Source organism: Erythrolamprus reginae, chromosome 3, assembly GCF_031021105.1.
Source record: "Erythrolamprus reginae isolate rEryReg1 chromosome 3, rEryReg1.hap1, whole genome shotgun sequence".
Taxonomy (NCBI): Eukaryota; Metazoa; Chordata; class Lepidosauria; order Squamata; family Dipsadidae; genus Erythrolamprus; species Erythrolamprus reginae.
The window spans coordinates 163,198,203-163,270,291 of NC_091952.1; the positions used below are offsets into that span (position 1 = coordinate 163,198,203).

Sequence of the window (72,089 nt, forward strand, 5' to 3'; positions counted from 1 at the left end):
CTCTTTCCAAATTAAGTCACTCCTCATTCTCTGTCAAAGAGGAGTAATGTGAAGGATAATCATCATTCCCTCATAGCCTGTTTGTTCTAGAACATCAGGAAAATTGAGGCCCATGTGTAGAAGCAGAGTTGCTAAATTGTTGAATTTTAAACAAATATCCTCTTCAGATGTATATAACATGGCAAATACTATAGAACACAAATGGTGGAGGAAGTGCGGGCTACTGCTCTGCTGTATGCTCTTATTAGAAGCATATTAAGAAAGGCATTAAGATTGAAGCTATGAGTTTAAATCTCCATCCCTTTCTTGGACCATATCACATCTATTTTAAGGGGAAAATGGGAAGATGCAAAAGAAGGAGGCTTTAATGTAGCAAGATATAGAGATCTTGAGATCTTCTTTTAAGAGAGTGCGTAAGGCAGGGGATCTGTGCTCTCTTGCCACATAAAATCACTGCAATATAAAGTTCCATATTTGATTTCAGGATTAGAACCTCAACTGCAATTTCAAATCTGTTGGAGACTTTTTGAAATGCTATTACGGTTTGATTTTTGAAAGTACTGATTTTGTTTCTGTTCCAGTTCCTATGGGCAAACCCATCAGCAATCCATCAAATATACTTTTCTGTATACAAATTGTGGGGAAAGCTTCCTCTGACCAGATTATAGAAATAAAGAAATAGCAAATTGCATATTTCTGCATCTTATTACATGGCTATAATATACATTTTAAAATATTTTATGCACTATGAAGATTTAGAAGATAAAAACCTAACAATCATTTGTCTAAAGATGAATTTTAAAAAGAAGCAATACTGAGATGGGAATATATAAGCACCTTAATGGGCCTGTTTTTCTTTTCCAATGCAGGCTAAAATACTTAAATTTCAAGTTAACTCTTGACACTACAGCCTATGAGAAATTGAATATTTAGTGAGACTGTGGAAATTAAGTTGCATATACCAACGTCTATAGTTTAGTTTTTCTCAACAATTTTATAGGATAAAAAGGCCTTCCTAGGTTCTTAGATAAATTCAATGTTTTACTTTTCACTGAGAACAAATTTATGAATTTTTCTCTAAATTGTACTTTTGTCAGGTACAATTGACAAACACCAGAATATTCCATGATGAACATTAATAAACAAGTGAAATGATTTTTTTTAAAAAAGTTGCATTGTGTCTTTGTGAAATGAAAGAATTCAGTTTGAGCCTGTAAAATGAAACGGGAAGTCAAGCATAGATTTAATAATGAATCTATGTCTATCACATATGTCACATAAAATGAATTTGTATTATTAGCATTGTTATGGGAATGTATAAAAGAAAAATTCTATATGATGATAATTGTTTGCAATGCTCTAATGCAGGGGACACATCAGGGTTGTGTTTGACCTTGGGGGCCAGGGTGAGTTGGGTCAGTTTAACATAATTCATGTTGGGGGAGCCTATCATGGCCTGAGCACTCAACCAGTAAAAACATGCTCCAAAGCTCCCTTTGCAGCTGCAATGGATTCCTGTAATCCTGTACCAGCAAAGGGTTGTGATTGGTGAATATTTGCTTAGCAAAAGGTTTATTTGCTTAGCAAAAGGTTTATTTGCTTAGCAAAAGGTTTATTTGCTTAGCAAAAGGCTTCTTTGCTTCAAATAAACAACAAAGTATAATTCCTGGATAAGTATGACAAAAAGAATGGATAAAAGGCACAATTAATTTGATTGACTATCATAAAGATTCAAAAAGTCAGCGAAGGTTATTAGAACAATTTAAAAATTCTGAATGTGTGACAGACCATCATTTGGTAATATCAAGACTTGATCTTAGAAAAAAATGGAACAGAAGAAAAGGTAAAGGTGATAGAAACTTGAATAAAAGAAGAATGACTGTAGTATGACAACATATGATTAAAAGACAGATGGCTGTATATGATAAATGGAAAATAGAAGCACTATGGAAATTGCTTGAAAATGAATAAAAATAATTAAGTTACAAAGCACCTTTTTGGAAGAAGCAGAATTCTGACTAAAAGTAATCAAGCTAGGAGAATGAAAAAAATTTGGGAAGAGTGTGGTTTTATTATGCTCAGTCTAGGAAAATATTTTATAGCAAGAAAATAAGAATGGTTGTGAAAGCGTTTATTTCCTCAGATGAAAACTAAGTATCTTCAGAGAGTAGGAATCTAGTCTGAGAAAGAAATGGTGAAGTAGGTCTTTGTAACTTTAGCAAAGGTTTACTTACAGGAAATATAGGAAAGGCAAAGTCTTACTCCTAGTAGTTACTTCCCTGTCTGGCAGAGGAGCAGAAAAGAAGGGATCCTAGTCAATATTGGGAATATGGGGGCAGGAAAGAATCACATCAAATTCTCACATTATTACAGGTAAACTGTAAGATGAAAAACCATTCAACACATTTGTGAATAGATGGCTAGAGCTAGAGACAGATTAGGGGCTAGGGGCTAGAAGCTAGGGGCTAGGGAAGATTCAGAAGTGAAAGCAGAAGCAGAAGCAAGCAAAATGCTTGTGTGATGCTAAAGATTTACTGGTTGAGGATGTTTGTATGTAGGTAATTCCAATTGCCTTGGTTTTGTCTAAGAATTGAAATTAACCTATCAAAAACTACTATAAATATACAGTATTTAGAATGCTGATTATCTCCTACAAAGCAACATATGGGTTATCCCAGGCACCATTTTGCCCTAATGCTTGTCTGGTGAGAACGTTTTTGAAAGCTTGATAAAAATTCTCATTCTATTTGAAATTAAAGGGAAGGCATTGCTACATTTATTACCACTGGTATCTTCTGGTCCTTTTCTGATATCTGGTTGATTGACCAGTACTTACCGCTCTGTCAAGATCTAAAACTCCCACAGTATCTTAATCCTGTTATTCTCCATGATCTTCTGTTGGAATCTCAAATCTGGATATGGGAAAGTCTAGCCCTTAAAATTGCTGATGTTTCCGTACACATTTCCAGCTACTTTGCTGTGTCACTCAGTGTATGCTAATCCTGCTGTATTTATTTAATCACTCTATGTTGGACTGTCTCTGAGACCTTTTTTTCTGAGACCATGCTTTTATGAATCCAGTGCTTAGTTCTTGGATTGTTATGATCAATGATTAATGCCTCACTACTGTCTTTTAGTCCAGCAGTTTCCATTCACCGGTAGGATTTTCCAATCTCCATATCTTTTTATATCGTGGCAACCAAAATTGGATTCAGTATTACATGTGTGGCCTCACCAAGGCATTATAAAGTAGTATTAACACTTCATGTGATCTTGATTCTATCCCTCTGTTACTTCAGCCTAGAACTGTGTTGGCTTTTTGACAACTGCTATACATTACTGGCTCATATTTAAATTATTGTCCACTAGTACTCCAAGATCTCTCTCACAGTTATTACTATTGAGCAATATTAATATACTGTATCACAGACATATGTGAATGAAAATTCTCATAAATATGTTGGTGGATATGTTTGCATTTGATCAGATTTAAACCCTATGCAAATGTTACACAAGATACTGAACTCATCACCAAAGTCTCTCCCCTCCGTAATACCTTTAAACATATAGCAATGCCATTTGAAGTGAGCTCATATTTTAAAGTTATTTCCTACCATTCAGAAAAAGGAGGTATATGGTAGCAGAAGCTTCCATTACCTATAGCTGATTTCATCAGATGCACACAACAGATTTAAACTTAATATTAACCGCTCCAAACTTGACTGTAAAAAATATGACTTCAGTAACCGAGTTGTTGAAGTGTGGAACTCATTACCGGACTCTATAGTGTCATCCCCAAACCCCCAACACTTTACCCTTAGATTATCTACGGTTGACCTATCCAGATTCCTAAGAGGTCAGTAAGGGGTGAGTACAAGTGCACTAGAGTGCCTTTCGTCCCCTGTCCTATTGCTCTCCTATATCTCCTATTCCTTTCTTCTATTCCTATATCTCTTCTTCTATTCTTTCATTGATATGTTCTATTACTATATCTTCTTTTCTATTCTTTCATAGATATATTTTATTATGAGTATCTCCTCTATAACCTTCATCATGTATTTTACTATGTGTATATATATATGGCCCTGGGTTGGGCAGAGAGGCAAATAAGGAGCTGTGATGTTCCTTCAATACAGCAGGGTGATTCGACACAAAATATGTAACCCTTCCCTGGTGCAGAGCTGAAGGGATTGGGTACTGTAGCCTAGAGGATAATTCTGTGCCTTACAAGGCAAAGGTTACAGGTTCAAGTCCCAGTGGGTATGTCTAGATGATGAGGCCAAAATAAGGCCAAAATAGATCTATCCTAGTCTCCCTTAATTTTCAAATTCAGCAAAAAAAAAAAAGTGACATATACATATATACCCACTAAAACTCTCATTGTGTATTGGACTAAATAAATAAATAAATAAATAAATAAATAAATAAATAAATAAATAAATAAATAAATAAATAGTGTGATTAGATTGATTTAGTATTCAAATTGGTCTGAGATGGGGGTACCAAATGGGACAGAAAAAGTGTTGGGAAAAGGGAGAAGAAGATAAATTGGTTATGAAGATGCAGTTCATTGGAAAAATGCTTTTTAATAACATTTGTTAGTCAGAAAAGGTACTATAATATTTTTTGCTACCGCAGCTGGGTTGGATTCATCTTGGTTTGGACTGGTTTGGGTGAACCGGTAGCAATCCACTGGTGATTTCATGATAACATCACCAACCCAGTTCGGTTGGTGCCAGTCCATGGGCACCACCATTTCTTTTTAATTTTTTTTAAAAAGTAATATATTTTCTTCTTCTGAGTATGTGCAGAACGTGAGTTTCCAGCACTATACATGTGGTCGCCAACTTATTTTTGACTTTCATTTTTTATTTTTTATTTTGGGGGTGGGGATTTTTTGCCACTGCATATGCACATGCATGTGCACCCACATGGTGCACCCACACAGCGTAGAAGGAAGTGAACAGGCATCTACAATGTTCACAATTCAAACAGTGAGTTTCTTCTTCTTTCTCCTCCTCCCCTTCCTCCTGGCACCATAGTTCCCTCTAAGCTGAGCAGTGAGCAATCGCTCACTTAAAAATCATCATCAACTCAGAGTTTTCCAAACCTGCCCAGAAGCCGAGAGGGAAAGAGTGAGAGGGAAGGAGAGAGAGAGGAAGAGAGGAAGAGAGAGAAACAGATAGAAAAAAGAGAGGAAGGAAAAGAGAAAGAAAAAGAATGGGAGTAAGGAAGAGAGAAAGAAAAACATAATCTAGTTTGAAACTAGCTCAACTATTTAAGTGGCATTTTGATATTGATAGAGTTGCCCTATTATGAGCTCACTGTTATAGACACACAGTACAGTATTTTATTTTGAAATTCTCTGAGGCAAAACAGGGTGGGTTTTTTATTTATTTATTTGTTTGTTTGTCTGTCTGTCTGTCTGTCTGTCTATCTATCTATCTATCTATCTATCTATCTATCTATCTATCTATCTATCTATCTATTTATTTGATATTTCTGTGCTGCCCAGTCCCGAAGGGATTGCCGCTCAGACACTATACTTTTCTGCCCATCCCCAAAAAAAATTAGAGGGAACACTGCCTGGCACCATGGAAAACATATAAAGGTAATGTTCCAAAACCAAATGTAAGAGGCTACTATGTTTTTCATATACAAAGCTACCTGCAGATAATTTGAATATTGTGCTTTGAGCAATCTCTATAACATCCAAGTAAGAGTAAGTTTCTTTGGCACTTTGGAACTTTAAGGACAGTTTCAAACTATCCTTCTCGTTAACAAGAGGCAATTTGGGCTATTGCCTTTGCAAATTGACAAAAATTGGACAAGCCTGCAGCAAAATTCATACTGGAGAAACTTTAAATTTTTAATAAACTGTGAGTTGAATCATAGGAGAAAAACTACATAATCATTTTACTTTTCCAGGAAAATGAACAATTCACCATGTCTAGTCCTGTATTTGCATGTATATTATACATTTCCAACTTGTATTACAAATTATACCTTATCAATGTGTTTGTGTTCCTGTAAGGTAATCATGAACATTATTACAGGTAACATTGTCAGCAAATTTCTATCTAGATTATACTTCAAGACAATGTCTAGCCATCTTCTCAGGAAAAGTATCTGAGCACTACTGAAAGAAACTAATATGCTCTTCACTAAAGCTGGAAACAGGCATCCTCCTGGCAACTTTAAGTTAGTGGTATTAATATTTCTTCTCAGCAGGAATTGTCTTGTGCTTGACAGTTGTAGTACAAACTGACAGAGAGTATTTCTAAGTGTGTAGTGATATGTGTCTCTCGGTAGGAAGTGCTAAATTCACTGTTGCAAATCCAAATCCTGCCTGTAAAGCATGAAGTTCAATTATTCCCCATTACACAGATGATTGAAGGATTTGATCTTTCTGAGCAAGTATCAAATGAGCTGACCCACAGCTGCTGAACCGATATGAACATCAAAATTAAGACGTCTACCAAATTATCTATTTAATGTTCGGATTTTGTTTCCAGGCCTTTAAACGCGATAAAATATGCAATAATTGTGTAAAGAATTATTTTCATCAATTTGAAATGCTTTAAGGGGCTTTTGAAAGCAAGCATTGGTTTTAAAAGAAAAGTAACTATAGGTAAAAAAAAATTAGGGCAATGCAATTCCACTGAGATTTCAATGGAAGTAAAATGGTATGCTTCGTAATGTCAACTGCAGTGAACACAATGTGCTGGTATTATATTATTTTTGCTAAAAATGGTGCACAAAAATAGCATCAATTGAGGAAGTATTTAATTGCCTGTACTGTGCTGATGACAACACCTTGATAGCTGAAAATGCAAAGGATCTGCAAGGCCTAATACAGCAAGTGAAAGAGTATAGTAAAAAAATACAAGACCAAAATTAAATTAAAGAAGACCAAATTTTATGGTCTTAATGACAACAAGTAGAACAAATAGCCTTAAAGTAGGCAATAAAGATATCTAACTGTTGGATAGCTTTTGCCTTTTAGGATCAACTATAAAGGGACAAGCAATCAAGAAGTACAGCACATCACAGATTAACATTCAGTAGAGCAGCTGTAAAGGCCTTGGGGGAAAAAAAATATTCAAATGACAATTCTTTACCTACAAAGATAAAATCATGAAAGCCATGATATTCCACATGGCACTCTTAGGAAATGAAAGAAGCAAATAATTTGTGTCAATTTAACTGAGCACAAAAATTAGAGTGTTATTTTAAAAAGTGTATCAACAGGAGCTGTCCTTCTAGGAAGAGATTGGATAGGACAATGAAGATTCGGAAATCTGATACAATGTCCATGCAATTCAGCTAATTTAAAAGTGTGGCAGAAGAATTCTCTTTTGCATATTCAGGATATGATTAGTGTTGGTGAACCCAATAAAGTTCGGGTTCAACGAACTCATCTGAACTTTGCCGTGAAGTTTGGGTGAGTTCGCCAAACACGAACCCGAACCCGAACTTTTGCTTGCAGCACCGCTGTGGCATCCTTTTCTGTAAAAATAAACAAGGAGGTGGGGAATTCCCCACCTCCTTTTGCTTCCTTTTATTTTTCCAGAAAAGGATGCCGCAGCGGTGCTGCAAGCAAAAGGAGATGGGAAATCCCATGAAGGGATTCCGGGGGTGGGGCTTTGATGTCACGGAGACTCCTTCCTCTCCATTTCAGCCAGCCAGGAAGTAGTCTCCGTGATGTCAAAGCCCCGCCCCTGGAATCCCTTTGTACAAATCCAATAAATACAAAATACAAATACAAGTAGGAAATCCCACGATGGGATTCCTCACTCTCCTCCTAGGGTATGGCATTTCACGGTGTTCGGCCAAACCTGAACCTGAACTTTACCCGAACTTTTTAAAAAGTTCTGGTTCAGATTCGGCATGCCGAACAGTGCAAAATTTGGCACGAGCCCGAACTTTGCAAGTTCGGTTCGCCCAACACTAGATATGATAATTGCAATCTGTTTTATTGGTTTCCTTATTCTGGGCCATTAAAAAACATCTATAATAAATAATATCTAGTTTGGTTTCCAATGTTCCCCAAGTATATAAGCCTTGTGTATATATCTATTTGTAATCTATATGCAGTGGGTAAAATGATTCTTCTAAGATGGGTAAAATGAGGACCCAAATTGTTGAGGGCAATATGCTGATTTTGTAAACCACTTAGAGACGTCTGTAAAGCAGTATAAAAATGTAAGTGCTAGTGCAAGTACTATCTAGTTTTCAACACACACACACCCCATTGTTTTTATTCAATTCTCTTCATGTCCTTTTTAAAATATAAATGGTCAAAGTGCACTTTTTTTTCCTAACTACATTTTTTTAATGTAAGTATTTATTTTGTATATAATTTCCATAAAGGTTAATTCCATTTGGTAGATCCATGAGAGATGCTTTCCTCTGCAAGATTTTGATAATGTGTAGTGAATCTTGATTAAAAGAAGGGCTTTCTACTTCATGTTGGTTACTGAGGAGCAGAGTTGATCACACAAAAAGATTTATGAGAAGTGCAGGCCAATTTGCCACTACATTTGCCAAACATATTATTTAATCCCTTTAAAGCAGCATTCAAGCTGCTTCAGAATAAAGAACTTAAGAGCTGTCAAGTTTAATAGAACAAGAGACTTTAGGGGCTAATAAAAAATATAAATCTTTGGTTCTTCATTTTGGGTTATTTTGCTTGTCTCCTGAGGATCATGTATTTTCCTGTTATGTATTTATAACTGAAAGTATGGTTTTTGTATAATAGTTATTTCTTCATGAGACTTGTATACTAATAACCTTTATTGATAATGTTATCAAAAGAGTTTTTCCGTATATAGTATGTTTAGAAAGTATTCTCTCATTAATTTACATTTAGTTTGTCATAATGGCAAAGTGAAAGCAGAATTGTAGGTCAATTTCAAGGATAACAAATTATTTATAAAGTTTGATACTATTCAATCATAAGATAATGGCACCAAAATAAAATATGCTTCCATCACAAAATAAATCCATAATCTCAGATTTAAAATCTGTACTACAAAGGAAAATGCAACACAAATAAGAAGGTCGAATTCAACCCCTTTGAAGTGACAGGATGCAGTAACAAATGGATAAAGTTTAATTAGAAAAGCTGATCCTGAATGTAGCAGAAGCAAGTTATGTTAAGGGTATCTTCTTAAGAATTTGCACTAATTTGACTATAATTTCATTTTTTTTGGGTTCCCCCAATTTTCCTCTTTGTGTCCAAAGATAATGAAATTCTCAGATGTATTTTCAACTAATTTAAGGCAGTGTTTCCCAACCGGTGTGCCGCGGCACACTAGTGTGCCGCGAGACACCGTCAGGTGTGCCGCGGCGCCCCTAGGAAGCTCCAGCTGGGCGGGGCGCTGCTGGTGCCGGACCACCATATCCGGCGTTCTCATGCTGGGCCCCAAAGAAGGAAGGCAGGAAAAAGGAGGCAGGGGCAGGGAGGTGCGGCAGTAGGAGTAAAGGGAGCCGCGGCTGCCCCTGCCTCCCCACGGTGCCTCCGGCCAAATGCGCCCCTGGCTTCTCTGCCCTGCCCCATTGCCCGCCCAATCCGCCCCCTCTCCTCCTCCACCGCCGCCGCCTCAAGCCTTGGGGCGTGATCTGCCCCCTCTCCTCCTCCTCCGCCTCCTGCCTTGGGGCGAGCAATCCAGGAGTCCGGGACTGTGTGGCTTTGCGACATGAAGAGAAAACGGCTGACTTTTCCCTGCTGCCATTTTCTCTTCATGGTGCAAAGCCACACAGTCCCGGACTCCCGGATCGCTCGCTTCTCCGGTCAGCAAAGCCATCTGCCCAGGAAAGCGCCGCGCTGGCCGGAAAAGCGAGCGATCCGGGAGTCCGGGACTGTGTGGCTTTGCGCCATGAAGAGAAAACGGCAGCAGGGAAAAGTCGGCCGGGCTAACGGGAGGCGGCGCGAGGCCGGGCGCTGGGGACGTCTGGGAGGGCGAGGAGGCTGATGGCTGCTGCGCACTCCACTCTCTCTCTGGCTCTCTCTGGCTCTTTCTTTTTCTCTCTGTTGCTGGCGTGGTGAACGAGAGAGAAAGAGAGAGAGAGAAAAAGGAGGGGAGAGAGAATGAGAGAGAAAGAAAGCAAGAGAAAGACAGGGAAAGAAAGCAAGAGAGAGAAAGAAAGGGGGGAAGGAGGGAGAGGGAAAGACATAGAGGGAGGGAAGGAGGGAGAGAGAAAGAGAGCAAAAGAGAGAGGCAGAAAGGGATGGAGAGAAAGAAGGGAAGGAAGGAAGAGGGAGGGAGAAATAGAGTGAAATGGAGGAAGAGATGGTTTTTTTGTCCAAACTTTTCTTTAGCCCCCCCCCTCCCCTGTTCAGTGTTCCCCAGAATTTTGAAAACATGAATAATGTGCCGCGGCTCAAAAAAGGTTGGGAAACACTGATTTAAGGAAATATCTGAGTAGCATCAAAATTACATCATTTCTGGTATTGATGTGCTGAATTGATATTGATGTGCTGAAAGAACTCAATTACTAGCAATATGTGGCAGGGGGATTTGGGATAATCCATATTTTCTATGGAAGATGGTATAGGCAGGAAATATCACTGAAATGTCTCTTTTTCAGTTCTCGTAATAGTGGTGAATGCATCGCGTGTAAATGCAGTCTTCTTTTTTTAAAGTTATTTCTTCATTTTTATAACTTGATTGGAAAATTTACCCATTTAGGGTATTTTCCCCCCAGAGATATGTCACCTTTTAGAGAGAGATAGATTGTCTCTAATATTTATTTCTTGCTCCTTGTATAGAATTATTTGCCCATGATACTAATAAATAACTAATTTCTCTAGTTTTGAGAAATAATATTTTCTGCTGTGCAATTCTGGTTTAGATATTACCCTTCTCACAAACAATGGGGGGGAAAGCTACATGAAACTATTTTTTATTTGTTTTTAATCTCAACGGAACTTTGATTCTTTACCCTTTATGAAACATCAATGTGTAGACCATTTATCTCATTCCAAATAATCTAAGCTGTGTATTGTTTCCAGCACAGACTGCCAAATATTTCTCAAGAAAGAGTGAATCAGAAGTTTTAATGCTATAGACTTTAGCTCAATATACTTCCAAATCAATTTCACCTGAAATACTTAGTATTGGTCAGTATTAGTGTGGTCAGTATTAGCTTTGGAGCTTGGTGTGGCTTTGAAGAAAACGTTGGCTGCAGCGGCAGTGACAGCTGTGGTTTCTCCTCCTCTTCCTCCTCCGGGCTCCGAAGTGGCACAAAGCTCTCCCTGCTTCCTCTGCAGACGGGAGGATCCTTGGGGAAGGTGGCCGCAGGAGGAGGAAGAGGAGGATAAGCTGCAGCAGCCTCCGCCGCTGCAGCCCCCCTTTTCTTCAGAGCCGCCTGGGCTTTGAAGCAGCGCAAAGGTATCCTTGCCTCCACTGTGGATGGGAGGCTTCTTGGGGAAAGTGGCCACAGGAGGTGGAGGAGGAAGAGGAGGAGAAGCCGTAGCTGTCACTGCCGTTGCAGCCAACGTTTTCTTCAAAGCCACACCAGGCTCCAAAGCGGCACAAAGCTCTCCCTGCCTGCTCTGCGGTCGGGAGGCTCCTTGGGGAAGGTGGCCGCAGAGGAGGCAGGGAGAACTTTGTGCCACTTTGGAGCCCAGCGCTTCGTCGGGAAAACCTTCAAGGAGATAGTGGCAGCAGGAAATAAACGGGCTCCGAAGCGGCGCAAAGTTATCCTGCCTCTCCACCTCCTCCTCCTGCGGCTGCCTTCCCAAAGGAGCCTTCTGGATGCACAGGGGGCGGGGTTAGCTTTGTGCCGGCCTCCGAAGGAAAATGTGGCCACAGCGGTGGCTGTGGTTTCTCCTCCTCTTCCTCCTCTGGGCTCCGAAGTGGCACAAAGTTCTCCCTGCCTCCTCTGCGGCCACCTTCCCCAAGGAGCCTCCCGACTGCAGAGCAGGCAGGGAGAGCTTTGCGCCGCTTTGGAGCCTGGTGTGGCTTTGAAGAAAACATTGGCTGAAGCGGCAGTGACAGCTGCGGCTTCTCCTCCTCTTCCTCCTCCGGGCTCTGAAGTGGCACAAAGCTCTCCCTGCTTCCTCTGCAGATGGGAGGATCCTTGGGGAAGGCGGCCGCAGGAGGAGGAAGAGGAGGATAAGCTACAGCAGCCCCCGCTGCTGCAGCCCCCTTTTCTTCGGAGCCGCCTGGGCTTTGAAGCAGCGCAAAGGTATCCTTGCCTCCTCTGTGGACGGGAGGCTTCTTGGGGAAAGTGGCCACAGGAGGTGGAGGAGGAAGATGAGGAGAAGCCACAGCTGTCACTGCCTCTGCAGCCAACGTGGCCAGCAGAAGAGGGGTGGGGAGCCAGGCAAGAGTGATCTTCTGCTGGCCATGGGCGAAGGGCGGGGAAGCCTCTTGCACCGGCTGCTACAGCCCCCAGCTTCCCCGCCCTTCGCCCATGGCCGGCAGAAGATCGCTCCGCTCGGTCGGCGGCTCCGGAGAGGCAGAAGCCGAGCGCTGGCCTGCCTTTTGTCCCCCGCCGCCACCGCCCGCTGGCTGCGAGCGCTCTGCCAGGCGGCCAGGAGGCATTCAGGGCGAAGTGCATGGAGGAATTGGAAGCTGAAGCCACCGGCGTTTGAGCTTCCCATTCCTCCACGCCCTGAATGCCTCCTGGCTCAAGCGGGCGGCAGCAGACCGCCTTTGTGTTTTTGGCTCGGGGAGGAGGGAGTTAGGAAGGTCCTCCTGCTCCCCTCGAGCCGAAAACCCAAAGGCGGAAGCCTCCCGGTTGTTGTGACAGCCGGGATGCAGGGCTTCCCAGCAGCCTCCCGAACCCCGAAATTTTGCCAAACTTCCTGGTTCGGGAGGCTGCTGGGAAGCGCCCCCCCCGCTGTTTTAAAAGGTGACAGCCGGGCGACAGCATTTTTTTGCGGGTTTTTTTTTTCTTGTTGCACGGATTAATTGACTTTACATTGTTTCCTATGGGAAACAATGTTTCGTCTTATGAACCTTTCGTCTTACGAACCTCCCCCTGGAACCAATTAGGTTTGTATCTTGAGGTACCACTCTACTTGATATTTTTTCTAAAATGGAAAAGAAAACCAATACTTTAGAATTCAAACAATTAAGATATTCAAATCATCATTATCATCATCATGATGATCAACATCGTCATCATCATCTTGTTAAAAATTATTTCTAGATTGAGTTTTCAAGAATAGAGAAACAAAAACGAAACAAAAGAGTTAATGAACAACCACTTGTTCGGTGACTGCTCAAACTTACAATAGCAGTAGCATTTAGACTTACAAACTGCTTCACAGTGCTTTATAAACCTCTATAAGCAGTTTACAGAGCCAGTATATTGTTGGATCAGAAAATCTTACCAAGCAGAGTACTCAGTTCACTAGAACTGAAGTAAGGCTTTCCGGAGGTAGATGGATATTAAAGCACAAGCATACATATTAAAATGAACCAAAACTTTTATTATAAAAAGTAGAAAAAATAAGTTTAGCCTGGAGAGGCTGAAAATACGTCTACATCTCTAAAAGACAAAGACCAGAAGATATGGCATCTTCGTTTCTTCCTGCTAGGAGGAGGAAGTGAGCAAAAGCACTGTTACATCATAGAGAGGGAGGAGCTACATTAATAAACAGAGTTAACTATCTAACTACTGGATGTTTCTTAATGTCTTTGGAGGCTGTCAATCCTCAGCATGACATATATTGCCCCCAACAATCTGGGTCCTCATTTTACCAACCTCAGAAGGATGGAAGGTTGAGTCAACCTTGAACCTGGTGAGATTGGAACAGCCAAATTGCAGTCATCTGACAGTCAGCAGAAGTAGCCTGCAGTACTGCATTCTAACCACTGTGCCACCACGGCTCATTGGAACTCAGAGGTATTTCAATTCTAATTGCCATAACTAACTGAGAATTACTTATAGCAAAATGGAAACTAAAAAAAAAAATTAAGCATACAACTAAACATTTGAACTGAATAAGAGAAGGAGGGTGATAATGAATAAGGAGAACTAAGATGTATTCATTTATTTTGTTTCTTGGCTGCCTTATTTCAAAGGATCATGTAACTTAACAATTAGAAAAATTATTAAAGCAACTTAAAAACCTGATAGTGTAACCAGAGGAAATAGCAGTCAAATTTTATCCCTCACCAGCACACATAACACACACACACCTCCCTCCCTCTCCCTCCCCCCCTCTCTTTATTCTTCAGAGGGAGGGAGGGAGAGGGGGGATTTGTATGTTTGTGTAATTTACTCACCATATAGATAATGTAGACTTAAAAATAACTTTTCAACTGATCTCTCTGGAATTCCAGGTCATCCAAAGTGATTCAAGGTTTCATCCAAAGGTTCAAGCCAATACGAAAAGAACAAGTACTTATCTTCCAAGAAATAATTCAGGGAATTTATTTGTTACAGACTGTGATGATGGCTTTAATTTTATTGATTTTAGAAATGCATTAAATATTTTTTTGAATGCTAGCAGTCAGACTGGTCACACAAAAGCTATACAACAAAATCACAGTTGTTGGGGGGAAATAAAGAGATAATTTTGTTTTCAAAACTTTTTTGTATTCTTCTGTAGCACACTACTTTGGCCTATTTAGGCACACATTTTTAATATATGTAGACTTTCACACTGATCCACCACAATACACAAACTTTGAGCAATTAACTTATCAGTATAGAAGTACTAATATATTATAATATGGTTATTCAATTCTGAGTTCCAAGTTGAATTTTTCATGGTCAGACATCTTAAATATCAAAAGTGCACTTAAATTGTTTTTGCCAGGAATGGAGTGGAAACAATCCTTAATGCAGTTTCAGAAATAGTTGGCAACCAGGTCAATATGTCTCATGAGAATGAGTGAAATACTTGTTTTATGTGCTATTTCCATAAGTTTCAATTATATTTATAAGCAGCTCCTACAAGAAGTGGCACCTTATGTACTGTATTATGAGACTGAGGAAATTGGAATCTCAAATTATATGTGGTTGTAATGACTGCCAATTCACAAACTGTTTTGACCTACTATAATGTTCTGATTTTTTAAAATAATCACATTGCAAAATGCATTACGGAAGGAAACTGTGTTTATATCATATATTAAAACTAAACATAATGGATAAAATATGTCTATGACTATTTTGTTGATTAGTTTATCTTTGAGATCCATACATATGAATTGTTCATAATCTAGAAAGAGAAATAAACGGGGAAAAATAAAACATGTTAAAGAAGCAACCAGAAATTAAAGAATGTCGCTAAGGTTTTTTGTCTACATCTATTCCAGTGATCCCCACTCAAATGGAGCTTGCTCTTCTAAATGCTCACTTTTTCCTGGATCAAATGAGCACGAAAAGCTCTTCCCACTTCTCCTCTACCTCTATACTTTTACTGAGTCTGCACCCCCTAAATACCAACAAGACACCACTACCCAAGGCCACCCTACTGTGGGAGTCAGGGGGGCGCGGCAGGCCTGGCTGACTGGTTGGACACAGCTGATGCCACTGTTGCAATGTTACGCTGCCCAGGATCTACCCAGATAGCAGCCGGATCGATCCAGGTAGAGCTGGTAACAGCATGCAGATAGAGAAGTGGGAAACAAAGGAAAGAGAGCGCACTCAAAAGAGTTTGGATGGCAGGTTCTGCTTTGGTGGGCAATCACTGTTGGGGCACATAGTTCAAAGGCCACACTTGAAATACTACATTAAGTTTTGGTTGCCACAATGCAAAAAAGAGACTCTAGAAAGAGTGGAGAGAAGAACAACAAATATGATTAGGGGACTGGAGGATAAAACATATGAACAATGTTTGCAGGAACTGGGTATGTCTGGTTTAATGTAAAGAAGGACAAAGTTAGATATGACAGCAGTGTCCCAATATCCCAGGGGCTGCCACAAAGAAGAGGGAGTCAAACTATTCTCCAAACTACCCCCTGAGGGTAGAAAAAGAAGCAATGGGTGTAAACTAATCAAGGAGAGAAACAATTTAGAACTAAGGAGAAGTTTCCTAACAGTTAGAACAATTAATCAGTGGGACAGCTTGCATCCAGAAGTCGTGAATGCTACAACAGTGGAAGTTTTTAAGAAGATGTTGGATAACCATTTGTGTGAAGTGATGTAGGGTTTCCTGCCTAAGCAGGGAGTTGGACTAGAGGACCTCCAAGGTCCATTCCATCTCTGTTATTTTATTCTATTTTAGTGGTCTACTATTGAAGTTAATGACCAATATTGATTTGTCCTAGAAAGTCTAAGATTTTCTGATTACTGTGACTAACATCATATCAAAACTTCCTTGATCTCAGCATATTGAAATGATTACCGTAATTATATAAACCACTTCCTTCTCTTGAATCTTGAAGCAATTTCTAACTATAAACAATGATTTAAAAATGTGTATACAATTGCAGTAAAATTTTCCTGCTAGAGACTTAATCAGAGATGCAAGGGCTGTCCTTGCTTGAATTACAGAAATCTGTGTGTATGCTAAAAAGGATAGGTCCTGCTTAGAAATGTTCCTGTTTGGGTTTTATATAACTAGAGTCCACTGGATTGAGATTGGTGGCTATATAAACTGAATAAATAAAAATAAATATATAATACATATGGCACTAGGATTTGGGCATCAATGAAGACATTCTTATACAAGAAGCTCTGATGGCTTCCAGGGAGTTGTGATTGCCTCAATTAGGGGGGGGGGGTCATTTCAAAAATCGTGGGCAACAGTAATGTGAGGAAAGTCTTGTGTGGCCACTATGATGATTATTTTAGGCATGTTTCAGATAATATTGCTCAGATTCACTTAGAGTTGAATTTTAGTCCCATGGAGGTGACTGAGGCATAGACTTTTATGAGTTTTGAGACTCCATAGATCCAAATATAAGACAAAGACTTTCCATCCTTATTTCTGAATGGGACTTCACATCCCCAATGTCAATACAGATTCTGTGGCTCCTTCTGGTATCATGGCTTCCGCTTGAAAAGTAGGAGACAACCTTAGCTAGAAAGATATTTGTAGATCATCATCAGCTATACTCCTTACTGCCTGGCATCCCTATTCACAGCTGGAAGGTTTCCATTACACACTCTGCATGGAAAAATACAAATTATCTAAGATTCAGCACATAAGCAGTTTTGGGAATTCCATGCTACATTCCTATATCACCTCTGCTTCATAAGTTGCATTGACTTTCTGGAGGATTTCACATGCAATTCAAGGTGTTGGTTGCCATCTATTCAGCCCTAAAATGCACAGGAACAAGTTATTTATGGGACTACTTATCCCCTCAGAACTAAGAGTTGGCATAAATCCCTTCTTTTGTGAAATACTATTTTGTGGGGCCTAGAAATCATGTCTTCTCTGTTTCAGTGCCCACCCTATGCAATAGCATCTCCCGAGAAAACTGTTACAAACATGGATGTTTTCTTAGGCATTTGGGTCAAGAAATTAAGCTAGTTGGTTTGGACTGGACATAAAATGACTTTTAGCCCTGACTATGCATTTTAGATGAATATTTGTACTTGGTATTGATTTGTAAGTTTTGTCACTGGGTTTTGGTTTGGTTGTGGTTTTAATCCACTTGTGCCACCTAGAACTATTCAGTACGATGGGTAGCTATATAACCCATTTAAATAAATAAATGTTAAAATTTCAATGATCTTAATTGGATTAAAGAATTTGGAATGGGAGGTGAGAAATCACCATATCTGCTTGAAAATTTATGAATTAATTGCAATTTCCAGATCAAGTGCAGTATATTTTCAGAGTCGGTGCTTTACATTATCCTAAATGTAAGATTACTTTTAAATTTCAGATGTGGATAACATTGGGTATACTATTCTTGTTGAAGGGGAAAAAAGTAGCTGAGAATCTGACTAAAGTTGGTTAGACAGTGGTCTTACTATGATAGCAGTACAAGTTTAATATTGGGTGTTCAAATGTTAGTTTTTATTTCTGATGATATCTCCTGGCAGGTCCTAGATCTTTTTTTGGTTCACATGCCAAAAGGGGGTGTGAAGGGAGTCACACACATGCTTCCTATACCCATAATTCCATGAGCCCCTGTACATTTATGTGTGACACATATCCCACTCACAGCATGCATGGCACACCCATTTTTCACTCTCCCCAGGCTTCAGAGCCTTTTTAGGAACCTGGGGAAGGTGAAAAGGGCCTTCTCCACCCTACTCCAGATGTCCTCTGGAGGCCAGAAATGGGTCATTATAAGTTGGGAGATAGGACATTTCTGGCCTCTGGAGGACCTCCAGGGAGATGGGGAAGGTCATTTCACCCTCCCCAGGTTCCTAGAAAGGCTCTGGAGCTTAGGAAGAGCAAAAAACAGGCTTTCCCCACCCCCTGTAGAGGCTGGAAGCATCCTGTTTCCTGATTCTCTAGTGGGCCAAGAAGACCAAAAATCAGCTGACCAGCACATACATGCATACCGGACCTGAGCTTGTGTGCCCACAAATATAGAATAGATTTTTTTTTATTGGCCAAGTGTGATTGGACACACAAGGAATTTGTCTTGGTGCATATGCTCTCAGCATACATAAAAGAAAAAGATACATTTGTCAAGAATCATGAGGTACAACACTTAATGATTGTCCTAGCAGTCAAATAAGCAATGAAGAAGCAATCAATATTAATAAAAATCTTAGGATACAAGCAAAAAGTTACAGTCATAAAGTCCTAAGTGGGAGGAAAAGGATGATAGGAATGATGAGAAAAATACTAATAGAAATAGAAGTGCAGATTTAGTAAAAAGTCTGACAGTGTTGAGGGGATTATTTGTTTAGTAGAGTGATGGCGTTTGGGAAAAAACTGTTCTTGTGTCTAGTTGTCTTGGTGTACAGTGCTCTGAAGCGACATTTTAAGGGTAGGAGTTGAAACAGTTTGTGTCCAGGATTCGAGGGGTTAGTAAATATTTTCACTGCCCTCTTTTTGACTCGTGCAGTATACAGGTCCTCAATGGAAGGCAGGTTGACAGTAATTGTTTTTTCTGCAGTTCTGATTATCCTCTGAAGTCTGTGTCAGTTTTGTTGCAGAACGAAACCAGACAGTTATAAAATTGCAGATGACAGACTCAATGATTCCTCTGTAGAACTGTATCAGCAGCTCCTTGGGCAGTTTGAGCTTCCTGAGTTGGCACAGAAAGAACATTCTTTGTTGTGCTTTTTTGATGATGTTTTTGATGTTAGGTGACCATTTTAGATCTTGAGATATGATAGAACCTAGAAATTTGAAGGTCTCTACTGTTGATACTGTGTTGTCTAATATTATGAGGGGTGGAAGGATGGAAGGGTTTCTCCTAAAGTCTACCACCATTTCTATGGTTTTGAGTGTGTTCAGTTCTAGGTTGTTCCGGCCACACCACAAGGATAGTTGTTCAACCATTGTGCCACAGGTTTGCCATCACAGTCCTAGACCATTCTTTGATATAGACCTGTGATGAAAGCAACAACACAAACAGATTTCCAAAATGCTAGTGGAAAAAAATTGTAATAAATTTAATTTAGCATTAAGAAAAGTGACTGGTCCCATTTTGAGATCATCACTTATTCACCAAAATATGAATCCATCAGATTAAGCCAGATCAATATTATGCTTCACTTCACCATTGGTAAGAGGGTATTTTTTTAAAGGATTTCTGCTAAATTTTACCTCTGTTTTTTATGCTTGTTGTTCTGCCGGCTTCTAGTACAAGCCTCCATTGAAAAGGAAATTGGCTCAAAACAGACACACAAATGCAGTAGAAGTCCAGTAAATGTTTTTTATCGCAACAAAAGAGAAGCAAAACTCCCTTTTAGAATTCAAAGGGATTTCTTGTATAAACAAGGCAGTAATGGATTACAGTCCGATAACAAGGCAAGCAATAAATCAGCAAGAAACCAGTACTGTGAAGTTCAGCACAAATACTGTTTGTTCCAGACGTGGCAAAAACTTACAAGGATTTATTTTCTCAAACTCCGTGACTCCCAACAACTACGATCAGATAATCTCCATGCTGCTCAACCCGCGCACTGCCAATTTAACAGCTGCTATAATTATGTGAGCCCCACCCAACCACAGGTGGATTCTCTATCGCCTGTAATATTTCTTCAATTGTTCTATTCATAACTCTACGCATGCATGGGTCCAAAAATTCCTCATCCGAATCTACCGAAGATAATGGAGATTGACTTCCTGGTCTGTCTGCCAAGCCCCCCTCTTCCAAGTCACTCCAACCTTCTTCTTCTTCCGAGGAAACTTCACTACCTGACTCTGTCGGCAATAAAACAGGCCTATGACATGTTGATGTTTATTATTTATTTATTTATTATTTAGATTTGTATGCCGCCCCTCTCCGCAGACTCGGGGCGGCTCACAACAAAGTGAAACAATTTACAACAAATCTAAATTACAGTTTAAAAATATTTTTAAAAACCCATTTTCTAAACAAACATACATACAGACATACCATTCATAAATTGTATTTGCCCCAGGGAGATGTCTCAGTTCCCCCATGCCTGACGACAAAGGTGGGTCTTAAGGAGCTTACGAAAGGCAAGGAGAGTAGGGGCAGTTCTAATCTCCGGGGGGAGTTGGTTCCAGAGGGTCGGGGCCGCCACAGAGAAGGCTCTTCCCCTGGGGCCCGCCAACCGACATTGTTTAGTTGACGGGACCCAGAGAAGGCCCACTCTGTGGGACCTAATCGGTCGCTGGGATTCATGCGGCAGCAGACGGTCTCGGAGATATTCTGGTCCAGTGCCATGAAGGGCTTTAAAGGTCATAACAAACACTTTGAATTGTGACCGGAAATTGATCGGCAACCAATGCAGACTGCGGAGTGTTGGTGAAACATGGGCATACCTAGGTAAGCCCATGACTGCTCTCGCAGCTGCATTCTGCACGATCTGGAGTTTCCAAACACTTTTCAAAGGTAGCCCCATGTAGAGAGCATTACAGTAGTCGAACCTCGAGGTGATGAGGGCCTTTCCCTTTCATCCACCTCCACATTCCTTGGGGCAGGAGCTGGGCCAGAGCCAACCACAACACTTGTATATCTCTATCAGAACAAAATAATACTTTTGTACGTCACTGATCGAGAACTAAATGCATTACTGTGGTGAAACCAGTTATTCAAGTCATTTGTCCATTCTTTCTCTCTGTTTCTGGGTGGAGTGAAATCTTTTTTAAAAAAATTGAACAGTAGAAAACAGTAAAAAATAGAGATCTGAATCATCCGATCTGTCCCACCTCCAACTTTGCCTTTTATAATGTACAAAATGTTTCTGAACCCATTTGAATGGTTTGAGAATTCACATTGCTGATTGGTAGGTGGTTTAGATAGGTGTGTTATTTCTATAAATTGATGCTTTATGTGAAGGTTGCATCTGCCATTGTTGAAGTCTTTGAAATTTCAAGGCTCGGGAAATTCACAGACAATGCATGCTCCTGCTGAGATGTAGACTAATGCCAATGTCTAAGTGCATCTATGGGGATCTTTCCCCTCACCTTAGGGCTTTCATGTGTTCCCGACAGATTATATTTGGCAAAGTCAGGGGAGTGTTGCTGATGAGAGTGGTTGAGGCTTTTGAACTTGGAAAAAAAATAGGGCAATTGAAAGAAAAAATATCAGCAAGAAAAAAAAGTCAAAGCAAAAAACTCTACAGTATCAGATGATGTGATTTAACTTAGAGAATGTTTGAACAGTAATATTTTCCACTTTTGTATGATGATGAAGAAAAGGAGGAGGGTGTGTGTGGGAGGAGGGGGGAGAAAAAAGAGGAGGACCAGAATTAAACAACTGTATTTTCAAAGATATTCTTATTACATAATTTCTTCATACCATTCACAAAAAAAAAATGTTTAGAATTGCCATTATAACCAGGTGCAATTTGAATCAATTTAATCAATCTCTCGTGATAACAATTTAACTTGAAATGTAAGTTTCATCTGCTGAGGTCATTAATGAGGTGAGCCTCATCACTGCTCATTAGAATACCGTTGTGTGTGTGTCCCCCACCCCAATTTGGAAATAACCTTTTAACATGAAATGGACTGTTAGACTTCAGTGGAAGATATTATCCAATGAAGAGTGATTATGATTCATTTCTCTTACCAACTCATCATTATGCCTTCTGTCCACTAATACTAGAGAGGTTTCTTTTCTGATTACTTTCTTTTCTGTTGTAAAGGGGCCACAGAATATTAAGGGCATAAGCAGTTGTTAAGAGCAATGAAAAGATAATGGGTGGCCTTTCCCTATTATCTTAGGTAGAGAGCAATTGCCCATCTATTGCAAGCCTAACCAGACATTGGATATTAATGAAGAGGCTTATCAGTCCATCATGCACATGTGGGTCTGTGGAAAAGGCAGGCTGAGACTTTTCTTCTTTCCTCACAGCTGTTTCTTCTGATGATACAGCTTCCTAAAGGTCTGGTGTCAATCCAACAACAAGGCCCTGAGGGAATAAGATAATGATTCAGATTCATGATTACCTCCACCGCTATGAGTCACATGAAAGAGGGGGAAATGCTACCCTCAAATTTTAAATAATCTTTTTCAATTCTGCTGATTGGGCCTCTGACAAATAAGAATCACTTTCAGCAGCCACTTCCTCTTTGCCCTGCTACTAGCAAATAGTAGCAAGCAACAACAATATTGTGTCTTGGAGGCAGAGGTGGGATTCTACCGGCTGAATAGAACTGGTTAACTTTCATCTATCTATCTATCTATCTATCTATCTATCTATCTATCTATCTATCTATCTATCTATCTATCTATCTATCTATCTATCTATCTATCTATCTATCTATCTATCTATCTATCTATCTTACAATCTGTCTGTCTGTCTGTCTGTCTGTCTGTCTGTCTATCTGTCTATCTATCTATCTATCTATCTATCTTACAATCTGTCTGTCTGTCTGTCTATCTATCTATCATCGATCTATCTATCTATCTTACAATCTGTCTGTCTGTCTGTCTGTCTATCTATCTATCTATCTATCTATCTATCTATCTATCATCTATCTATCTATCCATCTTACAATCTGTCTGTCTGTCTGTCTGTCTGTCTGTCTGTCTGTCTGTCTGTCTATCTATCTATCTATCTATCTATCTATCTATCTATCTATCTATCTATCATCTATCTATCTATCTTACAATCTGTCTGTCTGTCTGTCTGTCTGTCTGTCTGTCTGTCTGTCTGTCTGTCTGTCTGTCTGTCTATCTATCTATCTATCTATCTATCTATCTATCTATCTATCTATCTATCTATTATTTTGATTTCTAGTCGCTCTTCCCCAGGGGACATAGGGTGACTTACAGCATAAAAAGAATACAAAAATGATTATAAAAGCTATACAGTGGTCCCCCAATTATCGTGAGGGTTCCATTCCAGGACCCCTCGCGATGATCGGTTTTTCGCGAAGTAGCGGTGCGGAAGTAAAAACACCATCTGCGCATGCGCAGATGGTGTTTTGACTTCTGCCGCAGCAGTGAGGAGCCGAAGATTGCGGTTTCCCCGCCGCCCACGCAAACTCCTCGCTGCTGCCACGCCCGCCGCCTGCCTGCCCACGCACCTGCCCTTCGCCTGCCCACGCCGTTCGCTCGCGCTGCTTCCCAGCTGAGTCCTGAAGCGAACTTCCGCGTTTGGCTTCAGGACTCAGCTGGGAAGTGGCGCTGGGGTTTCCCCACCGCCCACGCAAACTCCTCGCTGCTGCCGCGCCTGCCGCTTGTCCGCCCGCCGCTTGTCCGCCGCCTGCCTGCCCGCGCGCCCGCCCTTCGCCCGCCCACGCCGTTCGCTCGCGCCGCTTCCCAGCTGAGTCCTGAAGCGAACTTCTGTGTTTGGCTTCAGGACTCAGCTGGGAAGCGGCGCTGGGGTTTCCCCGCCGCCCACACAAACTCCTCGCTGATGCCCGCCGCTCGCCCTCCCACCAGCAAGAGGGGGAAGACCCAGGGAAGCCGCCCAGCAGCTGATCTGCCCGGCGCCATCTACGCATGCGTGGCCATAGAAAAAAGGGCGTGCATGAGCAGATGGTGTTTTTACTTCCGGGTTGAAAAATCGCGATATAGCGTTTCGCAATGTTCGGGATCGCGAAACTCGGGGGACCACTGTATTTGAAAACCCAAACATTTAAAGCCCAATAATTAAAAAGTCCCAAAATGTTAAAATCCATTCAATCAACTTCATTCCATTACATTCATACTATACTGCTGAAGCAGAGTGTCAGTGCTAAATGCACCCATACCTGCCAGCAAATGTACGTTTTTTAGACCTTTTGAATGTCCGAGAGTATGGGGGCAGTGCTCTGGGGGGAGCTGGTTCCAAAGGACCACAGCTGCCACAGAGAAGGCTTTTCCCCTAGGCCCCACCAGGTGACATTGCTTGGCTGATGGGACCTGGAGAAGGCCAACTCTGTGGAATCTAACTGGCCATTGAGATACATGAGGCAGAGACAGTCCCTTAAGTTGTTGTATTTTTTTTAACATTTTAAAGTTTTTACGTTATTTTACGTTTTGCACCCTATCTTGTCACCATAGTGAAGAGAAGAACCACAGTTGTGAAGTAAGTGACACGGTTGTTAACAATGCTGCAACAGGCATAAATGTGAGGATGGTTATAAGTGCAAGGACCAATCATAATTCACTTTTTTTCAGCCCTCTGAGTAATTCCTATGCACTTAGCCATGCCCATCCAGGGCCAAGCCACATCCCAAAATAAAACACATCCACAGAACTGGTTGTTAAAAAATTTGAATCCCACGACTGCTTGGAGGTTGAAGCAGGTAGGGCCAGGTATTGATTTTACACAATTGTTAATATTCAAAGACATCCCCAAAGTTATCTGGTTCAGTAAATGTGCTTCAAAAAGAACATGGATGAAAAACTGGACAGCTGCTTCATGTAATTCCATCTTCATCTTTTCCATTGTATCAACGATTCTGATCACTTGTTTCAATTACATGGTTAGTAAAATACAGGTAGTTTTCATTCATACATTCATTTTAATTTTGTGTATCAAAAAGGGAACTAGTAAAATGAAATCTTGTTTTACCATGTGGAAGAAGTTCTATTCCTCTACGTTCTATCACATGTTGTTCAGGATGGCCCAGAATGAGAAACTCTGGAATGGAACAAATGAGTATATTGGGGATATTGTTCTCCATAGTGGGTGGAGCTATCCTCCAAGAATGGGAAGACACTGCCCTTTAGCCAATCATGACTGAGTGACAGGTCACAGTGAGAAATAAGTATCTGCTATATTCTAGGAACTAATGTGTGGCACCATTTTTTCCCCCTTTACAGTCTCTTATAAATCAGGGTAGAGTCGATTTACTGGACAATGCCTTCCCTGGTGCCTACATGGAGTTTGCAGCAGATTTTTTTTCCCCCTCTGTGCCCTAAGAGAGAAACAACTATCTAGAATTTAACTCTCAACCTTCCCAGTCAGAGGTGAGCTCTTCACCATTAGACCAACATGCTGCTAATCTGGAGCACCAAATATTTTCATTTAAATATTGAATTTGTTTTTAAACACAGTCTGGATTTTTTTCCTAATTAGCCAGTAATTCTAGTGCAATGACTTTGAATCTGGTATTTGCGTTTTTAAAAAACAAACACCCCCCCCCCCAAAAAAAAAGATAGGTGGATGGACATGAGACAGTGAAAAACCATCCATCACAATCTGATGGTTTTGAGGTTAGTGTATGTTTAGCATTTGTGTTTATTTTAGTGTTTAATTTAGTTTAAATGAGTGTTATTGTTTAGCTGCCAGAATGCACATCCCATCTTAAGGGCTCTGCAAGCAGCTGAATCTGGGAGAAGATGGAATAGAAATAATGACAGATTCCTGCGAAAGTGAAAGTGCAACCAGTGGAAATGTGTTGTCACTGCAGAGGACAAGTTGGAATGCTTGAGGCATCTGTCAGAAGTGTCACTGTCAAGCTGCAACAAGTATGGAGCCACATTGACAGTTCCAGAAAAGGAAGGAGGGGGGAAAAGCATTTACTGCACCACAAAGAAAGAAACCAAATTTCCACTGTATACTTAAGTATGACTTTTAATATTGTGGAGTAATGCACACACACACACACGCACAAACAAACACAGATACATACACACAACCATTCCAACACCTGAGAATACAATTCACCAGTTGATTTCATACAGGTACTTAATGATGCAAAATTTCAGTAGTTAAGGATGCATATGACAATCATACAGCCCTATGATTTGAGACTGCTAGTGAAATGGAAGACTTCTCTTTAAGTTGAATTTTTAAATAGACATTTGGAGGTTACTAAAAATCAGTAGGAATCACTGCAACAAAGCCTTGTGCCTCAGCATAGTTCAGCAGTATCCCTTAAGGCACCTATATTCTAGCACTCTGACAGGAGATCTATACAAATAACATTTTCACTGCAGTATTAATTGTTTTTTGGACTTTTACTACAGGGATGGGGAACCTTTTTTGGCTCGCGTGCCAAAAGGGTGTGTGTGTGTGTGTGCACACTAGTGCACATGCCCATACCCATATCCTCCCTCACCACATGTGCACAACCCTTCAGTGCTGCTCCCCCCACCCAAGTTAATGCACACAGCCTCACTGAAGCTTCCAGACTCTTGAAGCCTGGGGGCAGTGGAAAATGGCCCAATAGACAAACCAGGTGTTTTGCAAAACAGACTTCTGGTTTGCCCTTTGGGTGGGAAGTCTCTGGAGGGTGAAAACAGCCTTTCTCAAGGCTGAAAACAGCTGGCCAGCATGCACATGTGTCCTGGACCTGACACAGGGCAATTTATTTATTTATTTATTAGATTTCCATGCAGCCCTTCTTGAGGCGCCTCAGGGCGGCAATGCCTCATGTGCCCTCTGATATGGCTCCACATGCCATCTGTGGCATGTGTGCAATAGGTTCACCACCACAGTTTTAGTATATAAATTTGCAGTGCTAGTCAATTACATCTATGTAGCTTCTATATTATTTTTTGACTAGCTGATTATATCAATGACATTAGAGATCACATGTGTCTCACTGTTGGATAAATAAAAATATTTATTTCCATTGAAGGATTAGATAATGAAAATTGTTCTTTCCAATCATTTAGTCATTGCCCTATCTAGTAACTTTCATATTATACTTTGCAGAAATAAATTAATAATAATAATAATAATAATAATAATAATAATAATAATAATAATAATAATATTTTATTTTATTTTATTTTATTTTATTTTATTTTATTTTATTTTATTTTATTTTATTTTATTTTATTTTATTTTATTTTATTTTATTTTATTTTATTTTATTTTATTTTATTTTATTTTATTTTATTTTATTTTATTTTATTTTATTTTATTTTATTTTATTTTATTTTATTTTATTTTATTTTATTTATTTTATTTTATTTTATTTTATTTTATTTTATTTTATTTTATTTTATTTTATTTTATTTTATTTTATTTTATTTTATTTTATTTTATTTTATTTTATTTTATTTTTTTATTTTATTTTATTTTATTTTATTTTATTTTATTTTATTTTATTTTATTTTATTTTATTTTATTTTATTTTTTATTTTATTTTATTTTATTTTATTTTATTTTATTTTATTTTATTTTATTTTATTTTATTTTATTTTATTTTATTTTATTTTATTTATTTTATTTATTAGATTTGTATGCCACCCCTCTGCGAGGACTTATTGCAAAAAGCCACTTTACTGGGAATAATAATAATAATAATAATAATAATAATAATAATAATAATAATAATAATAATAATAATAATAATAATAATAATAATAATAATAATAAAATTAATCAAGATCCTATGAGTAGAAAATATGTAAATGCAAAGTTAAATATATAGCCTTTTAATATGTCACCAAGAATTGCTTTCTTACTTTGATTTTGTTGTTATTGCTATTGTTTCTCTGCCAAAGCCTTTGCCTCTGCTCATATGGCCAAACTGTTAAACCTATCTATGCAGATAAGATAGTCGATTTTTACATTTTTTTGTTAAATTATTTTTTCTATTTTCTTAGCTCTTCCTACTCTCTTCCTTCTTCTCCTCTCCCTCCTCCTTCCTCCTTCTTCTTCCTCCTCCTCCCTAGAAAGTCTTTAACAGACTAGTATAAAGTTTCCTGAACTGATGAAAATTAGAGCATTTCAGGTGAATTACTGTAGTAGAAGTCATAATTGTAAGGATGAATTATGATTAAAGTGTCTTGGAATATGTCATTGAAAAAGAATAGGTCCACACCAAGATATTTTTTGTATCATGCTGATCACTCACAGCATCACATCCTCTAAAAATCATTTTATATTTTCTTTTTCAAGCTCAATTGTGCTTATTTCACTGAACTTCTTGCTATTTGATAATTTATCAGCTTTTTGATTGATAAATAATAACTATTATTTTTGACTCCTAATGACCATGTAGATATATTTTCTTTATGATGATCCATCCCTAACTTGTTCTTTCAGATCTTTGCACAGTGTATTCCATATGAGGACAAATCATGCATTGTAAAGTTCTCTTGGAGTTGGAAGATACTTTCAATGTAATCTACCAGATCCCCTGCATAGATGGCCATAATTGCCCTAATGGGTTGTGACTATGTAGGAATGATGGGAAGGAAGCTAACTACCAGATTGCAAGAACACAAGAAAACAGTCAAATAAGGAGACCTAAACTCATTGGTAGCCTCACATTGCAATGAACTAGGACATACATTCAATTTTGTAGCTTCTAAGATTGTTGGACAAGCAGAGACAAAAAAAAAAAAAAAACCCAGTCAGGTAAGTTTGTTTGTTTGTTTGTTTGTTGGTTGGTTGGTTGGTTGGTTGGTTTATGCTATTAATGCTGTTTATAAGCCACCCAGCTCCTTCCAGACATGATTGAAGCCTGGGAAACTGTTGCCTGGGAAACAAGTAATTGAAGCCTGGGAAACAGTTCCCAATCAACTACTAAAAAGCCATATACAAGCAGGCACCATATAAATACCGTGAGGATGAGCTGCAACGTGAGTCCGAAAGCGTGGAAGACTAAACTTCTGGACTTGGTGACCAAACCCAGATTGGATTATGTAGTGTATTCCTTGCTATTGAACCTAAGTCCATCTATTTTACAGTTCATTTCTTTCTTATACTTTTTCAGCATTATATCCTTCTCCAGACAGAGTGGATGATAATGAAATGGAAGTGGGATAATTTAAGCACAGTCATTTGTGCAAATTAGATCTCTTAATTAATTGTTCATTGATCAAACTATTTGCCTCGTTGACTGTCTACAGTATTTTCAGGAATCTTCACTCAGACTAAAGATCAAAGGGTTAATACTCTCCCTATCTTCTTCAAAGTCCAACTTTTATTTCCATAGAGCAGAGATGTCATCATCACATTGTCTTTACATGAGGTATCAGGACTTTTCCCCCTTTCACTAAGCCAAGGATGGGCATGGAAGCATGTGATGCATTCAGCCTGTGGACAATGAGTTTGACATCTCTGCCATAGAGTGTCACAGGGAATACCATAGCTCCTTGATGGTGAACCTATGGCACGTGTACCACAGGTGGCACGCTGACCCATATCTGAGGGCACACGAGGTGTTGCCCTATCTCAACCGTAGCACACAAGTGTGACCTGGCCAGCTGATTTTCGGCCTTCAGGAGGCATGGGGAAGGCAGTTTTCACCCTTCCCAGGCTTCAGGAAAGCCTCCGGAGCCTGTGGATGGTGAAAAACTGGCCCAATGGGCCTACTGGAAGTCCAGAGGCTTCAGTTCAGCCTGCGTGCATGCACGTGGGGAGGGCATTACATTATAAGTGTAGGCACCCTTTTGGTATCCAAGTAAAAAATGTTTTGCCATCACTGCCATAGCTTATACAATTCTGATGTTTCTAGTTATACACACATCATGAAATTTTCATATATTTTTCCCCAAGACGTTTAAGCCTGTTCTACTGAGTGCTACTCTGCAATGTATTTCTTGATTATTTGATTCTTTATTGTTGATGAAAGACTATTCACCATTCAATATCTTAACTGTTAACTCTAAGGCTGGTTGTCATTACTTTTTGGTCATTGGTCTTATTTGTATTTAAATTTAGTTATTAGAGCTTACACATCCTTTGAATTTTTAGCTATCAGGATAATGTTATCAACATAGCACAGGTTTCCTGGTGTTTCCCCCCCCAGTTTTTAAACCACACTTATTTTGACACTGAATAAATTATTCTATTCAGATAATCATAAAGCTTCCCTTAATATATTTTCAGCATATCAGTTGAATAAATAAGGGGAGGACTATGCAGCCATGTCACATTCCTAGAATTATGTTCTTACATACAGTGGTTTGCTGACCTGTATATAAAATTTCCGTAAGGACAAGATTCCTATTTTTCTGAGCACTTCCCACAACCTGACATGATTGACACAACTGGAGGCTTTTCTGTAATTAACATAGAACTAGAACCTCCAGGTTTATCTAAAATTAGACACAATATCAAGATATGATTCCTTTCATTTTAACATGATATTGTATATTGATTTTCATTAACAACTGAACTGAATAACCCCCTCTGGCTTTATATTGGTTGTTTAGTTTTGAATTTGAAAATCTGTAGTTACCCTTTCATTTAACTTTACAAAATACTCTGGGAGTTAAAGAATTCAATGTTGCTAACTCTCCAATTGCTGTGGGTAATCAGTTTTGCAGAAGAGACGGAGTAACGACTCGGACACAAGAGCTGGATTTAAACTTGGGTCATTTTTATTATAATAAATTTGCATAATTTATTAATTAAATTAGCATGAATTAGCATAAATTTGCATAAATCAACATACTCAACTATGACCCGGAAACAGTGGACCTGCAGGGTCAAACAAACACTTCCGGGGCGGAAATGACGTAAAAGGTCAACATTCCTGGGCAACTATGGGCGTAATCGATGCTGGTCCAGGTGAGGGACCTCTCCCTCACCTGAGACCCTGCCATACACTCGCATGAGGGGGGTCCCGCCGGCTCACCCCTACCCTGGGACTTCAATAGCGGGACCCAAAGACAGGTTCCTCCCAAGTGCGCAGGTAGCACCCACCATGGGCTTGGAGAGAACCTGTCAATCATCCCCAAAGATGCCCAAGGGAGAACGCGCAGTTGCTGAAACCACCCAGATTTCCGCCCCTAACCTGCCTACCCAATGACCAGAGGTAAGCCAATTAACCTAATTAAATGCAAACACCCCCTAACCGCACATCCATCTCCCCAGTGTGGAATGGGCGAAAAAACAGCCTGGCCTAATGGGCGAGGCTGCAACAAATTCCCATTCGGCCCCCGAAGGCGACCCACTAGGCACACTGCAAAATAGGGAAGGGCGGGTGGGTGTCTGCTCTTAGTACCAGGTCCGGGCGAAAAGGCTTTCTTCCCGGCCTGCTGTCCCTTAAATAGGGCCAGCAGGCCCCGCCCGGACCCGACGTCATGCCCAGCCATGTGGGCAGGGCATTCTCGGCCGAAATCTCGCCTCGCGAGATTTCGGCCGAAAACAAGATGGCGGCCGCCATCGGAAGGGTCCGAGTCTGCCCGGCCCTTCCGCAACAGCGCCGTGGGGCCGGTAAGTCAGCCGGCGATATTGCAGAAGAGACGGAGTAACGACTCGGACACAAGAGCTGGATTTAAACTTGGGTCATTTTTATTATAATAAATTTGCATAATTTATTAATTAAATTAGCATGAATTAGCATAAATTTGCATAAATCAACATACTCAACTATGACCCGGAAACAGTGGACCTGCAGGGTCAAACAAACACTTCCGGGGCGGAAATGACGTAAAAGGTCAACATTCCTGGGCAACTATGGGCGTAATCGATGCTGGTCCAGGTGAGGGACCTCTCCCTCACCTGAGACCCTGCCATACACTCGCATGAGGGGGGTCCCGCCGGCTCACCCCTACCCTGGGACTTCAATAGCGGGACCCAAAGACAGGTTCCCCCCAAGTGCGCAGGTAGCACCCACCATGGGCTTGGAGAGAACCTGTCAATCATCCCCAAAGATGCCCAAGGGAGAACGCGCAGTTGCTGAAACCACCCAGATTTCCGCCCCTAACCTGCCACGGAGCGGGGGTCAGATCTCTATCTTGGCCCCCCGACTCCCCCCTCTATCTGCGCCAGCTCACGCAGAGACCGCTGCAGGTCCTGTAAGAAAATGGCGTTCCCCTGTTCTGACAGGTGAACGCCATCGGCCCGGTAAAGCCACGGCCGATCTACAGTGATGAGGGGATGGGCCACTACAACCCCACCTAATTCTTTGACAGTTTTTCCCACGGCCTTATTCACCCTACGCCTAACCCGGTGTATGGCCCTAAGGGAAATGGCGTCCCTCCAAACGATTCTTGGAAGGATCTCTGACCACACCACTTGCGTGGTGGGCCATACCGTGCGAAGCCACCGCAGGTCTTCGCGCGCCTGGACGATCAACGGTAGACCGCCAAGCAGGCACAGGTCATTGCCACCAAGGTGCAAGACCAGCCATCTGGGTGCGGCTATGGGCTGCCGACCACCCAGTCCCATCTGGGTGCGACCCTGGGTAGCCGCCCGCCCAGCAGCGCCGGGTACCGCCCTGAGATGCTGAGTACCCAGCAACGTCGGTAGGAGCCCCTCCCACCGCATACCCCTCCGGCCCATCCAAACAACATTGACCCACCGTCCCAACGACAGCTGGGTCCCGATGGCGCTTCTAGCTGCGGAGCGGCCGGCCCAGAAGACCATGCTGTGGCCACACAGCAGCGCCGTCGGTTTCTGCCTGGACTGGGAACCTGGAAGAGGACACACACAGAGAGGTTACCTAGCCTAAACCCTGCCCCGAATCCTCAGTGGGCCTAACATAACCCAAATATGCCGCTGACCGCCAGCGGCCGATCTCCTGAATCCGTTGGGCCGGGAAACCGGAAAGTGCCGCGCTAGTGGCGGCGCCGATACGGAACGAATGCGTTCCATAGCCGGCGGGATCCATGCCTACCTGAGACATTGCCTTAGACACTATTGCCCAGAATTGATACCGGGTCAGGGGGGTGCCATCCTGGTGTAGAAAAAGGTACCCACGCCCTGACCCACGCAAAACACAAAATTGCTGCAAAGCAGCCACCGGGCAAACAGACTTATCGGTGGCTGCGCTAAGTTCAAGTCTGACCCCTCTGTGTAACTGATCTGTCTTGGAGTGTCTCACCAAAAGAGAGACACCCCCCTGTCTAAAGGTCAGATCAGCGAGCTGGAAGGCGCGGAGCGACAAGTCAGACTGCGAGGAGGCCATTGCCTCGCTGACCCTGAGGGCCCCAAAAAACATAACACAAGTCGCTGCCCTAAACAGCCGAGCCTCGTAAAGAGAGGCACACAGACTGTCAAACGTCTGATTAATCAGAGACAGCTGCTGAACCGTCAGGGCCTGACGAGTGTCGGAGGGGAACCCCTGTCGCTCCCTCACCCAGCCTTCCAGCATCCTCCGGATGCGAAAATCACCCGAAAAATCACCAAACCCCCCCGCCTTGGACAGAAAGGCGAGGCCGGCTAACCTAGCCCTGATAGTCCTCACTGAAAGGCCACGCCCCTTCAGCAGGACACAGAATTCAGCTAGGTGCTCAACCGGGGCAGGCCAGCAATGGGGGTAACCCTTACCCAGCCTGAAATCCCCAAACTCCTTACCTGCACGCTGATAAGCTCGCAGGGTGCTAGGAGCTACCGATAAGGCGATCGCCCTGGAGGCCTCGTCTCTCCAGCTCTCGAGAGCCCGCCCAGGCTCCACAGGTGTGCTGGAAACACCTCTGGCGACTCTCGTGCCCACGGGGCCAGGGTCCGAAACCTGGACAACTGACCACGGGACAAGGCGTCAGCCACCCCGTTATCTAAACCAGGGACTTGCCTAGCCAAAAACAAGGCGTTCAAAGACAAGGACCTGTGCACGAAATGGCGGACAAGCCGCATCACCCTGTCACTCTTGGAGGACAGGGCGTTCACAACATGGACAACCGCTAGATTGTCACACCAAAAATGCACAGTCTTATCCCTGAACTGCTCTCCCCAGAGCTCTAAGGCCACTATTAAGGGGAAAAGCTCCAAAAAGGTCAAGTCCTTAACCAATGAACAGGCACTCCATTCCGGAGGCCATGCCGACCAGCACCACTGGTCACCTAACACTACCCCAAAACCGCAAGTCCCTGCGGCGTCGGAACACAGCTGCAGCTCCGCTTCCAAAAGAAGCTCCTGCCGCCAGAAAGACAACCCGTTAAAACGTTCCAAAAACTCCCGCCACACGCAGAGGTCAGCCCTGACCCCTGCGCATAAGCGGGTACGATGGTGGGGCAAACTTAGCCCCTTCATCGCATCATACAACCGGCGAGAAAAAGCCCTACCAGGCACCACTACCCGACAGGCGAAATTAAGGATCCCGGCCAACTCCTGGAGCTGCCGAAGAGTAACCTTCCTGCAGCCCAGGACCGCCTCGAGCTTACTCCTAATTTTTACCAACTTGTCCAGGGGCAATCTGGAAGATTGCTCCTCTGAATCCAATTCAATACCGAGGAAGGTAATCCTGGTGGCAGGGCCTTCGGTCTTCTCGGGGGCTAAAGGCACCCCCAATTGAGCGCAAAGGGCTTCGAAGTCCCGCATCAAAGCAAAGCATTGCTCCGATTGCGCAGGCCCGGCCATCAAGAAATCATCAAGGTAATGAACGACCGAACCCAGGCCACTACGCCTCCTGAGCACCCACTCCAGGAAGGTACTAAAGCTCTCAAAAAGAGAGCAGGAAACAGAACAGCCCATGGGCAATGCCCTGTCCACATAAAACCCACCTTCGAAATGGAAGCCCAGAAGCTCGAAGTCGCCTGGGTGAATGGGGAGGAGCCGGAATGCTGACTTAATGTCGCATTTACCCATCAAGGCTCCCACCCCACACTCCCTAACCATGGCCACGGCCGCATCAAAGGATGCGTACCGGACTGAACAAAGCTCGTCAGGAATGAAGTCATTCACTGACTCCCCTTTTGGAAAAGACAAATGGTGAATCAACCGAAATTCACCACTCGCCTTTTTGGGGACCACCCCTAGGGGGGACACTCTAAGATTCGAAAAGGGCGGCTCCGGGAAAGGCCCAAGGACCCTGCCCTCGGCAACCTCCTTTCAAATCTTAGCCCTCACAATGTCCTCATGTCCGACAACCGACCTGAGGTTGTCCGACATGAAGGCCTTCCTAACACCCACATAAGGGATCCTAAATCCCTCGGAGAAGCCCCTCAAGAGCAGCTCGGCTCTCGGGCGAGGGTGGTAGTCGACCAACCAACCCTCGAGCACAGACACATTAATTGGGCTGGGCCCCTTTTCCCCCAGCTGGTGGGGGAGGTTTTCCTGGACCCCCGCCCTTCTTCTCCGCCCCTTTCTTGGGGCGGGGACAGACTGAAGCTGCATGGGACCCCCCACAATTCCCGCAGGCATGCTTGTACTTACAAAAGGGACGAAAACACGCCCCTTTTGCAGCAAACTCATGACAAGCGGGCGAGGCCCCCTTGCCAGCCACACCAGGAGTCGCCTTGGCCGGTGAAGCCGTGCCAGGCTCCTCCTCCATGAAGTGCCCACTATCCGTACGCTCACACCCTTCCTTCCCTGACATATGCGTGGCCCGGAACCAAAGGTCCGGCACCACCATATCCCAAGGCAAGTTAGGCTCAACAGCCATCCTCATACGGAAACCCTTATCATAATGGCGCCATATGGTGCCCTTATATTCGAAGTGGGCCCTAGCAATCAAGTCTATATACTTAAACATGGCAGAGGCCATAGCCGTAGGTGAGAAAAGCATACAGCCAGGAGCTGAAGCATTTTGTCACCTTGGTCTTCTTTGTTTTCTCCCCCGGGACAATCTCTTTCTCCTGCTTGGGAACCTCTCGGTTCAAAAGCGAAAAAAGATCCACGTATTCACCCCGCCAAATAGCCTCCTTGACCGACGGGTGAAGGTGGCATCCTAGAGGGGTGGACGGCAACCCGCACGGTATAGCCCCTGCTTTAATACAAGCGAACGGGTCCCATACCGAGTTGGCCGCTACGCCAAACACCCCCGCACCGTGGGGGTAGGGCAAGACGGGTAGCGGGGGCATAACAGCAGGGGCCGGGGGAACCCACCCCCCTGCCCCGGGCACCGCAGGTATCCCCGTAGGACCCGTCCCGGGCTGCGAAGCAGGGCCGGCCGCCGGCGGCCCCAAAGGAGGAACCGGCTGTGCCCAAACCTGCCCGCAAGTGCCCGTGGAGGACCCCAAAAAACTGGACCCACTCCCAACCCCCGCCGGGGGAAAACCCGGGGCGGGGGAAGGAAGAAAGGACAGCGGTGTGGTGTGTGGTGCAGCCTCACCTGCCCCGTACGGGGTTGATGACATCCATGGGGGGCCCATTGTTGCAGGGCCCGGGAAAGCCGCCATCGGCCCTGCTGGGGCCTGTCGTCCGACCGGAGCCATCTGCCCAGCCGGGGCCGCCGCCGGATCTCTCCCCAACGCCGCGGGAACTTGCTCGATGGACGCTCCGGGGACCGCACCGCTCCTCCACTGCTCGAGCTCGTCGAGCCTCTCCAACACCCTGGCCCAAGACATGGCAGGAGAAAGAACAGGTTGAGGGGCAGGAGGCAACGAAACCACCCCCCCTTGCTCGGGGACCACCCCCGCATTCCCCTCCCTACTGGCCCGAGCCCGGGCAGAAGGCCTAAGGGCCCTCCTGGGGCGTGCAGCCGGCGGAGCCGCAGGGGCAGTGGCAGGCCTCTTTTTTGGAGCCATCCCAACTTTCCCCAATATGCAGGGCAACCCAAACTACATGGGGCAAAACCTTCCTGACAGTGGCAAGCAAGGTCCCCCACCGCTGTGCCCTACCTAGGGCCAAATACTGGATGGGAGAAGCCCCTGCTACCCCCCAGGCCCCGTTCCCCAGGCGCTAGTGGAAAGCCTCCCCTCAAAGGTAGGCCTTACAGGCCTGCAATCTGGCCTCCAAACCGCCCAGGACCATGGACCCCAGAGGCAACGCCCCCACCGCGCCCTCCTCCCGGCCGGGAGGAGGTTACCAGTCCCCCTCGAGCCCGAGGGGGATCGCTGAAAACCGCTCCACAGATGTTGAGGATTGAGCCTCCAACGTCGGCTTCCAGCCAGGAAGAAACTCTTCGCCCTCTCGGTAGGCCACAAAATGGCGGCCGCAACACGAGGGCAACCAAAATGGCGTTGGAGCAGCACCAGAGAGTGTCTGCTCTTAGTACCAGGTCCGGGCGAAAAGGCTTTCTTCCCGGCCTGCTGTCCCTTAAATAGGGCCAGCAGGCCCCGCCCGGACCCGACGTCATGCCCAGCCACGTGGGCAGGGCATTCTCGGCCGAAATCTCGCCTCGCGAGATTTCGGCCGAAAACAAGATGGCGGCCGCCATCGGAAGGGTCCGAGTCTGCCCGGCCCTTCCGCAACAGCGCCGTGGGGCCGGTAAGTCAGCCGGCGATATTCTCTCTTTGTGTATATGTGTGTTTGCTCTTTTTATTGTATTCATTTCATTTATTGATTCTTTGATGCTTTTGCCTTCTTTGCCTACTTACCACAATGATTGTCAAGTCTGGAAATTTGGCTATTGATAGACTTTCACACAGAAAACTAATGATGAGCACATTTGTGGTTTGGTCTCTTATTCTATGCATATTTCTCACTCATTTTTTTTTCTTTTCCATTTTCAAAATTTAAGGCATGCCTTCAGACAGATGCTCCTGCAATTCTGTCCTGTTAATTTACCCCTTCTTTCAAATGTCTAGTCCCAATGGAAACCTGGGCTGTTTCATTTTCTGATCCTTGGTTGTTGGTTTGTTTGTTTTTAAATTAGCAGACGTTTAATTCATGACATGTCAAAACTGCAGAATTATGGATCTATGTGCCTTCAAGTAGCTTAATGAGACATTTATATACTGTTCCTCCCTTACATGCTTCTTCTGCCAGAAATGTTCTATAACAACTGGGTAAATGATCAATAGGCACATTTAAACTTTATTGTAAAGTTTATCTTTATTATGTAAAGATACATATAACCTTTAGGGAAAAAATTATTGAATCAACTTAAATTCTGATTAGAATCACTTCAGAGAATCAGAGGCATCCAATTTAGTCCAAACATTCAACCAAATTATTTTATTCAGAAAATCAGTTTGATACAGAAATTCAATCAAATAGTCTTTCCATCACACTTACAAACTGTTCAGCCTTAGTAATTATATATTCTGACCTACTCAATCTGAAATCACACATCAGGAATGATGAATGTTTTGCCTGACCATTACTTTATGCATTTTGTTTACCCCAGTAAACAAATCAGCATGGAATTGCAGATGAAAATTGCAGCTGTCGAACCATACAAAAATGTCTGTATGCTATGATCATGCTGTTGTTTAATTTCAGAAACAGGCTTTGCAAATGAGCCCTTTTCACAAAATGTGAATGAAATGGAGTAAAATCATTCCCTACATGAACACTACAAATGGGGCCTCCTATTTATTTTATTTTATTTTTATTTAGTTAGTTTGTCAAACATGTAAGAGATAACAGGTATAAGTATAAACATGGACATGATCACAGGAAATGAGTACATATAAATGGGGACAGTAAGACAGGGACAGTAAGCATGCTGGTGCGCTTATGCAGATACCTTATGGACCGCTTAGTATAATAACTGAGGCCTTTTACCAGAACATGTGAGTTTAATCAGAACATGCCAACAGGGCAGGTACAGGCTTAAGAAAATACACAAGAGAACACAGACTTATATACAGGACGCCTTCTGAGGCAACTACCAATCATATACAAAGGAGGGTTCCCGCTTTAACAGTAACTATGCTTATGCGGCCAATCAGGACCCTGGAGAGGGATACGCGAGCTCGAATCTGACAGCCGGCTTATTGCTATGCAGACACAGCACTCCTGCCCCTTCGGCTGACACAGACATAATCCTTTAAATACCCAGGTCTACGACAGATTCTCTCGGAGCGCCGGGGCTCTGTGGGATGTTCTGACCTCTCGATCTCGGCCGGATGGATTGGTTTGGGAGCCTGGCCCACCTCTTCTTCCCTGTGATACGCTGAGGAAAAGTTTCCTGAAGTTCCTGCAGCTGTGGGTGGGTCCTGAAGACACACCCCCTGGAACTCATTGGCTTCTTGCCGATCCTCCCTATTAGGTCTAATCTGATCCAGGTGTCTTTTCCAAATTCGCCCGTCTCTTAGTTCTACCTCGAAGGAACGAGGCCCCAGTTCCCTGCATACTATACCTTTCTCCCAATTCTTTTGGCCTGAATAGGCACGGGCAAATACCGCGTCTCCTACAGTCACCTCACGTCTGGCTGCTTCTGGCCATTGTACTGTTCCCGCATACCCTGGGTGCAACCTGTCGAGTATGATCCGCAATTTGCGACCCATTAAAAGCTCCGCTGGCGTCTTTCCCGTGGTTACACAGGGGGTAGTATGTTGAGTCATGAGCACATCAGCCAATCTAGCCTTCCAAGAGTTCTGGGGTAGCCGTTTGAGGGAGTCTTTAACTGACCTAACTGCCCGTTCCGCCTGGCCATTACTGGCCGGGTGCCAAGGCGAGGACAAGGCATGTCTAATGCCAGCAGTGGCCAAAAAGGATTCAAAGAGGACTGATGTGAACTGCGGGCCGTTGTCCGAGACTAGTAGGTCCGGGAACCCATGCGTGGCAAATAAGGTCATTAAGGCTTCTATGATGGCCTGTGACTGAGTGGACTGCATCTGGGCCACCTCTACCCACTTGGAGTATGCATCCACGGTGATTAAAAAAGTTTGCCCCATGAAGGGACCGGCCAAATCTATGTGCAAGCGTGTCCAGGGGCTAGATGGTGGTTCCCATGTTAAAGGTTCCGCTCGTGGGGGTAAAGGTCTACTCTCCTGGCAAACAGCACAGTTAGCCACACATTGCTCCACTTCCTTATCTAATGCTGGCCACCACACGTAATCCCTGGCTAGCCCCTTCATTCTAACTATTCCATGGTGCCCCTTGTGCAGCAGGGACAACACCTGGTTCCTCAGCTTGCCCGGTATAACCACTCTGCCACCCCTTAAAAGAACTCCTTTCTCTACTGAGAACTCCGTGCGACAGCGGAAAAATGGAATGAACTGGTCAGCTGGGGTAGAGAGTGGCCACCCCCTCAAAACCCATTGCCTTACCTGGGCCAGAATGCGGTCTTTCCCTGTCTCTCTAGATACCTCGGGGGCAGCCAGTACAACTGGCCCGTCTGTCAAAGCAAAAACGGAGCTGGCCGGTGCAGGGTCTGTTACTTCTTCATGTACTGGGCACCTGCTGAGTGCGTCTGCATGTGCAATGTGACGACCCGGTTTGTATGTTAACGTGTAAGTGTAATTGGCCATAAAGACAATCCAGCGTGTCATACGTGGAGACAAGACAGCTGGGCTCTGGCGGTTACCTGAGAGTAACCCTAGCAAGGGCTGGTGGTCCGTCACTAACTCGAACCTTCTGCCATACAAATACTCGTGGAAACGGCGAACTCCCGCCACTAGGGCCAATGCCTCCTTATCTATTTGGCCATAGTTTCTTTCTGCTGCGGCCAAAGTCCGGGAAAAAAACGCCAAAGGGGCTTCCGAGCCGTTTGGCAATCTGTGGCTGAGGACAGCACCCACTCCGTACCTGGAAGCGTCACAGGTGAGAACTAATGGCAGACTAGGGGAATACTGAGCCAGGACACTGTTTGAGGTGAGTATCCCTTTGACCCCTCTGAAAGAAGCTTCCTCCCGCTCCCCCCAGTGCCAAACTGACCGCTTGTCCAGAAGCCTATGCAACGGCTCTGCCACCGAAGCCTTGTGCGGGATAAACACCGCATAAAAATTCAAGAGACCCAGGAAAGCCTGCAGCTCCTCCTTCGACTGGGGTCTGGGGGCATCCCAAATGGCCCTAGTCTTTTCAGGGGTGGGATGGATTCCCTTTCCGTCCACCCTGAATCCCAGGAAATCAACCTCTGGAACCCCAAAGACACACTTTTTTGATTTGAGCTTCAGTCCCGCTTCTTGGAATTTGAGCAATACCTGCTTAACCCTGTGAAGAAGTTCGTCCTCGGAACTCCCTGAGACCAGCACGTCGTCAAAGTAGGGCACCGTGCCTTCCAGCCCATACAGCAACCGTTCCATCAACCCCTGGAACAACCCCGGTGCAATAGAGACCCCAAATTGCAGCCTGTGGCACCTGAACACCCCCCTATGCGTTATGATCGCCTGGGCTTCTGCTGTCAAGGGGTCTACGGGGAGCTGTTGGTAAGCCTGGGATAAATCAAGCTTGGCAAAGATCTTACCATTACCCAGAGTGTGAAGTAACTGCTGCACCACTGGAAGCGGGTATGAGTGGTGAGCCAGGGCCTTATTAACAGTGCACTTATAATCCCCGCACAGTCTCAATCCCCCATCCCCTTTGAAAGCGATGACCAGTGGGGTCTCCCAGACAGCCTGGTCAACCGGCTCCAACACCCCTTGTGCAATTAGACGGTCCAATTCGGCATCAACTTTTGGCCGGAGGGGAATGGGCACCCTGCGGGGCTTCAGCCTTACAGCTGGCACTTTGGGGTCAAGGCTAAAAGTAATCGGGGTTCCCGTGTAGCAACCCAGCTTGTCATCGAAGACGGAGGGGAATTCCTTAGTAAGCCCTTGAAATACTGATTCCCCTCTCACAGCGTTCACCCCCGCAACAGAAAAGCCCAAAGCCTTAAACCAGTCTAAGCCCAGGAGGCTGGAGAACGGCCCGTCCACCACCATCAGAGGCAACCTGCCCATGAAAGATTTGAAGATGACAGGGAATCTCCCTTCCCCCAACACCGGAATGGGCGCCCCTTGGTAGTCCCGTAAAGTCACAGTACATGGCTGCAACCGACTCCTGCTCAATCCGGGCATGCATTTCTTGATGGTGGCCCAGGAAACCAATGAATGCGCGGAGCCCGTGTCCACTTGCATGGAGCAATTGACGCCTCCCAGACGAACTGTCACGGAGATCTTGTCAGAAGAGCCTGAGGTTTTCCTCACGAACGTAGAAGCTGGGCGCGGGGTGCTATAGATGGCATTGCAGTCATCTCTCTTGGTGGAAGAAAATCTCCTCTGCCAACGGGGATTGGAACCTTGGAACTCCCTCTGCTCTCTAGGGGCGGCTGGAGGGGACCTCCGGGAACGGCAGACTCTTGCAATGTGGCCCCTGGCCCCGCAACGCCGGCAAGCCGCTTCTCTAAACGAGCAATTTGACCTATAGTGGTTTCCCCCGCAACCCCTGCAAGGGGACAGAGGGGCCCGGGGGCGGCTGGCAGGAGGCTCACGACCCCTGGAAGCACCCAGCCGGCATACCTCCTCCTCCTCAACTTCGCTGCCGCCCTCCTTTTCTGTAGCGGCTTTCGGGTTCTCTGGCACCGCTGGCACTTTAGCTGTTGCGTTCACTGAGCTGTCCATGGCTGCCAGGGATAGCGTGGAAAGCTCAAAAGCACGAGCTTCAGCTAAAGCTGTCTGAAAGGTCAAATCCCGGGTGGCCAGCAAACGGCGTTTAAGGCGGCCATCCCGGACTCCGAACACTAGCCTGTCCAGCAAGTAATCATTTAAATCTGTAAACTCGCAATATAATGCAGCCCGGCGGAGAGCGGCTACAAACTCATTAATGGATTCACCCTCTGCCTGGTTTCTCTGATAAAAAACGTAGCGCCGGGCACACCGTGACGGGGCAGGGGCATAGTGATCTTGGAGAGTTGATAAGAAAGTCTCCCAAGGCACATCATGGATAGAGACGGGAGCGAATAAAGCTCTGGCAGTCTCGAACATCTCGGGGCCGCAGAAACCGAGAAAATAAGACCTTTTGCGGTCCCCAGAAATCTCGGTATACCCATTTGAAATTAGGAAACAGTCGAAGCGGGCAACGTAGGAATCCCAGGTCTCCCCTTGTGGGTTGAAAGGGGGAAAAGTAAGCTGTACAGACATTGTCACTTACTGCAGACACAGATGCTGGATGGAAATGCAGGGTTGAAATCTCGTCGCCAGTATAATAACTGAGGCCTTTTACCAGAACATGTGAGTTTAATCAGAACATGCCAACAGGGCAGGTACAGGCTTAAGAAAATACACAAGAGAACACAGACTTATATACAGGACGCCTTCTGAGGCAACTACCAATCATATACAAAGGAGGGTTCCCGCTTTAACAGTAACTATGCTTATGCGGCCAATCAGGACCCTGGAGAGGGATACGCGAGCTCGAATCTGACAGCCGGCTTATTGCTATGCAGACACAGCACTTAGGAAAGGGATGAGGTCCATGGTAGACAGTTTAAAGTTGAAGCTATGGGGATTTGAGGATGTAACAATGGAGTCAGGTAGAGCATTCCAGGCACTGACCACTCTGTTGTTGAAGTTATATTTTCTGCAATCAAGTCTAGAGTGGTTTACCTTGAGTTTGTATCTATTGTTTGCCCATGTATTATTATTGAGTAGTCGTTGACAGGTAGGACATTGTAGCAGACACTTTTGTGTACTATACTTAGGTCAGACCATAAGTAGCATAGTTACAGATTGTCCAAGCCCAAAATTTCAAGTGTGGTAGCATAAGGTATTCTATTGTGAGCAGAAGAGTGGAGTATTCTTCTCATGAAATACTTCTGGGCCTGTCAATTGTATGTCTGATATACAGTGTGGATTCCAGGCAGATGAGCTATACTCAAGAATTGGTCTGGCAAAGGTTTTGTATGCCCTGGTTTGCAGTTCAATCTTACCGGAGAAGAAGCTTCGCAAAATTAGGTTAGGAAAGGAAAGGAAAGGAAAGGAAAGGAAAGGAAGAAAGGGGAGGGAATGAACTACAGCTACAGCTCTGGGATATGGGACTGACTTTCCCAACAACATCAACAAGCCACTGTCAAATAAGCATCAATTATTTCATAATAATTAACTAACTTTAATAATTTTGTTACAATTAAACAACCTTTAAATAACTCGATTGATAGGAAAGGTTTTAGGTCACATAGTGCTTTTGCAACATTGTCTTCAGTGAAGTCTATTTATGTTAAGTTGTGAGTCTTTGAGGTGTGATTAGGGAATTTTGGGGATGAGTCATTGCAGTTTACAAAGACTTATATGCCTCCCAACTCCCATGTCTCAAAGATTGAGCTTAGAGGTTTGGCTATGGCAGTGGAAAACTTTTTCAAGAAGTAGACACATAATCCATCAGAACCAATATATAGAAATGGCTTTAGGTTGTGTACTATCCTTTTTGTTTTATCTTATGTAATATTAATATGTAGGAGATTGTTGCAATTACTTGTGGTATGACTAGGAAATGTGGGGCAAAAGCCATTGCTGTTGAAAAAGTCTGAACTGATGAACATGTTGAAGAGGTAGGTCTAACTTCAGAACAGACAAGAATATGTAAAGTATGATGGAAATTAGCCAATTAGCCATGTTACACATACAGTTTACACAGGTGCAGAATATATAAATGAACTCTAATTCATCTCAGTTTGATTGAAATCGGAGTTTAGTAAATATACAGGAATCATCAACCTACTAGAATCAACATGATATGATTAATTTCTATTTTCAGAAGCATCATGAGGTTTGTTTAACTTCTCATGCAAGACCATGATAAATGTAGTGAATGAAAATGTGTTTGAGAATAGAAGAGGTGGTTGTGTACCAGACATTCTAACAATTATAATATTTCACAATTTGCCTCAATAGATAGATTTACTAGGTAGCAATATGTAACTGAATTTAATTGTTTTATGAACTAAACAAGATTGAACTAGTTAGTTTGATGGGCCCAATTAAAAGAATGCTAAAATCTAGCATGTTTGAAGACCTATCAAGAATGTTAGTATTTTTTTTCATTTATGACATATATGCCCTTATTCATATTAGATCCTAGCATACTTTTGTATTGGAAGTTATTTGATACTTTTAGATTTATTTATTTTTTAAATATCATTATTGATGTAGGTAGAAAGGAGGGAAATTATATGTGAAATGAAATTCTGATTGATGAAAGATAGATGGGAAGAAAAATAACATTTAGAAAGTTTAAAGTGCTGCTATCACAGGAGAAAGTGGGAGAACATGGATATGGGGAAGGAAATTATAAGCAGATTTTTCATGGAAGTGGTGCTAGAAAAGAGAGAGAAAAATAAAATCAATGAGAAAAATTATGCCTATTTTTAATTGCCGGTACAAAAATATGCTAGGATATGATATGAATAAGGGTATATTAATTAATATGTCATAAATGAAAAAAATGTTAACATTCTTGATAGGTCTTCAAACATGCTAGGTTTCACCATTCTTTTAATTGGGCCCATCTCTTTTCCCTCTGGATTCTGGTCTTCAACATGTTTCTCTTGCAAGATTGCACAATTATGCATATATTTCTAAATGTGATCTTCCTGACGACTTACTGGAAGAATCCTCAGTGACCCTTTCATTCTTGGTTGGTTCTTGTGTGTGAAGACAGCTAGATTAATCTTTAACTTAATACACAAGAGCTTATAAGTTTTTCACAATGCTACTACTTCTGTACATTTCTACATTTCTTTACATGGTCTATATGCCATTACCTATTAAGAACTCTGGGTGGGATTGCAAATTTCAGAGTAGCTGCAAAGACTGACAAAAAGTAAATTGCAAAAAGTAAATGTCCAACACACAAAGTTTTGAATGTGCTGAAGCTGATAAAGGGTCTTCTTTGACAATGATGTCTGGGGCTTTACAGCATTAATACTGGCTCTCAGAGGCTTCTGAGACAGGAAAGCTGAAGAAGAGAGGTACAGATATATAATTATCTGTAATGCCATCTAGATTCTCTTTGCACTGATTTATAACTTTTCAGAATTCCAGAAATGTCCAAATCTGGGCAATATACAAAGTAAAATAAAAAAACAACCCACCCCAATATCACAAACCACCACCTCCTCCTCCTCAGTGATCTTATTTTTAACAGCCAAATAAAAATGTGTTGCTCACTTTTGTCCAAACCAGTCCCTTAGATTTTGAAGCTATGTTGTTTTTCTCCTGCCTAGGCCTTGTTTGCCTTCAATCTTTCCCTAAAGGATTATGTGAAATATGCCATCTTTTTCTGGGTGTAGCATCACATGTGCAAAATATCCTAACTTTCGCTTTTTAATGGTTTCAGTGATTTGCCTTAGCTTTCCTAGCCAGCTTACCACCTCATTTCTGATTTTGTCAACCCAGCTTATAACTAATAGCCGCCTGTAATCCTCTCAAATGCTTCTAGTCTCTTCAAGTGGCTTTCTGTCTGAGACCTACTTGTTATGTACTTACATATGGAGTAAATTTTCATAGTTGCTGCTGATTGGCCAATGTAACAACGGCAGAATTGAACAGTTGTCACTGGCTGGATGGATTTCAGGGAAGCCCTTAAAAGCAGCTTCCCTGCAGCTCACCAGCAATTTCTTCTTATTACTAGCTGAAGCTCAATAAAGGTGCTGCAGTGTTCTACATCTCGATTCTCATTTCAGCACAAATCTAACACTATTCCATGGAGCAGGATAGAAAAGATGTAGCATCTGACAAGCCTGATATTCAATCTTAGGTTTCAATCTAGACTGCATAAGACCTTTTCCATTTTGAAGACTGCTGTTTGAGCTTTCACTATCCTTGTCTTTACTTCAGTGATCCCTTCCCCCTGCAAAAAACCTAATCTATAAACTAATAACTTCTGGAGAATAGTATCCATACAGTAGAAATTGAATGAATGAATGAATGAATGAATGAATACTTGTAAGTAAATATCCAAATATAATCTCACACTCCCCATCCTAGGCCAAGACTTAAGAAAACAGACTGATTTTAAAGCTTTGCTTCAAAGAAAAGTTGGTTATTTATTTATTTATTTATTTATTACTTAGATTTGTATGCCGCCCCTCTCCGAAGACTCGGGGCGGCTCACAACATGTAAAAACAAATCATAAGCAATCAGACAAATTTAAAATATTTAAATATTTAAAAAACCCCATATGCTAACAGTCACACACACAGACATACCATGCATAAATTAAACGTGCCCAGGGGGAGATGTTTCAGTTCCCCCATGCCTGACGGCAAAGGTGGGTTTTAAGGAGTTTACGGAAGGCAGGAAGAGTAGGGGCAGTTCTAATCTCCGGGGGGAGTTGGTTCCAGAGGGCCGGGGCCGCCACAGAGAAGGCTCTTCCCCTGGGGCCCGCCAACCGACATTGTTTAGTTGACGGGACCCGGAGAAGGCCCACTCTGTGGGACCTAATCGGTCGCTGGGATTCGTGCGGCAGGAGGCGGTCTCGGAGATATTCTGGTCCGATGCCATGAAGGGCTTTAAAGGTCATAACCAACACTTTGAATTGTGACCGGAAATTGATCGGCAACCAATGCAGACTGCGGAGTGATGGTGAAACATGGGCATACCTAGGTAGGCCCATGACTGCTCTCGCAGCTGCATTTTGCACGATCTGAAGTTTCCGAACACTTTTCAAAGGTAGCCCCATGTAGAGAGCATTACAGTAGTCGAACCTCGAGGTGATGAGGTTAGTCTCAATCTCTGGAAAGATACAGGAACTATTAAAAATAAAGATGATACTTTCTTCTTTAAACAACTAATACTAATTCTATTATTCTCCCCCCCCCCCAGTTTTAATTCCTGATTTCCATTCTTAAGTTCCTCCTTCAGTTAATTTGTTTATGCAACTAACCATTCTTGTTTCCAATCAATTTCTTTCTTCCTACATCATGTAAGTCAGTCTTTCCTAACCTGGAGAACTTCCAAATTTGTGAACTTCCCATTCCCAGATACCCGTAGCTAGTATTACCAAAAATTCCAGAAGTGGAAAGCCACAAATTCAGATGTTGCCCAGATTTTTTTTTGGGGGGGGGATGGTATAAATTATATCCAAATCTTTTTTTTTTTAAAAGAAAGCCTTTTTCAGCTCTAGCTCTCTCTATATGTGTATGTGTGTGTGATTTGTGAAATCCATTAATAGAGACTTCATCATGCTTATGATGACAATATAGAAAATGATTTCTTGGTTTTTTTTAAAAGTCTATGTGGAACATATCTGAAAGGACAACAAAATACAAAATCTACAAATGCAAAATGAATTTTAAAATACATTCTAAAATGAGATTATTTAGGGATAAATGTAAAAAAAAGTATTTTCTGAAAATATGAAAAGGAGCAGCTGCATAAAACATCCAGATAATTTAGGGATGCATTGGGAAAAAAGTAGAAAGCTGTAAAAAGTAGAGAATTGGTTGGGTAATTTATGCTGGGAAAAGCTATACCTGGGGAATTGATGTTACAAATGGTATCAAGAAAATTTGCTTTTTTAAAAAAAGGTTTTCAGTATATTTACTTTAACTGTATTCTCTGGGAAAAGTACATCAAGGAAATTGCTTTAAAAATTCATAGCTATATTTTCATGATTTTACATTTACTATACTCTGTAGCATTATGCATTGTATTTCAAATATATTGGAAATTAAGGCAAGCTTTTACTGTGCTAAAGAAACCATTCAGAGAAAATAATAACAAACAGAAGCAGTTCACTTTCAAAAGAGAGACTTATTTCCAGCATAGTCTCATTGTTGAAAAGTTAAACACGCATTCATCCAAGAGGAAGGTTTAAGATATTTATTAGAGAACTAAGATTTGTATATTCCACATATAATCTCCTTACACCAACTTATTTAAAAAGGATCCAGAAGGAATCAGTTCCAATTTGCAGTAAAACATGTGTAACATCTTTTAAGAGGGACAGTTTAATCACAATTTCTGTACTTGAAGTCCAATGAACAAACATGCTACTTTTAGCAACCACAAATAAAATGATACCGTGTTTCCCCGATAGTAAGACAGTGTCTTACTTTCTTTTTACCCCCAAAAGCCCCCCTATGTCTTACTTTCGGGGTATGTCTTATATTGGAAAAAATAAGACACACCTGGCCAACCCACCTACCCGAACCCGCAACACCCGTGTCCGGTAAAAAGTAGTAGCACCCTCCCCCCCCACACACAAACACACGGAGACACATCCACATTCCTGCCTGCCCGCCCCGGACTTTTTTTCTGCAGTTCAATAGTTGGCTATAGAGAGGAGGAGAACCCCAAGTCGCCATTTCTAGTCAGAAGGTGGCTTTGCGCTTATCCTTTGACACCCCTCCAATCAAAGCCAGCGACGGCCCCAGTCAAAAACCTCGAAGGTAGCAGCAGCGTGAAGCCCTCAGCAAGAGGATACTTTTCGCGCCTCCCGCCCCCCCTTTGCCCCCGCGCCTCCTCCTGAGACGGAATTTACTTCTCCCTCGCACCTCCTCCGAGGATTGACGGATGCCGCGGCCAATCCGAGAGGCCGTGGAAGAGTTCTGGCCGTCTCGAGGTAGCGTAAGACGGGACCCGGCCTCGAGGGCAGGAGAATTAACTCTTTTGACCCCCACGAAGAGGGAAAGAGGTGGGATGCGGCTGCCTCGCCCGCGTTTTGCTTTCTGCCCGGCAGTTGCCTTCCGTCTTCCTCCCCCTCTTCGTCGCGCCGCCGCCGCCATGGCCCAACTCCGTGCCTCTTCTTCGCCGGCCACCTCCTTTGACTACCTGGTGCTGGGAGGCGGCTCGGGGGGGTTGGCCAGCGCCCGACGCACCGCGCAATTGGGAGCCCGGGCAGCCATGGTTGAAAAAGGGTGACTTGGGGGCACTTGCGCGAGTCGAAAACGGATTGTGTGTGTGTGTGTGTGTGTGTGTTTAGGGGGCGGGCGGAGGAAGAGCAAGGAAGGTGGGGAAGCGGCGGAGCAGTTCGCGGCGCTGGTGAGGGAGTTGCGCACCCAGGAGAGTCTCCCTTACGCAGCGTGCCACCGCCAGCTGGCACCAGGCTGCGTAAGGGAGATTCTCCTGGGCGTGCAACTCCCTCGCCAGCACCGTGAACTGCTCCGCCGCTTCGGCCAGGGCCGCCGCTTCGCCTGCCTCCTTTCCGGCAGCTCCCCGCACGCCCATCCCCTTTGCCTCGCCGCGGCGAGGCGAAGGGCATGCAGGGAGCTTCCGGAAAGGAGGCGGGCTAAGGAGGGCGCAGCTCCGGCCGCTTGCCTCGCCCGCCCACCTGGCGTCTCTGAAGCTTACCAGCCGGGACGGGCAACACAGCATCCGCTTGAGACGCCGGCGGGAGCAGCGGGAGCGTAAGGGAGACTCTCCTGGGCGCGCAGCTCCCTCGCCAGTGCTGCAAACTCTTGGCAAAGCGAAGGACGGCGCTGAGGCCGAGGGAACCGCCGCCAGGGCTGCTGCCGCGCTGCCGAGCAGATCAGCTGCTGGGCGGCCGAAGAAACCTTCCCTGGGTCTTCCCGAGGTCATCGGGCTCCTCCCCCGCAATACCCCCGTGTTTCCCCGAAAGTAAGACATATGTCTTACTTTCGGGGTATGGCTTATATTAGCCGACCCCCCTGAAACCCCCCATATGTCTTACAATCGGGGGTGTCTTACTATCGGGGAAACACGGTATTAAAAATCTGGAATGAATCTTCACCTGGACCAATGAGCTATGTAGACGGTTTGCAAAGTTGCATACTTTGCAAAGCATTTTACATTAAATATGTTAAATGTCTGGAGATGATGGCATCTGTAGTCTAATGTATCATGCTTCATAGGTATCAGATTGCCTCCTGCAGTATAGTAACTTAGTTAAGGAGAATTGAACATAGAACATACTATAATAGACCTGGAAAGAATCTTGGAAGTCTTCTAGTCCAATCCTCTGCTCAAGCAGTAGATCCTATATTGTTTCGAACAAATAGTTATTAGGTCTCTTTTAGAAAGCCTCCAGCGATGGAGCATTCACAACTTCTGAAGGCAAGCTATTCCACTGGTTGATTGCTCTAATTAATAGGAATGTTCTCTTTATTTCTAGGTTGCTTCTTTCCTTGATTAGTTCCCATCCATTCTTTCTTGTCTTGCCTTTTGGTGCTTTGGAAAATAGTTTGAACCCCTTGTCTTTATAGGAGCTCCTCAAATATTGGAACACTACTATCATCTCTCCCCTTCTTTTCATTAGATTAGACATATCCAATTCCTGCAACCATTCTTCATATATTTTAACCTCCAGCTGTCTAATATTTCTTGTTGGTCTTCTCTGCTCTCTTTCTGGAGTGTAGAGGAATAGATGTTTCTAGAGGAAAAGATGTTGATACATTATTTCAAGTATGATCTTACTAAGGCTTTGTGTATATAATGTATATAATATCAGTTTGTCAAGAATCATTTGTGGGTGTTTCTAAATAGAATTTAAGCATGAAATGTTAGCAAATGTGATTCCTTCAAGCACTCCTATAGTAATCTGTGTAAGCCACTTGAAAACCCATATGCTTTCTAAGTAAAATTCCCCAAAAAACTGAGAATGATGTAAAACAATAGACATTTCATTAACAAGACAACATTAAAGAACTACATTAAAAGTACCACTTGTCAGAAACAATTGGAAGATGTATTTAAAAGGTAAGAATAAGATGAGGTTCTTCATTGGTCCTGAAATGACACCTATCAAAATAATAGATGTACCTCTTTCAGAAATTTTGGGGGCTACCTCTCACAAGGCCCCTCTTTCACAAAACTATCAACTCAGACATTTTAAGAAAAAAAACATTGAAAGAAATATTCTTATTATACCAGGTCCAAACAGTATATGAATACTGAAAGTCTGATGTTATTATTTCACTTTGGTGGAAAATATAGAGTATCTTTTTCCCCTTCTTTCACTTTCATGAAGGGAAATGTGGTAAAAGAAAGGAAAAAAGGTAGATAAGCAAAAATAAAAAATATCGATTGGTTTTGATGAAAGAAAAGTAATTTGTAAGTACTATATTCTCAATTTATGTTATTATTATGGCATAGCAAGAACTTTAGCTACTTGGTCATTTACAGTTTGTTTTTAGATATGTTCTTGTAAAACTCCAACATTTTTATGGAATTTTAACATCCCCCCCAAAATAATGTGCTAATCTACTATTTTCTCCCACAAAGTCAAAAGATCAAATCAGTGAGTTATGATTTCTTAGAAACTGCAATATGCAGAAGCATTTAAAGGAAACAACTCAGCACATAAAGGGTATTAAGATAAAGTGATTAAAATATTATATATATAGTTAGCCACCGAGGTTCTTATAAAATAAAAAGGAATGATATATAGTTGTTGAAAAGGAAATTAACCTTAAACTGTTCCTTTCTTGCATGCTTTAATAAGCAGATATAATTTACATTGTTAGATCACATGGTATGACCTTGCACTGCACAAGAAATTATAAGGCTCACGTGAGGTGTTAACCGAAACAGTCTGATATTTTTCTAAGAAAACTGCTGTATAAATTAGCTTCTTGCAGCGAACCCTTTCGAAAATCTGCAACTATATTTACTTTACAAAAAGGACAGCTCTACTAAATAGCTATGGAAGAATGTGAACTTCCTAAAAGCTTATGATAAACGTGTCATCTTAAAGATATGCAAAGAAATTTAAGAAATGCCCGACTGGCGGATTAAACCGCCAGCCGAAATTGCCTATGGGGCGGGGGGACAGTGAGTAAGCTCTTTTCAGAGCTCCGAACTTCTGGGTTCGTTTGGAACCCAGAAGTTCGGCTTCTGGCAGCGCATCAGGAGAGCGCACTGCCTGCTGGCCGGAGGAGGTCCTAGATTGCCCTATTTAAGGGCGATCCGGATAGGACCTCCTCCTTGCTTCCTTCGTGCTCGGAGCGAACACCCACCCACCCTCCGCTATCAACAGTGTGTCCTAAGGAGGTCGCTTCGGGGCCGAATAGGAATTTTTTGCGGCCTCCCCTTTAGAGGCGGCTGTTTTTTTGCCTATTCCACACTGACGGTGTGGACAGGATTGGTTAGGGGGTGCGGCGCACTTAGATATTAAATAGGCCTCCCTTTGGTCACTGGGGTTTGGCAGGTTAGGGGCGGAAATGGGCAATTAGAAGCAACTGTGCATGCTCCTTTTGGGCATCCTTAAAGGGTGATGGACCGCCTCTCTCCAGATCCAATTTCCCACGGGGATTGGAGGGTGAACTCCTCCAACACAACGAAGGGGCGTGGCTTGGATCCAGGTGAAGGTGGTACCTTCACCTGGTTCAGCAAGGAGTTTTTGCCCAATGTTGCCAAGGAATTTTCTGGTAGGAATTTCCGCCCCGTTAGTTTGGCCTCTGCAGGTCCTTAGTTTGTTTTGAATTAAATATTCAAATTTACGTATTCAAATTTATTTAAATTTATGTTAATTAATAAATGACCCTTAATTAATCCACAATATGTCTCAGCGTCTTTACTCCACCTCCGGGGGGCAATGGCTACCTTTTTTTAAAAAAGGATATAGGCATGCACATCAAAGATTCAAGATTGTCATCCCTGGTTGAACTAGCTTCTGACAGAAAGTGGTTTGACCAGTGAAGAATAATCATTTTCTTCTCCTTCTCTATATTGTACCGTATTTTTCGCTCCATAAGACGCAGTTTTTTTCCTCCCAAAGTAGGAAGAAAAATCAGCCCCGTCTTATGGAGCGAAGATGCAGGCAGGGAGGGGGGGGAGGCTGCGAACTCGGAAGCGCCATCCCGCCGGCTGGCTGGCTAGCTGCTGCCTGGCCCCCTCCGCACCACCAGCGGCGCTCCCCCCGCCAGCCAGCCAGCCAAGCCCCGTGCCCGCCAGAACCGGCTCCTCACTCTTCCCCCGCCGCCCGCCGCGTTTGCAGGAGGTGGGGAGGGTCGGGCGGCCCACCAAGGCCAGGAGGGACCCCGCTGCCCCCCCTTCCCTCTCTCCGCCCGCCGCTGAGCCTCCTTGACGCCGAGAGGAAATGCCGGCAAAGGCTTTTCTCAGCGGAGGTCTTCAATGTCGGGGGCGTACGGGTGGTTGCGCGCGCTCCCTATCTCCCTGCTAGCCCACTCGGAATATTCAAAATAAGAAAAGCCTTTGCCGGCAAAGGTTTTTCTTATTTTGAATATTCCGAGTGGGCTAGCAGGGAGATAGGGAGCGCGCGCAACCGCCCGAGCGCCCCCGACATTGAATATCACCTTCGCCGGCCCCGTCACCACTGAGAAGAACGGAGAGAGAACGAGAGTGAGTGAGAGCAACAGACAGCAAGATAGAGAGAAAGTGAGAAAGAGAGAGTGAGAGAAAGGGGGGGAGAGAAAGAGATAGCAAGAGAGAGAGAACAAGAGAAAGAAAGAGCGTGAGAAAGAAAAAAAGAGAGAAAGAGTGAGAGAGAGAGAAAGCAAAAGAGACAGAAAGAAAACAAGAGAGAGAAAGTGAGAAGAAGAGAGAGAAAGAGGGGGAGAGAGAGAAAGAGAGTGAGAGGGAGAGGGGGGAGAGGGGGGAGAGAAAGAGAGAGGGAGAGGGGGAGAGATAGCAAGAGAGGGAGAGAGAGAAAGAGAGAGGGAAAGGGGGAGAGAGGGGGGAGAGAAAGAGAGAGGGAGGGAGAGAGAGGAGATAAAGGAAGAGGAGAGAGAGAAAGGAAGAGAAAGAAAGAGGGATAGAAAGAGAGAGAGAGTGAGAGATGCTCAGTGAGCATTTCTTTGAAGTTGCCTTTCTTTCTTTCTTTCTTTCTTTCTCTCTTTCTTTCTTTTTCTCTCTTGCTCTCTTGCTCTTTCATTCTTTTTTCTTTCTCTTTCTTTCTTTCTTTCTCTTTCTTTCTCTCCTTCCTTCCCTCCTTCCATTTCTTTCATTCCCCCTCTCTATTTTTATTTCTCTTTCATTTTCTTTCTTTCTCTCTTTCTTGCTTTCTTTCTTGCTCTTTTTCTTTCTCTCTTTTACCTTCCCTTCCTCTATTTCTTCTTTTCTTTCTCCTTCCTACCTTCTTCCCTCCCTCCCTCCCTTCAGTCCTTCCTCTCTTACTCTCCCCTTTCATAAGTTTCCTTGCTTCCTTCCTCTGTTCCTGTCCCTTCCCCCTTTCTTTCTTTCTTTCTTTCCTTCCTTCCTTCCTTTCCTCCCTCCATTTCTTGCTTTCCTTTTCCTTCCTCCCTTCTTTCCTCCCTCACTCCCTTCTTTCACTCCTTCCTCTCTTCCTCTCCCCTTTTTGGCTTAAAATATTTTTTTTCTATTTTCCTCCTCTAAAATCTAGGTGCGTCTTATCAGCAGGTGCGTCTTACAGAGCGAAAAATACGGTATATCAATTGCAGTAATAATTTTTCTAGTTCATTCAATAATTGAGATTCTTCTGGTGCATCACCCAAGCATTTAAGACAAATAAGTAACCCAGGAAAGATACAATAAAAATATAGAGACTGTAATATACCCTGAGCCCAACATTTTTTTTAAGTGACTAATGTTCATGGCTTTCTTTTTCTTTACAATGCCTCATAAAATTCTGTAAATATTTTAAAGAAATACCATTCAGCTTTTCATGACTGTCAACAAAGATGTTTCACAATGAATGGCATTTCCAGTTCTATGAAGAAGTAGGGTTGTTATCCTAAAAAGAAGCAAGACAGATTTACATTTGTGTGTTATCATGAAATACTATGTACCTTGTACAGAAAAAAGTTCAAACATGACAGCTTGCCTTTCTATTTACTTTCTGTTTTTCAGGAAGAGAAACATCAGATTTATGAAATACCCATGTGTGGTTTTTCCAGTCATTTCTCTCTCATCTGAACACAACAGCTGCTTCCATTTCCTGCTCATCTACTGGGACTACATCATTAATGCTCAGGTTTTCACAAGTCATTCTTCATTCTCCCCTTACTTCCTTGCCCCAATCACAATCGAACTTGGTGAGTAGAAAAGGAGGATTGTCGTGTGTTGCATATTCTCTGGTACCATAATGAACAAAAGCTGGTTTGCTTCGCTTAGCTTCTCTCTCACGAAGAATGCTTATGCTCTGACGGCTATAAAGGCTTTTAATTTCTGATAGCAATTTCCATCTGGTTCGTGCTAATCGCTAAGGACTCTATTTCAGCTTTAGTTTGAATAAAAGACAAAGCACTCTGAGCTACAGCTGTAAAACAGCTCTATGCCTTTATCTTTTGGAAAAAAATCTAACTCTGAACATTCAGTTTTCCTGCTTGAGCTCTGGAGAGCATTTCTAAAACTAGGAGGCATTGTCTTAATTTTTAATGGAAGCTGCTCTCAGTGTAATATGCTGAGAAGCTCTGGCAACAATGGCCTGGAGACTGAATTAAAACTGTAATCTTTTTTTTAAAATGTAGACTTTTCTTAAAAAAAGAAAAATGTCCAATTACATGCCACATAGAGTCTACCAGTTTCCTGGTAGACTCTATTGAAAACCCCAATCTGCTGACATTCACTGGGGAGCATTTTTTTGTACTGTTACTTGAAGTCTCAGGTAGGCATTAGAACAGGAGTGTCAAACTGGTGGCCCACAGACCGGAAGTGCTTTGTACAGACCACACTGCAATGGCAAAAAAGTATAATACGTTGTGACACAATCGAGTTTCACACCCATGCACCGGACAAAGACCTGCTTAGCTTCAGCAAGGTGACTGCAACATGCGTTATCAGAGAATATGTATAGAATGGGATAAGGGTTGGAGTCAAGCACTGAGTAAAGCAGTTTTCACAGAAAAAGGAAACAAATAAATAGAATGGTCTCTAAATGTAGGGAGGAAGAGGGAATGTCAAATGAGGAAAGTTAAAGCCAGAACCAGGGGTGGGTTCCTCCTGGTTTGGACTGGATCACCCAAACTGGTAGCGACCCACTGGTGATGTCACAATAGCATCACAGATCCGGTTCGGTTCAGTTAGTGCCAGTCTGTGGGTGCCACCATCTTTTTAAATTTTTTTGTTTAGAATGTTTTACTGTTTGAAAAAGCCACCCCACCCCCCGGCCGCTGCTGGTTTATGCTTATCTTTATTCCTTCACCCAAAGCACAGCTGATCAGCTACTCAGCTGTGTTTTGGGCTGATTCTAGATTTTGAGCATATGCGGAAGCAGAATTGCATGAGTAGATGTGTGTGTGTGTGTGTGTGTGTGTGTGTGTGTGTGTAACCATATTGAGTACATGCAGGTGATGGTGAAGGTAAGTGAAATCCACCCCTGACGAGAACTAACCATTTTCAATGTCAAGATAGAACTTAGTCCGATGCTACTTATTTATGAGCTTGTTGTAAAATGGATTGTGTGACTCCAACCTGCTTCTTTAATGGGGAATGAAAATCATTTCAGAAAAAAATGATTTAGTATTCATTCATTCACTCACTCACTCACTCATTCATTCATTCATTCATTCATTCATTCATTCATTCATTCATTCATTCAATTTTTATGCCGCCCTTCTCCTTAGACTCAGAGCAGCTTACAACATATTAGCAATAGCACTTTTTAACAGAGCCAGCATATTGCCCCCACAATCCGGGTCCTCATTTTACCCACCTCGGAAGGATGGAAGGCTGAGTCAACCTTGAACTGGTTATGAGATTTGAACCGCTGACCTACAGATCGACAGTCAGCTTTTAGTGTCCTGCAGTATTGCACTCTGCCTGCTGCGCCACCTCGGTCTTTATGAGGTCTTTATGTTTAGGGTCATCCTTTCAAGAAAAATATCATCATTTTAATTTTAATGGACTGGATAGGTCCATTTTTCTGTACCAAAGATAATATAGGTAGCCCTCGACTTACAAGAATTCATTTAGTGACTGCTCAAAGTTACAATGGCACTCAAAAAGATGACTTCTCACTGTTTTTCTCAGTTATAGCTGTTGCAGCATCCCCATGAACATGAGTTCAAAATTGAGGTGCTTGGAAACTGGCCCATATTTATGATGTTTGCAGTGATCCAAGGTCACATGATCACCCTTTGCAAAGTCAATGGGGAAGTCAAGTTAATTTAACAACCAGGTTACTAACTTATCAACTGAATCATCCTGGCAAAAGGAAGTTGTAAAAAGGGACAAAACTCACTTAACAGAATGAACAGAAATGTTGGGCTCAATTGTAGTCGTACATTAACTCAATTGTAGTCATATCTGTAGTTAGGAGTATTACAGTGAATCCTTTCTATGACAAATGTTCAGTAATTAGAAGCCACATTTTTAAAGCTATGGTACCAGGTCTAGCTTAAAAAATCTGGACCATCATTAAATAATTCTAATTCTAATTCTTTGTTGCCTCCTACTGATCATCCAAGACATTTTAGCCCATATTTGGTAAACCTATCTTAATTACTGCAGATTAAGGAGAAAGTTATGACATCTTGATATTGCTAGTGAGCATAGGATTGCATCTACCTTTTCATCAATAATTTTAGGTATAGGGTTACTTTAAAACAAAAGAATCACATTTTCTTTTCTTTTCTTAAAAGCAACATCTATATAATACATACTTTTTTGTCCATGTTTTTTTCCCTGTGTTTCAGGAACATTGTGTAAATCAGTGTAAACTGTATGTGGGGAAAAAATATTCTGAGTATTTTGGAGAACAGCCAGAATTCCTAGCTATAAGCCAAGCTGGATAAAACTGTTGAAGCTGAATTCAAAAGTATCTGGAGAATCCCAGGTTCCTTAATCTGGATTTAAATAATTCAAAGTATCAATGGCTGGCAGTTATATTACATATGCTGGTTTTGTGATATTTGAATTAAAAGTAGGAACAGACAAGAAAGAGTATAGAAAATGGTGTTGGTCTTGCTAGTTTTAATATGTTTATGTTACCATGAAATAGCAGTTTCTGTAATTACATGGCAAGTACATAGTAATTAAAAATGTTTTTCTGAAAATTTATTAGCATTAACATTTGATGTTAAGCACTTTTGCAAAGTTTAATTGCATTTGTGACTTTCAGTACAATGCATTTTGGAAAGGAGAAACAACACGCTATTTGAGCAAAGAGCTGATAATTGCTTTTTGTTTAGGAAGCATAAAAGTATAGGAGCTTTCAAACAAAAAGGTTGTATGGCATTTTCAATGGGAGGAGAGATAACTATTGGGAAAAAGTAAATATCTATTTAATCATTATTTCCATTCAGTATCAATGAATGCCTCACAATTTTATGTATTCACTCTGCTTAAGTTATACATTTGAACTACATCATGTCAACAAATCAAAGCAGCTTTTTATCTCTCTGGGAATATTCATTTAAATATCAAAGTTTACAAGTCAATCAATCAAAGAGATTGATGTTGCAGAAGCTTATACTAATGTTGCAATTAACAACATTGTCGATAGATTACCTGAATTACCTAAACAGATGGAATTAAATTTTGGAAAGCAAAGGTGGAATCAGATATGAAATGCTGTGAAACTTCATCAAATAAAACCTAGTTACTGTGTGTCCAATTTTGCAGAATATAGAAAGATATAAGAACTGACAGGGAAAACTCAAGGAAAGATGTCCAATTTGCAGGTTATCAGATATCTTCCATTTTCCATTGGTCATATTGTGTTTAATAATATTTCAGAAGCACATCTCTTTGTTAGTCCCAAAGTTGCTTTTCCAGGAGACAACTGGACTCTCTTATTTTTCATTGAAGCCATTTCATTTCTATTAGAGTTTGTTGCAGAAAACTAAATCCAGAAACACCCACAGATAACTGATTCAGCTGGATTCAATAACTTCTTTATAAACATAATAACAGATGAATTTACAATACCATTAGCAGAGTTGTTCTTCAACATAGTAGCAGTTACAAGCAAAATACAAGCAACTTTAATTCAGAGTTCAGAGAGAGACAGAGAGTACTGAATGGGCTAAAACATGCCCAGCATTTTAGTTTCAGTTTTGATTCTCTGCACAGATTCAGATGTGATTAACTCCCATTGGCTGACTTGGTTGTTGTGACTATTCCTTGGCTGACGTTGTTATCATTGACTCTCCCAATTCATGATTATCTTCACAGTTTCTCATCCAAGAAGCTTCTTCAGATATCTACAGATCACATTGTTATTGTTATTTAAAGGAACCATATGAAATATGCATTAAAATGTGGGTATAATTTACTTTTGGAATATATCCCAAAACAGATTTTTTTTCTGGAAAAGAAATCTGTTCTCTCTTCAATATAATGAAATCTGAAATGTGCTTCTTTTTCTATATTATCGCCGGCTGACTTACCGGCCCCACGGCGCTTTTGCGGAAGGGCCGGGCAGACTCGGACCCTTCCTATGGCGGCCGCCATTTTGTTTTCGGCCGAAATCTCGCGAGGCGAGATTTCGGCCGGGAATGCCTTGCCCACGTGGCTGGGCATGACGTGGGTCCGGGCGGGGGCTTGCTGGCCCTATTTAAGGGCGGCAGGCCTCGAAGCAGGCCTTTTCGCCCGGACCCAGCGCTGGAGCAGACACTCGGTCGAGAGCTGCTCCGGTCGCCATTTTGGGTTGCCCTCGTGTCGCGGCCGCCATTTTGTGGCCGGCAGAGGGAGCGAAAAGTTGCTAGCAGCGTCGGAGGACTCGATTGGAGCGCAGTTTCTTCAAGTGGATCCCCCTCGGGCCCGAGGGGGACTGGTAACCTCCTCCCGGCCGGGAGGAGGGCACGGTTGGGGCCCCTCCTGGACTTGGGGTGGGGGCGGTTTGCTTCTGGGGGTCCCCGGTCCTGTGGTTGAGTGGAGGCCGGATTTAAGGCCTTAAGCGGCCTACACGTGAGGAGGCCTAGGGGGTTTGCAAGGGCTTCTCCCTTTACCTTAATTAAAGCTAGGTAGTGGCCCAGGGGTGGAGACGCTTGCCTTCCACTCAGAAGGTTGAATCCTAGGTAGCAGCTGAGGTTGCTCCCTGCATCCTAGATTTTAGGGATTTGGGATGGCTCCGAAGAAGAGGCCTGCCACCGCCCCTATGGCTCCGCCGGCGGCGCGTCCCAGGAGGGCCCTTAGGCCTTCTGCCCGGGCTCGGGCCAGTAGGGGGGAGCCTACGGGGGTGGCTCCTGTGCAAGGGGGGGTGGTTTCATTGCCTCCTGCCCCTCAGCCTGATCTTTCTCCTGCCATGTCTTGGGCCAGGGTTTTGGAGCGGCTCGACGAGCTCGAGCAGTGGAGAAGTGGCTCGGGCCCCGGAGGGTCCCTCGAGCAGGTTCCTGCGGCATTGGGAAGAGATCCTGTGGTGGCCCAGGCTGGGCAGATGGCTCCTGCTGGACGACAGGCCCCGGCAGGGCCGATGGCGGCCTTCCCGGGCCCTGCAACAATGGGCCCCCCGTGGATGTCATCAACCCCGTACGGGGCAGGTGAGGCTGCACCACACACTACACCGCTGTCCTTTCTTCCTTCACCCACCCCGGGTTTTCCCCCGGCGGGGGTTGGGGGTGGGTCCAGTTTTTTGGGGTCTTCCACGGGCACCTGCGGGCAGGTCTGGGCACAGCCGGTTCCTCCTTCGGGGCCGCTGGCGGCTGGCCCTGCTCCGCTGCCCGGGCCAGGTCCTACGGGGATACCTGCGGGGCCCGGGGCAGGGGGGTGGGTTCCTCCAGCCCCTGCTGTTATGCCCCCGCTCCCTGTCTTGCCCTACCCCCACGGTGCGGGAGTTTTTGGTGTTGCGGCCAACACGGTATGGGACCCGTTCGCTTGCATTAAGGCGGGGGCCATCCCGTGCGGGTTGCCGTCCACCCCTTTGGGATGCCACCTTCACCCTTCGGTGAAGGAGGCTATATGGCGGGGTGAATACGTGGATCTTTTTTCGCTTTTGAACCGAGAGGTTCCTAAGCAGGAGAAAGAGATTGTCCCGGGGGAGAAAACGAAGAAAACCAAAGTAACGAAATGCTTCAGCTCCTGGCTGTATGCTTTTCTTACTTATGGGTCTGTGGTGATTCAGAGGCAGCCGGCTATGGCCTCTGCCATGTTTAAATATATAGATTTGATTGCCAGGGCCCACTTCGAATATAAGGGCACCATATGGCGCCATTATGATAAAGGCTTTCGTATGAGGATGGCGGTAGAGCCTAACTTGCCTTGGGATATGGTGGTTCCGGACCTTTGGTTCTGGGCCACGCATATGTCAGGGAAGGAAGGGTGTGAGCGTACGGATAGTGGGCACTTCATGGAGGAGGAGCCTGGTGCGGCTTCGCCGGCCAAGGCGACTCCTGGTGTGGCTGGTAAGGGGGCCTCGCCCGCTTGTCATGAGTTTGCTGCAAAAGGGGCGTGTTTTCGTCCCTTTTGTAAGTACAAGCATGCCTGCGGGAATTGTGGGGGGTCCCATGCAGCTTCAGTCTGTCCCCGCCCCAAGAAAGGGGCGGAGAAGAAGGGCGGGGGTCCAGGAAAACCTCCCCCACCAGCTGGGGGAAAAGGGGCCCAGCCCAATTGATGTTTCTGTGCTCGAGGGTTGGTTGGTCGACTACCACCCTCGCCCGAGAGCCGAGTTGCTCTTGAGGGGCTTCTCCGAGGGATTTAGGATCCCTTATGTGGGCGTTAGGAAGGCTTTCATGTCAGACAACCTCAGGTCGGTTGTCGGACATGAGGACATTGTTCGGGCTAAGATTCGGAAGGAGGTTGCTGAGGGCAGGGTCCTTGGGCCTTTCCCGGAGCCGCCCTTTTCGAATCTTAGAGTGTCCCCCCTGGGGGTGGTCCCCAAAAAGGCGAGTGGTGAATTTCGGTTGATTCACCATTTGTCTTTTCCAAAAGGGGAGTCAGTGAATGACTTCATTCCTGACGAACTTTGTTCAGTCCGGTACGCATCTTTTGATGCGGCCGTGGCCATGGTTAGGGAGTGTGGGGTGGGAGCCCTTATGGGTAAATGCGACATTAAGTCGGCATTCCGGCTCCTCCCCATTCACCCAGGCGACTTCGAGCTTCTGGGCTTCCATTTTGAAGGTGGGTTTTATGTGGACAGGGCATTGCCTATGGGCTGCTCTGTTTCCTGCTCCCTTTTTGAGAGCTTCAGTACCTTCCTGGAGTGGGTGCTCAGGAGGCGTAGTGGCCTGGGTTCAGTCGTTCATTACCTTGATGATTTCTTGATGGCCGGGCCGGCGCACTCGGAGCAATGTTTTGCTTTGATGCGGGACTTCGAAGCCCTTTGTGCTCAATTGGGGGTGCCTTTAGCCCCTGAGAAGACCGAAGGCCCTGCCACCAGGATTACCTTCCTCGGTATTGAATTGGATTCAGAGGAGCAATCTTCCAGATTGCCCCTGGATAAGTTGATTAAAATTAGGAGCAAGCTTGAGGCGGTCTTGGGCTGCAGGAAGGTTACTCTTCGGCAGCTCCAGGAATTGGCCGGGATCCTTAATTTTGCCTGTCGGGTAGTGGTGCCAGGCAGGGCTTTTTCTCGCCGGTTGTATGATGCGATGAAGGGGCTACGTTTGCCCCACCATCGTACCCGCTTATGCGCTGGGGTCAGGGCTGACCTCTGCGTGTGGCGGGAGTTTTTGGAACATTTTAACGGGTTGTCTTTCTGGCGGCACGAGCTTCTTTTGGAAGCGGAGCTGCAGCTGTGTTCTGACGCCGCAGGGACTTGCGGTTTTGGGGTAGTGTTAGGTGACCAGTGGTGCTGGTCGGCATGGCCTCCGGAATGGAGTGCCTGTTCATTGGTTAAGGACTTGACCTTTTTGGAGCTTTTCCACTTGATAGTGGCCTTAGAGCTCTGGGGAGAGCAGTTCAGGGACAAGACCGTGCATTTTTGGTGTGACAATCTAGCGGTTGTCCATGTGGTGAACGCCCTGTCCTCTAAGAGTGACAGGGTAATGCGGCTTGTCCGCCATTTTGTGCACAGGTCCTTGTCTCTGAACGCATTGTTTTTGGCCAGGCACGTCCCGGGGCTAGATAACGGGGTGGCTGACGCTTTGTCCCGTGGTCAGTTGTCCAGGTTTCGGACCCTGGCCCCGTGGGCCCGAGAGTCGCCAGAGGTGTTTCCAGCCCACCTGTGGAGCCTGGGCGGGCTCCCGAGAGCTGGAGAGACGAGGCCTCCAGGGCGATTGCCTTATCTGTAGCACCTGGCACCCTGCGAGCTTACCAGCGTGCAGGTAAGGAGTTTGGGGATTTCAGGCAGGGTAGGGGTTACCCCCATAGCTGGCCTGTCCCGGTTGAGCACCTAGCTGAATTTTGTGTCCTGCTGAAGGGGCGTGGCCTTTCAGTTAGGACTATCAGGTCTAGGTTAGCCGGCCTCGCCTTTCTGTCCAAGGCGGGGGGGTTTAGTGATTTTTCGGGTGATTTTCGCATCCGGAGGATGCTGGAAGGCTGGGTGCGGGAGCGACAGGGGTTCCCTTCTGACACTCGTCAGGCCCTGACGGTTCAGCAGCTGTCTTTGATTAATCAGGCATTGGACAGTCTGTGTGCCTCTCTGTACGAGGCCCGTCTTTTTAGGGCAGCGACTTGTGTTATGTTTTTTGGGGCCCTTAGGGTCAGCGAGGCAATGGCCTCCTCGCAGTCTGACTTGTCGCTCCGTGCTTTCCAGCTCACTGATCTGACCTTTAGGCAGGGGGGTGTCTCCCTTTTGGTGAGACATTCCAAGACAGATCAGTTACACAGAGGGGTTAGAATTGAGCTTAGCGCAGCCACCGATCAGTCTGTATGCCCGGTGGCTGCTTTGCAGCATTTTTGTAGCTTGCGGGGTTCAGGGCGTGGGTACCTTTTTCAACACCAGGATGGCACCCCCCTGACCCGGTATCAATTCTGGGCGGTAGTGTCGAAGGCAATGGCTCAGGTAGGCATGGATCCCGCCGGCTACGGAACGCATTCGTTCCGTATCGGCGCCGCCACTAGCGCGGCACTTTCTTTTTTCCCGGCCCAACAGATTCAGGAGATCGGCCGCTGGCGGTCAGCGGCATATTTGGGTTATGTTAGGCCCGCTGAGGATTCTGGGCAGGGTTTAGGCTAGGTAACCTCTCTGTGTGTGTCCTCTTCCAGGTTCCCAGTCCAGGCAGAAACTGACGGCGCTGCTGTGTGGCCACAGCATGGTCTTCTGGGCCGGCCGCTCAGCAGCCAGAAGCGCCATTGGGACCCAGCTGTCGTTGGGACGGTGGGTCAATGTTGTTTGGATGGGCCGGAGGGGTATGCGGTGGGAGGGGCTCCTACCGACGTTGCTGGGTACTCAGCATCTCAGGGCGGTACCCGGCGCTGCTGGGCGGGCGGCTACCCAGGGTCGCGCCCAGATGGGACTGGGTGGTCGGCAACCCATAGCCGCACCCAGATGGCTGGTCTTGCACCTCGGTGGCAATGACCTGTGCCTGCTTGGTGGTCTTCCATTGATCATCCAGGCGCGCGAAGACCTGCGGTGGCTTCGCACGGTGTGGCCCACCACGCAAGTGGTGTGGTCAGAGATCCTCCCAAGGATCGTTTGGAGGGACGCCATTTCCCTTAGGGCCATACACCGGGTCAGGCGTAGGGTGAATAAGGCCGTGGGAAAAACAGTCAAAGAATTAGGTGGGGTTGTAGTGGCCCATCCCCTCATCACCGTAGATCGGCCGTGGCTTTACCGGGCCGATGGCGTTCACCTGTCAGAACAGGGGAACGCCATTTTCTTACAGGACCTGCAGCGGTCTCTGCGTGAGCTGGCGCAGATAGAGGGGGGAGTCGGGGGGCCAAGATAGAGATCTGACCCCCGCTCCGTGGCAGGTTAGGGGCGGAAATCTGGGTGGTGGTTCAGCAACTGCGCGTTCTCCCTTGGGCATCTTTGGGGATGATTGACAGGTTCTCTCCAAGCCCATGGTGGGTGCTACCTGCGCACTTGGGGGGAACCTGTCTTTGGGTCCCGCTATTGAAGTCCCATGGTAGGGGTGAGCCGGCGGGACCCCCCTCATGCGAGTGCATGGCAGGGTCTCAGGTGAGGGAGAGGTCCCTCACCTGGACCAGCATCGACTACGCCCTTAGTTGCCCAGGAATGTTGACCTTTTACGTCATTTCCGCCCCGGAAGTGTTTGTTTGACCCTGCAGGTCCACTGTTTCCGGGTCATAGTTGAATATGTTGATTTATGCAAATTTATGCTAATTCATGCTAATTTAATTAATAAATTATGCAAATTTATTATAATAAAAATGACCCAAGTTTAAATCCAGCTCTGGTGTCCGAGTCGTTACTCCGTCTCTTCTGCAATATGTTGCTTCTGTTGTTGTTGTTTTAGAATATTACAATTGTGAAATTGATATTTTCATTTTGTTACATTCAAGCATTTCATCATTGAAGTTAATGAAGTTCAAAAATCCCAATGCTTGCTCAAGTGACAAACATTTTCTTTTGTTTGTATATACTATATATTTGTTTGTTTGCTTGTTTATTTGTTTGGTCTTGAGAACCAAAAGATGCCAGCTATTTTTTCTATTTTATTGAGTTAAAGTTGGACCTAAAATAAAAGCTGAGAGCATTAGAATTTCAACAGGTTCTTGTTACCTATTAGGTTTCTGGTTAAAGTGATGAGCAGAGGTGGTGTAGTGGTTAGAGTACAGTACTGCAAGCTACTTCAGCTGACTGCTAGCTGACTGTAATTTGGCAGTTCAAACCTCACCAGGCTCAAGGTTGCCTCAGCCTTCCATCCTTCCCAGGTCGGTAAAATGAGTACCCAGGTTGTTGGGGGCAATATGTTGATTCTGTAAACCACTTAGAGAGCGCTGTACACCACTATAAAGCAGTACATAAGTCTAAATTGCTATGTGCTAATAGGATTTGTGCCCAAAAAAAATAACAACAACCCTTAGTTTTTCCAAATAGAGTTAGAGAGAAGATGCACATACTCAAGATAGGGAAGAAAGCCATTGGTTCAAAATTGATCTATATTAACTTATTTTGTTTGTTCATAGAGCAGAAGAGATAAGTTAAGTTGAACAGGTCACTGTGAATACAAAATATGGCATTTTTTTCTGACACAGAGCAATAATTAATAACAACAACAACAATAACAACAGCAATAATAATAATAATAATAATAATAATAATAATAATAATAATAATAATAATAAACTACTGTGGGACTTCCGACTTCAGACTGACCGAATTCTGAAGCATAACACACTAGACATCCTTATTGTGGAGAAAAAGAAAGTATGGATCATCGACATCGCAATCCCAGGAGACAGCAGAATTGAGGAGAAGCAGCTAGAGAAATTAGTGAAATACAAAGATCTAAAAATCAAGCTGCAATGACTCTGGCACAAGCTAGTGAAAGTGGTCCCAGTGGTACTTGGCACACTGGGCGCAGTTCCAAAGGATCTCAGCGGACATTTGAAAACCATCGGAATTGATAAAATCTCCATCTGTCAATTGCAAAAGGCTGCTTTACTGGGATCGGCATACATAATTTGCCGCTACATCACGCAGTCCTAGGTGCTTGGGAAGCGTCTGACTGGTGATGAAATACGAAATCCAGCATAGTGATCTCGTTTGCTATGTTGTATTGACATAATAATAATAATAATAATAATAATAATAATAATAATAATAATAATAATAATAATAATTTATTACACTTGTATGCCACTCCGCTCCGGAGATTCAGGGTGACTCACGACAACAATAAAAACAATAGAGGTACAAATCTAATAATTAAAACTATGACTAAAACTCATTATCTTGAAAAAACAATCAATATTACATAATCAAACAATAAATATTAACAATCATAACCACACATAACTTTTAATGGTCAGAAAGGGGGGGCATGTGCTAGTTGCCCCAGGCCTGGTGACATAGATAGGTCTTAAGGCTCTTGCAAAAGGCGAGGAGGGTGGGGCAGTTCGAATCCCTGGAGGGAGCTGGTTCCAGAGGGCCAGGGCCGTCACAAAGTAGGCTCTTCCCCTAGGGCCCGCCAGGTGATATTGTCTGGTTAATGGGACCTGGAGAAGGCCAACTCTGTAGGACCTGATTGGCCTCTGGGATTTATGCGGCAGAAGGTGGTCCCGTAAGTAGTCTGGTCCGATGCCATGTAGGGCTTTATAGGTCATCACCAACACTTTGAATTGTGTCTGGAAACTAATCGGCAACCAATGCACAAATATCATTTAAAATATTATGATGTTGAATATATGGACTGTTAAGTTGTAGGAATAATGACAGGATATACACTTCAAAGGAAATTCTTTAGTAGGCAACTTCTCTGTACAACCAGCAACTTGCAGTCTAACAAGGAGCTGTCAGATGCATCAACCAATAGCATTTGAACATTCTTCTGCTCAAACGCTGGACCTGGTATTAGTACATAACAAGGACCATCACTTCAAGATAATGGATTACTTTGGAATAGAAGCAGCAATAAAATTAGCAATGAACAGTCCCAAAGGAAGCAGTGTTTTGTTATACCAGCCAGTTCTGGTCAAAGGGCAGCAAAATAGAGGTGGAAATGAGAAAGGGAGAAGACATGCTGGCTATTTAGCTGGCATTTCCGTAATATACGACCTCTGATTTAAATATGTAGTTGATGTAAATTTCCCTTGTTCACTGTATGGTGAGACCACATTTGGAATTTCAGTTCTGGAGACCTCACCTACAAAAATATATTGATAAAATTGAATGGGTCCAAAGAGGGGGCTACAAAAATGGTGGAAGGTCTTAAGCATAAAACTTATCAGGAAAGACTTAATGAACTCAATCTGTATAGTCTGGAGGACAGAAGGGAAAAGGGGGGATATCTTCGAAACATTTAAATATTTTAAAGGGTTAAATAGGGTTCAGAAGAGAAGTGTTTTTAATAGGAAAGTGAACACAAGAACAAAGGGGCACAATCTGAGGTTAGATGGGGGGGAAATCAGAAGCAACATGAGAAAATATTATTTTACTGAAAGAGTAGTAGATGCTTGGAAAAAACTTCCAGCAGACGTGGTTGGTAAATCCACAATACCTGAATTTAAACATGCCTGGGATAAACTTCCATCCTAAGATAAAATACAAGAAATAGTATAAGGGCAGACTAGATGGACCATGAGGTCTTTTTCTGCCGTCAATCTTCTATGATTCTATGTTTCTGTGTTTCTATGTCGAAAAGTTGCATCGATCAATGTCTTTTGTAAGTTATGTGAAAAGTTTGTTTTCATTGCATAGATTTTCTAAGTGCTGTCCAAATTTTTTGCTATGTCACCCAGTGTACCAATAACCACTGGCACCACCACCACTGATTTATGCCATAACCTTTCAATTTTGATTTTCACATCTTGATATATTGCAATTTTCTCCAATTGTTTCTCCAATTGTATCTTTTTTCTCCTGGTAATCAATTATGCACACTTTTCTCTTTTCAGCAACAGTTATATCTGGCGTGTTATGATTTTATCACTCTGTATTAGCAGTCCCACAATATTTTAACCTGCTCATTTTTTACTACTTTTTCAATTCTTATCTTCCAATGAATTTTTTATTACTGGCCAATTAAAATTTTTACAGATGTTCCAGTAAATCATTTTGGCATTGGTGTTATGTCATTGTTATAACAAATTTGCATTATCTTCTTTCATGGGATGAGTATATGTTCTACAATTTATTCTGTTTCATTGTGCAATATGCATTTTAAATCATTTGATGATTTTCAATTCTAGCCTTGATTGCATTAGTTTGAATAGCTTGCCAAAATCAAGCCTTAACTTCCATTTTTAATATTTTGGTTGTAAGCGATTGTCAGGTTTTATTTTTATCCATTTCTCCATTAATATTTTATATAAATTAATCATATAATTATTCATTATCTATGTAAGCAGTGAACATACACAATATTCCTATTTTTCCTACAACAATCCTGTAAGGTAGATTGGATTTGTAAAGCATAACTAGCCCAAAGTCACCCAGCCAATCACTTTTTCTAAGTTCAGGTTGTTGTATTGAGGAAAAGGTGGCAAGTGGGGAGTTACTGTTTTCCAGTAACTTTTACTTTCTGAGCCATGCTTAAAATTATAAACATATCCATAAAAGTAGAAGTTCAATAATATTTTTTGTTATTTTTAAATCTGGACATTTAAATTTCTTTGGAGTTATCTAAGCTATGTTAGTCATATTTTGTCCTATCAAAATCACAGCTAATTTATCCTGTTAATTTCAGTAGGAGCTGACCGTTGATTATATACAGTTTATATTGACTACCCTTGTATATAACAAGCATGGCTGAAAAAACTAAGCACATGCCAAAGCACTTGAAAAGAAGAGCAACTAAGACGATTAAGGGCTTGGAGATGAAAACATATGAAGAACAGTTACAGGAATTGAGTATGGCTATTCTAGAGAGAGAGAGAGAGATTTTTAAAAAGGACTATGGGTAACCTGATAGCAGTATTCCACTCTTTGAGGAGGGAGTCAACTTATTTTACAAAGCACCAGAAGGCAAGACAAGAAACAATCCAGGAGAGAAGCAATCTGGAACTAAGTAGAACTTCCTTACAGTGAGGAAATTAACCAGTGGGACAGCTTGCCTTTGGAAGTTGTAGGTGTTTCATTACTGTAGGTTTTTAAGAAAGGATTGGACAGCCATCTATCTGAAATGTTATAGGATCTCTTGCTTGAGCAGGGGGTTGGACTAGACAAACAAACAATTTGGATTCAGAAAGAAACTATCCTGCAACCTACAACTACTTCACTGCAAAAACATTTGGACTACCCTCCTCGACCAAGGAAAATCCATTGATGCAATTTATATAGACTTTTGCAAAGCCTTCGACTCAGTGGTCCACGACAAACTACTCCTAAAACTCAAATCCTATGGCATCTCAGGACTCCTCCACAACTGGATTACTGCATTCCTGTCAAACAGACAATAAATTGTCAAAATTGGTAGCGCCATCTCCACCCCCGCCCCTGTCATAAGCGGCGTTCCCCAGGGAAGCATACTAGTCCTACTCTCTTCATTCTCTACATCAATGATCTCTGTGACCATATCGAACTGTGTTCTTTTTGCCAACAATGTGAAACTTTTCAACACCACTGATAACACACTCACTCTCCAAAAAGACCTGGACTTTGTCTCAGACTGGTCTAACACCTGGCAACTTCAAATATCAACCAACAAATGCTCTACCCTCCACATCAGTAAAAAGAATCCAAACCGCACATACGAACTGAATAATTAATCTCTCACGGCTAACCCACATTCTGTAAAAGACCTTGGAATACTAATATCGAATGACCTAAGTGCTAAAGCCCATTGCAACAATATCACCAAAAAAGCCTCTAGAGTTGTTAACCTGATCCTACGCAGCTTCTGCTCAGGCAATCTCACACTATTCATATGAGCCTACAAAACTTTTGCCAGACCCATCTTAGACTACTGCTCATCTGTCTGGAAACCATACCACATCTCAGACATCAACACCCTTGAAAATGTCCAAAGATATTTCACCAGAAGAGCCCTTCACTCCTCCACTTGAAACAGAATATCCTACGAAAATAGACTAACAATCATGGGCCTAGAAAGCCTAGAACTACAGCGCCTAAAACACGATTTGAGTATTGCCCACAAGATCATATGCTGCAATGTCCTACCGGTCAATGACTACTTCAGCTTCAACCGCAATAACACAAGAGCACGCAACAGATTCAAACTTAATACGAACCGCTCCAAACTTGACTGTAAAAAATATGATTTCAACAATCGAGTTATCGAAGTGTGGAACTCACTACTGGACTCAATTGTGTCAACCCCTAACCCCCAACACTTCTTCCTTAGACTCTCCACGATTGACCTCTCCAGGTTCCTAAGAGGCCAGTAAGGGGCATACATAAGTGCATTGGTGTGCCTTTCATCCCCTGTCCAATTGTCTTTCCTTTCTTTCACCTATCTTATATATTCTCTTCCTTATATATTCTCTTCCTTTCATATATCCTCTCCTCTAAGTTTCTTCGGATAATAAATTGTGTAAATAATTTATTAATAATAAATTGATAATAAATAAATAAATAAATAAATCACATGTCTATCTTTCTTCCTATGTATTTGTGTATTGGATAAATAAATAATAAAATAAAATAAAATAAAATAAAATAAAATAAAATAAAATAAAATAAAATAAAATAAAATAAAATAAAATAAAATAAAATAAAATAAAATAAAATAAAATAAAATAAAATAAAATAAAATAAAATAAAATAAAATAAAATAAAATAAAATAAAATAAAATAAAATAAAATAAAATAAAATAAAATAAAATAAAATAAAATAAAATAAAATAAAATAAAATAAAATAAAATAAAATAAAATAAAATAAAATAAAATAAAATAAAATAAAATAAATAAAATAAAATAAAATAAAATAAAATAAAATAAAATAAAATAAAATAAAAT

The 72,089-nt window shown here is 43.4% G+C and overlaps 1 protein-coding gene across 1 annotated transcript; it reads right to left on the reverse strand.

Annotated features, from left to right (window-relative positions):
• Positions 1-11,116: 11,116 nt before the first annotated feature.
• On the reverse strand, positions 11,117-40,031 carry LOC139165441 (uncharacterized; the record flags this gene model as incomplete). Its single annotated transcript, XM_070748620.1, has 2 exons — positions 11,117-11,652; positions 39,284-40,031. Coding segments are annotated over 2 exons (1,284 nt in total), but the record flags the coding sequence as incomplete, so codon positions are not given.
• Positions 40,032-72,089: the final 32,058 nt, after the last annotated feature.